The sequence below is a fragment of the Nicotiana attenuata genome, chromosome 5 (assembly GCF_001879085.1).
Source record: "Nicotiana attenuata strain UT chromosome 5, NIATTr2, whole genome shotgun sequence".
Taxonomy (NCBI): domain Eukaryota; kingdom Viridiplantae; phylum Streptophyta; class Magnoliopsida; order Solanales; family Solanaceae; genus Nicotiana; species Nicotiana attenuata.
The window spans coordinates 38,874,820-38,946,908 of record NC_031993.1 but is presented as its reverse complement, the minus strand read 5'-3'; the positions used below and the strand labels follow the sequence as shown (position 1 = coordinate 38,946,908).

Sequence of the window (72,089 nt, the reverse complement as noted above, 5' to 3'; positions counted from 1 at the left end):
TTGCACTTCAGATGCATTTAAGGCCAAATAGGTCTGAAGTGCAATCAACGTTTTCATGCACTTAAGGCCAAATAGGCCTGAAATGCAGATTGCCCAAAAATAGAAATTTGTTCTTCGGATTTTAACAATTCAATATACGATTTAACACTTAAATCTACTCCAAATGATCTTAAATTTGAAACATAACTTCCATATATCATCAAGAACAAACCCCAATCATCAATTCAACAATAAATCTAATGAACCCATTTTGCAATTAAGGAGAAAAAAACTAAGACAAAGTAAAAAATAAAGCGTCACAGCAGCTCACCATTGTAAAACATCCTAAACTACCTTAAAATATGTTCATAAACACCATATAAAATCACTGAAGAAGAAGGCCTGAAGTTGTTTAAACTTTGGGTACTAGTTAAAAAAAATTTAAAATAGTGATTACAGGTTAAATGAGGACGACCGAATAGCGCACCCCGTGCAATTTTTAAGAAACACCCGAATATGCAGAAATAGCGTGGGATAACTACTTTTTAAGGTGGTATTTAGTTTTTATCCAGTATTTTTAATGTTGAGCAAAAATAGCCACTACTCTATTAAAATTAATATGAAAAGATGTGTTTACCCTTTCTTCATGAGTATTGCGTAAATATTAAGGACATGGTGTCCTTAACATTAACACTGCACACGTGAAGTTAAGGACGTCATGTCCTTAACATTTACACTGCACATATGAAGTTAAGGACGTGACAGGACACTTTGTCCTTAATATTTACTAAACATTCATGAAGTTAAGGACACCATGTCCTTAATATTTACACAACAAACATAAAGTTAATGACACTATGTTCTTAACATTTACACTGCATATATGAAGTTAAGGACATGAGGTCCTAAAGTTTAACAATAAAAGGTGCAAATAAAAGTTAAGGACATTATGTCCTTAACATTTACACTGCACACAAGAAGTTAAGGACGCAATGTCCTTAACATGTACACTGCACATATGAAGTTAAGGACATGACACGACACTTTGTCCTTAATATTTGTACAACATTCATGAAGTTAGGGACACCATGTACTTAATATTTACACAACACCCATGTCTAGCATAGGGGTATTTTCGTCTCGGCATATAAAAATTTATTAAGAAGTGGCTAAAGAGTAAATATTGTCACACCTCCTTTTTTACACCCGAAGGTATATATAAGGGAGTTTTTCCAATTTAAGTGACATTATTCGAAATGGGATTATTTATTCATTTTTATTCAGAGTCGCCACTTGGGATAGTTTATTTTTGGTGTCCCAAGTCACCGGTTTATTTTAAATCCCAAATCGAGGAAAATTTCGACTTTCCTTTTGAAGTCTGCGAACCAGAAATTCTGAATAAGGAATTCTGTTAACCCGGGGGAAGGTGTTAGGCATCCCCGGATTCCGTGGTTCTAGCACGGTCGCTTAAACTATCATAATTGGCCTATTATCTGGTTTTAATACATGTTTTAGCCTATGGTGAATTTTTAACTTTTTAAGCTGCTTTTAATTATTATTTTTTAAGAAAGATTTTAACGTCATCTAAAACACGTCTTTGGACCACGCCACATGAAATGCACCCGCAGTCCGCGACACATTTTATTTAACGTTGTTGAGATTTGGATTTGGGTCACATGAAATGCACACTCGAGTTTAAGGAAGTTAATTTAAATTACGCGCCTAAAGCAACTACGCGCTTTCAGATTTGCGAGGGCCATGGAAAATTCAAATAAGTGGCACGCCTCGATTTCTAAGGATTAAAATTAATTAAGTGAGGGCCGTGTATTTTGAGGTTTTATTTGGCACGGCACACCTCAATTATTAAAGAAAACTTAATTATTTAAACATTAATGGGGTTGGGAGTCTACTACTATACAAACTATCTAAAAGAGGATTGTTTTTGTTTTAAAGAGGAAGGTGCTGATTATTTAAGGATAAGGTTTGGGCCAACAAATAGCGTCCAGATAGGAAACGAAGAAACGTGCCCTGACTTGATAAAGTTCTGCGGTTCCTTTTCAGAGGGCCTCATGGCCTGTGGCCCAACTACGACCCAAATCTTTTGAGAAAAAAAATCAAACTAAATAGGGCAGGACTCGAGGTCAAATCCCAAAGCACGTAAATAGCACAGAAAGTCAAGAATTATTAACACCAGCCTAGCAACACTAACAAACAATCATTTTGGCAATCACGCTTGCATCTGTCTTTAACTAATTTCAGAGGTCAATCATAAGGATTCAAGTTTGCTTTAAAACCTCTGTTCAGTGCATGTATTTGACAAGTAAAAGCTTTTGAGATTATCCAAATAGATAAATGTGAATCTAAAACTCAAGCTCAAACATGCTTGGAATCACACTATAAATAAATCGATGCATAACTTGACTCTTAAAGTAACCTAAACCATTTTCGTTCTCCATTAACATGACCTTACACTCATTATCACTTAAGAAAACAATCAGTTGCCTAATGCAAGGATACAGCACTATGTTACAATATTTAAGTGAGTTGCAAAGCAGTAAGAGATCTAATACAACATACTCTAGCTAACATGCTTAACACAGAATCTAGCTAATGATCCAATTAACAAATTTCCATCAAGTTTCCTTTCTTAACAGTTCAAAATTAGCTACAATAACAAGAACTCAACAAACCAACATCTAGCTATGAGTGCTTTGCTAGAAAATAACTTCATACTTGATACAATCTAACTACAGCTCTTATAAAGAACATACAGTGCATCAAATAAGTTCAAGACCATATAACTTATAAAGAATGAAGCTAAATTAATGAATCCGAGCATGTTGAGGCCATGTTTTAAACTCCAGATTTCATTTCACACTTCAAGTCAAACCTCATGTGAGGTGAATTCAAAAACATATACCTGGGAATAAGGGGAAACAAAAAGAAGTGAGGAACCAGTGACCAAGTAGCAGCAAAATCAGTTTCGATCCTCGGCAATGAAACAGTAACCCAGAAACCAAACAGCTTCAAACCAGATTTTCAAACCCCAAAAACTCAAGCCATTTCTTCCCAGATAAAGAATTTGGGGATTTAGGGTTCATGCCTTCGATTCAAGATTCGAGCAATTCTAGCAAGATTCGAGGGAAACGGAGCGAAGATTTAGAACGAGGGGATGAAGGGGAGTTTGGGGTGTTGATTGGGACCGGCGCCGCCACCGGAGATGGCAAGGTTTTGAGGGCGGCGCTCTAGGGTTCGGATAGGCGTCTCTGAGGATTGGGGAATAGGAGAGACGATTGTTGGGGGGGTAGAGGTTCAGACAGTTATATAATAGGGATACCCTTAGTTCCGGACTGTTTGATCAAAGGAGATCAACGGTCCAGATCAAAGGTTATCAAAACGGTGTCGTTTGGGTTGTGTGGGAAATTGGACCGGGTAGGGGCGGATCTGGGCTTGGTCAACCGGGTTTCAAAGAGGGAAATTGGTTTGGGTTGGGAAATTTTGAATTTTGGCCCAAAATTCTGATTTCTTCAATTCCTTTGTCCTTTTTCTTTTATTTCAAAACTCTTTTCTTTTTCTCAAAAAATAAAAAATAAAAAAAATAAAAATCTAAACCAATTCCTAAACCTAAGTAATAATTACCACAATTAATTAAAAACAAATTAAAAGAAAAACTACAAAATTTGAAACTCAAAATCAAAAATGCAAAAAAATGAGTTATTTTGTGATTTTTTCATTTTATAAAACAAACTATTACTAATTAATCTAAAATGTAAAGTTACATCCTAAGATGAAAATGCAACATATTTTGTATTTTTATGAATTAAATATAAAATTAACATGCACACAAAAATGCAACAATCAGGAAAATTCTACGATAATTCCTAAAAATAACAAATAATTAAAAGGAAAAATTTAATTTTTCGAATTCTGTAGGAGTACTTCATGTGAGGCAAAAATCACGTGCTCACAGTTGCCCCTCTATGCTCGGAGACACGAATAGTTTTTGGGCAAAGATAAAATGAGCAATTATAAGGGATTTTTGCCTGTTTGACACTCCATGAGAAGCATTTTTGAAAAGAATCTGACCGAACCTTGCTTCAAAGGTTGCGTACATATCCTTGGCTATAAAGGAATTAGGTCAGTGTAGTTTTGGAAGTTTTGATAGCTGGGACTACCGGGAAGCTGTGATTTCACTATTGCTGCTGCTACTACTGCTTGCTGAACTCCTTATTACACCAAAATAAAAAAATAAGAAGCTAATCTAGTTAAACCTATCAACTACGAGTTACAAGATTCCTATCTATAAATCTCTTGAAGCTTGATCTTGAGTCTTAGCTGGTTCTTGCTATAGACTCCGATCTGAATCTTGATGCTCGTTAGCTGCAGTCGCTGGTTCATTCTTCAGCTTTTGGATCAAGGCGGGACATGCGAAGCTTGTGACTTCTGTCAAATTTTGAGCAGCCCGCGTCCTTCTCCACTTCAGCACTTTGAGTTCATTTCTTTTGTTCCTTTCTTCTTTTCTTTATTTCGGATTGAGACTCATTCTTTTGGTCATCTCGCATCCTGTGCCTCGAGGTCAAACCTGCTCAGACACCAAAACGAACAAACGAACGAAAATTTTCTACCCCAGTTTTCACTAGAAAAATTTCGTAAGTTATTTGCAACACAAATCTAAACTATTTCTTTATTGAAAGCAATAAAAATCGGGATTCTGTATCCTTGGGAATAGGGAGTGAAGCCCTAAATTGGGAGGATTGTCAGGTTATGCTGGAAAGCTGACCGGGTTATGCCGAAAAAGAAAAAGAGTCCTCGGGTTATGCCGGAAGAAAAGAAAAAAGGTCCCTGGGTTATGCCAGGGAGGTCCACGGGTCATGCCGGGAGAAAAGATAAAAGGTCCTTGGGTTATGCCAGGGAGGTCCACGGGTTATGCCGGGAGAAAAGGAAAAAGGTCCTCGGGTTATGCCGGGGAGGTCCACGGGTTATGCCGGGAGAAAAGAACAAGGTCATTGGGTTATGCCAGGGAGGTCCCGGGCTATGCCGGGAGAAAAGGAAAAAGGTCCTCGGGTTATGCCGGGGAGGTCCACGGGTTATGCCGGGAGAAAAGAAAAAAGGTCCTTGGGTTATGCCAGGAAGATCCACGGGTTATGCCGGGAGAAAAGAAAAAAGGTCCTTGGGTTATGCCAGGGAGGTCCACGGGTTATGCCGGGAGAAAAGAAAAAAGGTCCTTGGGTTATGCCAGGGAGGTCCACGGGTTATGCCGGGAGAAAAGAAAAAAGGTCCTTCAGGGAGGTCCACGGGTTATGCCGGGAGAAAAGAAAAAAAAAGGTCCTTGGGTTATGCCAGGGAGGTCCACGGGTTATGCTGGGAGAAAAGAAAAAAGGTCCTTGGGTTATGCCAGGGAGGTCCACGGGTTATGCCGGGAGAAAAGAAAAAAGGTCCTTGGGTTATGCCAGGGATAACTAGGGAATGGGGCCCTATGTTGGAAAGGATGCAACTAGAGATCGGAGGCCCTATGCTACCACGACTTTGAATTCTTCTTCCTCTTTTTTTTCATCATTCTTCATTTTTTTTTACTTTAAGAACATGAGTAAAAATGCCGGAAAGAATTTGAAAGAGACTTCCCTTTTGGGATTGATTATCGCTGCAGAGCTGTTTCTAGCTCTTGCGCATTTTTCCTTTTTGGTTGCACCTGCTTCTTGCAGGGTTGCTTTGGATTACACCTGTCTCAAATTTTCAAACAAAGAACAATTGTTAGTTTGAAACGGTGGTTGGTTTTGTGGCCTTCATTGTTTTTGATCACTTGATCTTGGCCCAACTCTTTTGGTGAGAACCTCTACTGCTTGCTGGCTTTTTTGAAGATTGATCTCTCTCCTAAAACCGAGGAACTCAACTTTTCAAAATTTCTCATGACGGCTCAACCGTATGGGACTTTGGCCTTTTCAGTTTATTCTGCCTCTGGGGGCTTTTGACTTTGGATTTCCTTTCATTTTCAACAAATCTGATTTCAGAGCATCGGCTATCATGGCCAGTCAGGATCGACTTGATGCACCCGCTGAGGCTGGGTACTTTTCTTTGGACTTGGCTTTTATTAAGCAGAACCTTGTAAAACCAATCTTGCCACCTTTTCTTTGTATTAGTTTCGGAACGGAGTTAGACGGAAAGGGATTCAAGGAAAAGTAAACAAAGGACAAGAAAATGAATTTAATGAGAAGTGTCCCTTTCGGGGAGGAAGGACGGACTTATCTGGGGTGCATGCAGACTTCAATAGACATGACATGCTTCTTGGACTGGGTACCCGATCCGCACAAGCTATCCCAACTTCTCATAAATACATTGCGACCCGTGTTTCAAAATCGAGAAACCTTGCCAGGACTCTTTCAATACCAATGGTGGTGAGGGGTTTCTTCCTTTCGATCAACGGCGCCCTTTGCGGGTTTTCACCAATCGACCTCTCTCATTTCTCTTCTTACCATCGCCTTATAGTGCTCTTTTACGAGTTTTCACTAACAAGACTCTCTCATTTTCAATTTCTCTACTCACTGTCGACTTATGGTGCCTGTGGGTTTTCACAATTAAGACTCTCTCATTTTATTTCTCTCATCCTTGTTGCATGGGATCCAAACAACTGCGTTCTCTAATTTTGAAAACCTTTTGCCGATTGATCGGAAGAACTTGAACAAGGTTTGGGTAAAAAGAATTGGATCGAATTACAACTTTGGAATCGTTCAGGCGGGTTCATCGCCGACCATTATAACATTTGCCCCAGTTTCACTTTTTGAGGAAAACTGGATTTTTTTTTGTTGTGACTGAACCCCAGAGAAAGGCTGTCTACATATCTTTTCGGAATCAAGTCGAACGTAGTTCAGGGAAAACATTTTGTTTTTGTTTTTTGTTTTCTCTTTCTTTTTTTTCCTTTTTTTTATTTTTCATTTTTCATTTTTTCATATTTTTTTTATTACAAACATCTTCGAGTTCCAAAGAGGGTAATGAAAGAAAGGTAACCGGCTCGAAGGGTTAGCAAAGGATTGGAGTGTTTGGGGTAGCGAGAATGAAAGCCTTAGTCATCCCAATCGGATAATGCTATTACTGCAGAAGGATTAGACATTGAAGGGAATGCCCTTCAATGTCTCCCAGATATAATGCCCCTTTTGGCAACGATTTTCTGATAATGTATGGACCTTTCCAGTTAGGAGCAATTTTCCTTTTGCTTCCTGATGATGGGGAAGAATACGCCTTAAGACGAGTTGCCCCACTTCAAAGTTTCTAGGCCGCACTTTCTTGTTGTAGGCACGGGCCATTCTTTGTTGATACAACTGCCCGTGGCAGACTGCAGCCATTCGTTTTTCATCGATCAGGGTTAACTGTTCCAGACGGGTTTTGACCCACTCACTGTCTTCTATTTCAGCTTCAACAATAATCCGGAGAGAAGGGATTTCTACTTCCGCGGGTATTACGGCTTCAGTGCCATAAACCAATAGGTACGGGGTTGCTCCGACCGATGTGCGCACCGTAGTGCGATACCCCAACAATGCAAAAGGCAACTTTTCATGCCACTGTCTGGAACTTTGAATCATCTTTCTCAAAATCTTTTTGATGTTCTTATTTGCTGCTTCGACGGCACCATTGGCTTTAGGCCGATAAGGAGTAGAGTTCGGATGAGTTATTTTGCACTGTTCGCATATCTCCCCCATCAAATGACTATTCAAGTTTGCAGCATTATCTGTGATGATAGTTGCAGGGATACCGAAACGGCAGATAAGATTGGAGTGCACGAAATCTACCACAGCTTTCTTGGTAACAGATTTGAGCGTGATTGCTTCAACCCACTTCGTGAAATAGTCGATGGCGGCCAATATGAATCTGTGTCCATTTGAAGCTTTTGGCTAAATCGGCCCAGTGACATCCATGCCACAATCAATGAATGGCCAAGGTGCTGACATGGGATGCAGTTCTGTAGGCGGTGCATGAATCAATCACCGTGCACTTGGCATTGATGACATTTTCGGACGAAACTGAAGCAGTCTTTTTCCATAGTCATCCAATAATAACCCGCTCGGAGGATTTTCTTTGCTAAAACATACCCGTTCATGTGGGGTCCGCACACTCCAGCGTGCACTTCATACATGATTCTCCCGGCCTCTTCAGCGTCAACACACCTTAACAAGTTGAGATCAGGATTCCTTTTGTACAAGACATCACCGCTCAAGAAGAAACCACTTACGTGTCGTCTAATGGTCCTCTTTTGGTCTCCACTGGCTTGCTCGGGGTATTCCTTAGTTTTCAGAAATCTTTTGATGTCATGATACCATCGCTGAATATTTTGTTCCGCCTCAACCGTATTACAGTAACCGTGCCTTTCCCGGATTTGGATTTCCAAGGGATCAATGTGGGTATTGCCTGGGTATGGCAGCATCGAGGCTAAAGTAGCAAGTACATCAACTAGTTCATTGTGACAACGAGAGATGTACCTGAACTCTATTGACTTGAAACGTTTGCTGAGATCTTCCACATGTTGCCTGTAGGGAATAAGTTTGACATCCCGAGTCTCCCATTCTCCCTGAGCTTGTCGGATAATTAGATCCGAGTTTCCCATGATTAACAATTCTTCGACATCTTGGTCAATTGCCATGTTCATACCCATAATGCAACCTTTATACTCGGCATTGTTGTTTGTGCAGAAAAACCGGAGCCGGGTTGTGGCTGGATAATGCTGACCAGTGGGTGAGATCAAGATTTCCCCAATTCCAACACCTTTTGCGTTTACCGTCCCATCAAAGACCATTTTCCAAGCATTAGTATCTTCGGATATTGCCTCAACTGAATTTACCTCTTCATCCGGGAAATAGGTGCTCAAAGGTTGGTATTCATCGTCAACCGGTTTTCAGCCAAATGATCTGCTAAAGCCCGGGCTTTCATCGCCGTGCGGGTGACATAGACTATGTCAAATTCAGTGAGCAGGATCTGCCATTTTGCTAACCTTCCCGTGGGCATTGGTTTCTGGAATATGTACTTTAAAGGGTCCAACCTGGTGATGAGGTAAGTGGTGTAAGCCAACAAGTAATGCCTCAACTTTTGAGCTGCCCAGGTCAAAGCGCAACAAGTCCTTTCCAATAGAGTATATTTAGCCTCATATCTTGTGAACTTTTTACTCAAATAGTAGATCGCCTACTCTTTCCTCCCGGTCACATCATGTTGTCTAAGGACACAGCCAAAAGAATTCTCCAAGACTGTAAATACAAGAACAGAGGCGTTCCCGGTTCTGGTGGGACCAAGACTGGAGGGTTCGACAAGTATTCTTTAATTTTATCAAAAGCTTCTTGGCACTCGTCTGTCCATTTAATTGCTGCATCTTTCTTTAACAGTTTGAAGATGGGTTCACATGTAGTCGTCAACTGGGCAATAAGTCGGCTGATGTAGTTCAATCTTCCAAGCAAGCTCATAACATCTTTTTTAGTTTTTGGAGGAGGCAAATCTCGAATGGACTTTATCTTTGTTTGGTCTAGCTCGATGCCCCTCCGACTGACTATGAATCCCAAGAGTTTGCCTGACGGTACTCCAAACGCACATTTGGCTGGGTTTAGCTTCAGATCATATTTACGCAGCCGCTCAAAGAATTTTCTCAAGTCCCGAACATGGTCATCCTGGGTCTTGGACTTGATGATCACGTCGTCGACATACACCTCTATCTCTTGGTGCATCATATCGTGAAAAATAGCAATCATGGCCCTCATGTAGATTGCCCTGGCATTCTTCAGACCAAAAGGCATGACTCTGTAACAGTATGTGACCCAGGGTGTGGTAAAAGCTGTCTTTTCGGCATCCTCTTCATCCAACAACACCTAGTGATATCCTGCATAACAATCCACGATGGACTGTATCTCATGTTTGGCGCAGTTATCAACAAGGATTTGGATGTTCGGTAACGGGAAATTATCCTAAACTTGCTTTGTTCAGATCTCTGTAATCCACACACACTCGGGTTTTCCCGTCTTTCTTTGGCACTGGAACTACATTGGCTAACCATGTGGTGTATCGAACCACTCGGATCACCCCCGCTTTTAACTGTTTTGTGACCTCTTCTTTAATTTTGTCACTGATATCAGTTTTGAACTTTCTTTGCTTTTGCTGGACAGGGGGATAATCAGGGTATGTTGGCAACTTGTGAACCTACCAAACCGACACTTAGTCCTGGCATGTCATCATATGACCAAGAAAACACATCTTTAAACTCAAACAAGAGTTGGATCAATGCATCCCGAGTTTTTTCATCTGTGTGAATGCTTATCTTGGTTTCCCTGACTTCTTCAGAACTACCCAAATTAACCGGCTTAGTATCATTTAAGTTCGGCTTAGGTTTGTTCTCAAATTGTTCCGATTCTCGATTTATTTCCCTAAAAGCCTCTTCTTCATCATATTCCGGTTCTTGGTTCATTATTTCACAGTTAGACAGCGTGTTTGAATCTGGGCATGAAGTCCGCAAGCATGTCATGTTATTGAAATCTGCATTTAACAGAACTGAAAAGAGATTAAGAAAAATAACAAGATTAAGAAAAGAGACATTCCTGGACAATGAAATATTAATTTCATTTGATTTTTGATTTTTGATTTTTTTTTTGTTTTTTTTTTCAATTTTTGAAGAGAGAAAGGTTTAGATCAGAAAGTAAGACAATAGAGTAAAACATCCGGATCACACCCTGAGATAATCCTGCTGTAGAAAGGATGGCAAGACTGGCTATCGAGACTCCCGTCTGATAGGGAACTTTCACGCTTGGCAACTGTTTTGTGACTTTTCTTCTGTCTCGGCAATGGCTGCAATGGCCTTCAGTGCCGAATCAAATTTCTTATCTTCCCAAGTCATTCCGACTACTGGCCCATTGGTGTGAGTAGGCAGAGGATTGTTCATCATGTTAGGAGCCTCTTCGTCCCGAAAAATAATTCTTCCAGCTTCAATCAAATCTTCAACTACCCTTTTGAGGGTCCAACAGTCCTCTGTATTATGCCTCACCGCTCCAGAGTGGTATTCACATCTAAGCATCAGCTCGAGCGAGGGGGCTCGGGGTTTGGCCGGTTTGGGGCCACTGGCTGCAGGAAAACTCGCCTGACTAGCTTTTGGAACAAACCCGAGTATGATTCACCAATAGGGGTGAACTGATTCCTTTTGAAAGGCTCTCTTGGGCGAGGATTGTACTGGGGAACATTTGATTGGGGATTATATGGAGCTTGGTAAGGATGGACATTTCTGGGAGGTAGAGCTCGATTTTGTGTATAATGTTGTGGCCGCGTGCAAGGTTGTGCGTTCATCACCGCAGACCAACAAAACCAACCACCTGAACAGATTCTGGCTAATTTGCTCACACCAACAAACTTGTTAGTTTTGAGACATTTAACATATAGGAAATCGCATGTTGGGATGCAATGCACCTAACAGTTAAATGCTTCTACCGGGTGTTTGAACGGTTGCATGTTTCATCCCGGCCTTAACTAACTCTTTCAGTATGGGCATCTTTTCTTCATCTTTGTTTCTCTCTAATCACTCTTGATTTTTGTTTTTGCCACTCTTTTATTTTTTGGCACTCTCTTTTCTTTTTTTTTTCTTTTTTTGTTTTTGTAACTTTTTTCTTTCTTTCTCGCTCAATTTTTCTTTCTTTCTTTTTTTCCAGTTTATTTTTTCATTCAATTTATTTATGGCTATGATCGAATCCGATGGGGATTGCCTACGTATCATGACCCCGCATGAATCAGATCTTTGCGTAGTTCGGGAAGATTGAGAATTAATTAAACTAACTCTTTTTTATAAAACTCAGATCATGAAGCTTTAAGGCAAAAGAAAAATATTTTTGATTTTTTGGTTTTTTTGTTGGAATTTTCTAAAAAAAAATGCTTTAAAAGAAGAAAGGGAATTTTTTTTTTGAATTTTTGATTTTGATTTTGATTTTATTTTTGAAAGAAAGACTTCTAAAATTCCTTTTCTTTTGATTGGAACTTTAGGAATTTCAAAAGTAAAAAGAACATATATTTTGTTTGAATTTTCATTTGTTTTCTCTTTTTCTAAGGAAGAAAGAAAATATTTTTGGATTTTGGATGTAACCCCTTAATGTTCGAAAGAGGGACTTTTTAAGAAAAATATTTTGAATTTCTGAGCTATTACTTATTTAGAAAAGTACTTCTAAAGAAAAGCAAAAATATTTTTTGGACTTCAATTTTTCAATTATGAAAGAAAGACATCTAAGGAGTATTTTTCTTAGATTTTTGTTTCTGATTTTTTTTTGGATTTTTTTGGAAAAATACTTCAGAATGAAGGAAACCCGAATTTTGGATTTTGATTTTTATTGATTTTTCTTTTTTCGTATGAAAGACATTAGAAAGAAGGAAACTATTTTTGAGTTTTAAAAAAAAATTCTTTTTTTTTTGAATTTTCTAAGGAAAGATTTCTAAAGAAAGAACTGAAAGAAAATATTTTTTGGTTTTTTTGAAAACTGAGGTCGGAACCGATGAGGTTTGCCTACGTATCTCACATCCGGTGAGAATCAGACCCGCGTAGTTCGGTCAGTTTTGACAGATCGGGGAAACATGGCACTTGAAGATTTTGGGCTCACTTTGAAATGACCTTGTCTTTTTCTTTTTCCTTTTTTTTTTCAAAATTTTGGCATAGTTTCAGAATTTTTTAAATACCTACCTCTCACTTTTTTTTTCTTTTTTATTTATTCTAGAATCCGGTCAACATACAAGCTGAAGCAAACAAATGTGCAAGTAGCACGTAAGATGCATCAGGATGGTCTTTAATTTGGGACGCCTGTCCTAGACAGACCCAACCCCTGTGTTGAGTCTCCAAAGTCAAATGCACGTGATGCAAACAAACGTTCCTACTAGGGATCCGGCATGAGGTTTTGTTATACTAGGCTTAAAAACCTGGGTTTATTATTCTAGACCTGGATTACCCGAGCGGACAGCTCGAGCCGGGGGGAGGGCAGCGTACCGGGAATACAGAAGCTTCACCGGCTTTGCAACTTGTCCGAACCTCGTTCTAAAATTGGATAAGACTCTAGACAGAAGAGAAGTCACACGAAGTGCACACTCCCCAGATGATTTAGAAGACTCAGGGAGAAGAAGGGTTTCGTAGCAGTTTATATACAATTCACAAAATATCAAAGCGGTAAAAGCGGCATTTAGCATATTAGGCTCAAACATGTACAAAATCAGATAATAAATAAAGCCAACTACAACATCTATTCTAAGCTCGAATTCTTGAACCCTGAACCAGAAGTTCTGGGTTCTTGTCCCCAGCAGAGTCGCCAAAGCTGTCACACCTCCTTTTTTACACAGCCGAAGGTATATATAAGGGAGTTTTTCCAATTTAAGTGACATTATTCGAAATGTGATTATTTATTCATTTTTATTCAGAGTCGCCACTTGGGATAGTTTATTTTTGGTGTCCCAAGTCACCGGTTTATTTTAAATCCCAAATCGAGAAAAATTTCGACTTTCTTTTTGAAGTCTGCGAACCAAAAATTCTGAATAAGGAATTCTGTTAACCCGGGGGAAGGTGTTAGGCATCCCAGGATTCCGTGGTTCTAGCACGGTCGCTTAAACTATTATAATTGACCTATTATCTAATTTTAATACATGTTTTAGCCTATGGTGAATTTTTAACTTTTTAAGCCGCTTTTAATTATTATTTTTTAAGAAAGATTTCAACGTCATCTAAAACACGTCTTTGGACCACGCCACATGAAATGCACCTGCAGTCTGCGGCACATTTTATTTAATGTTGTTGAGATTTGGATTTGGGTCACATGAAATGCACACCCGAGTTTAAGGAAGTTAACTTAAATTACGCGCCTAAAGCAACTACGTGCTTTCAGATTTGCGAGGGCCATGGAAAATTCAACTAAATGGAACGCCTCGATTTCTAAGGATTAAAATTAATTAAGTGAGGGTCGTGTATTTTGAGGTTTTATTTGGCACGGCGCACCTTAATTATTAAAGAAAACTTAATTATTTAAACATTAATAGGGTTGGGATTCTACTACTGTACAAACTAACTAAAAGAGGATTGTTTTGGTTTTAAAGAGGAAGGTGCTGATTATTTAAGGATAAGGTTTGGGCCAACAAATAGCGTCCAGATAGGAAACGAAGAAACAGACCCTGACTTGATGAATTTCTGCGGCTCCTTTTTAGAGGGCCTCATGGCCTGTGGCCCAATACGGCCCAAATCTTTTGAGGAAAAAAACTCAAACTAAATAGGGCAGGACTCGAGGTTGAATCCCTAAGCACGTAAATAGCACAGAAAATCAAGAATTATTAACACCAACCCAGCAACACTAACAAACAATCATTTTGGCAATCACGCTTGCATCTGTCTTTAACTAATTTCTGAGGTCAATCATAAGGATTCAAGTTTGCTTTAAAACCTCTGTTCAGTGCATGTATTTGACAAGTAAATGCTTATGAGATTATCCAAATAGATAAATGTGAATCTAAAACTCAAACTCAAACATGCTTGGAATCACACTATAAATAAATCAATGCATAACTTGACTCTTAAAGTAACCTAAACCATTTCCCTTCTCCTTTAACAGGACCTTACACTCATTATCACTTAAGAAAACAATCAGTTGTCTAATGCATGGACATAGCACTATGTTACAACATTTAAGTGAGTTGCAAATTTAATGATCCAATTAACAAATTTCCATCAAGTTTCCTTTCTTAACAGTTCAAAATCGGCTACAATAACAAGAACTCAACAAACCAACATCTAGCTATGAGTGCTTTGCTAGAAAATAGCTTCATACTTGATACAATCTAACTACAGCTCTTTTAAAGAACATACAGTGCATCAAATAAGTTCAAGACCTAACTTATAAAGAATGAAGCTAAACTAATGAATCCGAGCATGTTGAGGCCATGTTTTAAACTCCAGATTTCATTTCACACTTCAAGTCAAACCTCATGTGAGGTGAATTCAGAAACATGTACTTGGGAATAAGGGGAAACATAAAGAAGTGGGGAAGCAGTGACCAAGCAGCAGCAAAATCAGTTTCGATCATCGGCAATGAAACATTAACCCAGAAACCAAACAGCTTCAAACCAGATTTTGAAACCCCAAAAACTCAAGCCATTTCATCCCAGATAAGAATTTGTGATTTTCAGAAGTTGTAGCTAAACAAGAAAACTAGGAAACCAGAATCGAAACTCAATTTTGGAGCAGTTTTCAACTAAGGAAAGCAAAGAATTCAGTGTTCTTCTTTGAGCTAGCCATTTTGTTTTTTGGATATTTTTTCTCTCTAAAATCTGACTTTAAGTCTCAAGTAATGATGCCTTTATAGGCAAGCTATTAGGGCAGCAATGCTGAAAATAATTTTTCATTTTACACCTTTTGGAATTTTGGTTTTAGCTTAGATACCCTTAGTTTAAAACTCAGAATTTCACATAAGTCCTAATGGCACCTTTCTAGAAGCTGCCTAAATCAGTTACTGAGAGATTCCCTACTTAAATTCCCCAATTTACCCCTTAAGCACTCTGTTTTTACCTCAGTGAACCCAAATGGGTATGGGTCAAATTGACCCAATGTTTCAAAACAACAAAGCCTGGGCTAATCCCTTCCTTTTGGACCCAAGTCCAATTCAGAAATTCAACAGAAGAATCTAAAAGGCAGAAAAATAAAAAGGGCAGTTCGGAATCAAATGGATTTCTGAACCAAATGTTCTCTACGGCCCAAAACTAAATGAAAATCAAACAAACTAAAATAACGAATCCAAACAAAATTAAAGAAGATACTAATTAACGATTAGCCTGGATTAAAGAGACACATGCAGAAGTGATCTTGAGAAAACAGAGGAAAAGAAGAAAAATAGATGAAGATAGGGAAGAGAAATGAAGAAAAGGGGATACTGAAAATACTTGTTTAAACCAGGTGAACAAAAATCATGAATAACCCTTTGAAGAATCCGATTTTGGACCGAAATAGACCTTAATCGTGCGTTCTGGACGAAAACACACGAATAAGGTCCAATTCGAACTCAAATCTTCATCCAACTGGCTGATTCGCGTTTTTGGGGATTTAGGGTTCATGCCTTCGATTCGAGATTCGAGAAATTCTGGCAAGATTCGAGGGAAACGGAGTGAAGATTTAGAACGAGGGGATGAAGGGGAGTTTGGGGTGTTGATTTGGTATTGATTGGGACCGGCGCCGCCACCGGAGATGGCAAGGTTTTAAGGGCGGCGCTCTAGGGTTCGGATAGGCATCTCTGAGGATTGGGGAATGGGAGAGACGATTGGAGGGAGGGGGGGGGTAGAGGTTCAAATAGTTATATAATAGGGATACCCTTAGTTCCGGACCGTTTGATCAAAGGAGATCAACGGTCCAGATCAAAGGTTATCAAAACGGTGTCGTTTGGGTTGTGTGGGAAATTGGACTGGGTAGGGGCGGATCTGGGCTTGGGTCAACCGGGTTTCAAAGAGGGAAATTGGTTTGGGCTGGAAAATTTTGAATTTTGGCCCAAAATTCTGATTTCTTCAATTCTTTTTCCTTTTTCTTTTATTTCAAAACTCTTTTCTTTTTCTCAAAAATAAAAATCTAAACCAATTCCTAAACCAAATTATACTACCAAATTAAGTTAACTAACCCTAAGTAATAATTACCACAATTAATTAAAAACCAAATTAAAAGCAAAACAACAAAATTTGAAACTCAAAATCAAAAATGCAAAAAAAAATGAGTTATTTTGTGATTTTTTCATTTTTATAAAACAAACTATTACTAATAAATCTAAAATGTAAAGTTAAATCCTAAGATGCAAATGCAACATATTTTGTATTTTTATGAATTAAATATAAAATTAACATGCACACAAAAATGCAACAATCAGGAAAATTCTACGATAATTCCTAAAAATAACAAATAATTAAAAGGAAAAATCTAATTTTTGAAATTCTGTAGGAGCACTTCATGTGAGACAAAAATCATGTGCTCACAAATATATTTTAAACAGTGGCTAAAGAGTGAAGACATCTTTAATTAGTGGCTAACTGTGACATCTTTAATTAAGAGTAAATAATTTACTAAGGGGCATTTGCATCTATATCCGCTTTTTGGGTCACGTTTTAACTTGTGCCCTCTTTGCAAAAAAAATTGAAAGCGTACCCACTTTTTTCGCGTAACTTCAGCATACGGGGTTGAAGTAGCAAAGGCAATCACGCAAAACTTTAGCATTCTAGTAGACGGGCCTGAAGTAGCAAGTGTGCTGAAGTTTTTGTTTGTAATTGTTGAACTTAAGCATAGTAGCTGAAGTTTTGTTTTCTATTTGCTGAAGTTTTTGTTTGTAATTGCTGAGCTCAGGCATAGTAGCTGAAGTTTTGTTCTCTATTTGCTGAAGTTTTTGTTTGTAATTGCACTAAATAAGTTGAAGTTTTTTTGTCCTGGATTCATTAGTTTTGTCATTAAGCTTTTTCAAAAACTTCAGCAGAAGATGCTGAAGTTATCTAGTTCATTTATAAAAACTACAACACTAAATAAGCTGAACTTTTTTTGTCCTGGATAAGCTTTTTCAGAAAATTCAGCAGAAGATGCTGAAGTTATTTAGTTCATTTGTAAAAACTTCAGCACTAAATAAGCTGAAGTTTTTTTTGTCCTGGATTCATTAGTTTTGGTAAAATTGCACGGGGCGCCCTATTTGGATTCATTTAACCTATACCCATTTTTTTTAAAAAGTTTTAACTTGTACCCACTTTTTAAACAACTTCAGGCCCCTTTCTCCTCCTCCTTCTCCTCCTTCGTTTTCTTCTTCTTCTTCTTCTTTCTTCTGCTGCTGTTGGTGCTGCTATGAAACATCGGTTCATGGGATGATTTCCTTAAGTATGTTTATCATATTATTTAAAAATAAATTATAAATAATTACGTAAGTTAGTAGACAATAATTTGTGAATATTTCCACGTACGGGAAATTTAAGGTCACACTTAATGATTTTTTTCATGATAATTCTGTTCTTTTCACGTTTATTTGTTTCCAAATATTTATGATTTAGATACTGTTGGCAATCTGATTATTTTATAGTAGTCTGATTATAACAAAACTAATGAATCCAAGACAAAAAAAACTTCAGCTTATTTAGTGCTGAATTTTTTACAAATGAACTAAATAACTTCAGCATCTTCTGCTGAAGTTTTTGAAAAAGCTTATCCAGGACAAAAAAACTTCTGCTTATTTAATGCTGTAGTTTTTATAAATGAACTAGATAACTTCAGCATCTTCTGCTGAAATTTTTGAAAAAGCTTAATGACAAAACTAATGAATCCAGGACAAAAAAACTTCAGCTTATTTAGTGCAATTACAAACAAAAACTTCAGCAAATAGAGAACAAAACTTCAGCTAGTATGCTTAAGTTCAGCAATTACAAACAAAAATTTCAGCAAATAGAGAACAAAACTTCAGCTACTATGCTTAAGTCCAGCAATTACAAACAAAAACTTCAGCAAATAGAGAACAAAACATCAGCTATTATGCTTAAGTTCAGCAATTACAAACAAATACTTCAGCACACTTGCTACTTCAGGCCCGTCTACTAGAATGCTGAAGTTTTGCGTGATTGTCTTTGCTACTTCAGCCCCGTATGCTAAAGTTACGCGAAAAAGTGGGTACGCTTGCAATTTTTTTTTGCAAAGCCAGCACAAGTTAAAACGTGACCCAAAAAGCGGGTATAGATGCAAATCTGCCAGGGTAAAAGGCCAGCCACTGATAGTGCCATGTAAGGTGTATTGTGGGTCGGGCCCAGCCCGGGACCGCGGGCCAAACGGGCCGGTCTCTAGCGTTCTAAAAGCCCACAGTGGGCCGGTCCTTACCAAAAAGCCCGCGAGCCCGAGACCGTTTAGCCCGAGACCGGCAGACGGGCCTGGGCCGGTTCAACCGGGCCAAACGGGCCCAACGGCTATCCTTTAAAAAAAAATTTTAAATTTTTTTTTTAAAAAAGGGCCAACGGTCAGAAATTTAAAGTGTAGCCGTTGGCCTGCAATTTTAGCCGTTGGCAATTTCAAAAATAGCCATTTGGCCCCCAAACTTTGTTTTAACCCCAAATTTTGTATAATTACACTTTTTCCCTATTCTCAACTATAAATACCCCCTCATTCTTTCATTTTTACTCACAAATTCATCAATCTCTCTCTAATTTTCTTCTATAATTGCTTACTTTATTACTGCAATTTCGTGAAAAATTGTGAAGTTGGTGAATTGAAGTATTCAAGTCTTCAACGATATTCAATTTTCAAGAAGTTGTTCGTTAATTCGGTAAACTCGTTCCAACTCTTAAGTTTTAATATTATAATTTCGTTTGTTTTAGTTTGTATAATTATAATTAATATGGCATTTTCTTTGAAAAAAATGTTTGGTGGTAAGGGAAAATCTAAAATTGGTGAATCTAGTCGCCAAGATACTACTCTTCCCCCGGTTCCCCGACCCAGACCTGTTACCTGTCCCTCTCCACCTGTTATTCTTGATAGTGATAACACTTGTTTTTAATTTTCCGATAGTCAATTTTGCCATGATGTTGCACCAGGTCAACAATTAAACGAAGAAGTTATGAATGCTCTTTATTCTAATCAAACTATCTTTGAAAATGATGAGGAAAATGATGATTTAGATGAAACGTAACCGGATTTAGATGATACACCTACTAGTCCTGTTAATAACCCAACTGATGCCCCGCCTGACCCTCCTGTAGTAACTCCTACTTTTAATAGACAACGTTCTAAACGCCCCGAAACACCACTTATTTGGAACTTTTTTACTCAACTAAGAGAACAAAATAAGGCTAAGTGTAAAACTTGTGGGTCTTTGATGACTCATAAATATACTGGAGACCGTAGCAGTACGGGTACTTTGACTAGACACATATTGGAACACCCTAGAGATAAAGCTAGATATTTACAAACGAAAGCTGCGCAAGAGGGGACAAGTGTAGATACTACGGTTAACCCTAGTACAGGGTCAAATCTAGTTCAACTGGGAATTAACACTGTTACTGGTGGCATTTTATATTACGATCCAAATAAAGATCGTGAAGAATTGGCAAAAATGGTTACTGTTATGTGCTTACCCTATAGTTTTCCTTCTAACCCTCATTTTGTGCATTATATTAGATGAGTTTTTAATCCTACTTATAAAGGATGGCCTCGCGCAACCGTAAAGAGCGATATTTATAAATATAAACATGAATATGAATAATATTTGCGGCATTTATTTACTCATATAGATTGTCGCATTGCTATTACCACTGATATTGGTAGAAGCGGTAATGACTGTTATTATCTAACTGTTATCACTCATTGGATTGATGAAGAATGGAAAATGCAAAAACGTATTATTGCATATAGAATAATTAATTCACGTCACACAGGTAACTTTATTGCTAACACAGTTGCAGATATTTGTAGACATTTTTGCATTAGAGGTAAAATAATGTCAATTTCTATGGATAATGCTTCTAGTAACACTAATGCTATAGGCTTACTTACAACTACACTAAATTCTGCATTTAGTAATTGTTTCTATGTTAGATGTATTTGTCATATTTACCATTTAATCGTCGGTGATGATATGAAAATTTTAAATTTGGAAATTGAAAAGGTTAAAATGGCTCTTAATTGGCTTTTTTATTCAAACCGTAGAAGTAGACTTAGAGAATATTTTAAAAAATGTGATGAATTTGGCTTTAGAGAAAGAAAGGTTCCTAAAGCTTGTCCGACTAGATGGAATTGTATGTACGAAAGTTTAGTTGTTGCATATGAATATAGAAACCCAATAAATGTTACGTTTAATGCTCGTGTTGGTGGTGAGGATGATGATGAAATCCTTACAAATCAAGATTGGACGAATGTTAAAATTCTTATAGATTTTTTAGAACAATTTCATATTGCTACAAATGAATTATCTGGGCAATATTATCCTACTATTTCAAACTGTTTAGTTTATATTGCAGCACTATGTGATTTATTTGTTCAATTTTCAAAGGGTGGGGTAATTTATCAACTTGCTATAAATGCAATGAAAGAAAAGTTTAAAAAATATTTTTTCCCTATCCCCCCTATTTATGGTGTTGCTGCCATGTTAAATCCTACCAGAAAATTAGGAGATCCTCACTTTTGGTATTCAAATATTTATAGGGCTTTAGATCTTTCAGATGAGGAATTAGTTACACTTGCAGATGCAAAAGCCTTAATTAAAATAAATGCTCAAACAATTTATAATGCTTATCAACAAGCCTTAGATCATGCTAGACCACATGTTCCAACTCCTACTTCGTCTAGTTCGCAATCATCTAAAAGAAATGCGGGCCTAAAAGTACTTAGTTCTTGGACGGAGTTCAAGGGTTCTCAAGGTGATAATATTGATGATACTTCACATCTAAATGAGCTTCAAGTTTATTTGTCGCAGGGCCTTGAAAAGGAGAATCCAGACGACACCTTTGATCTTTTGGAATGGTGGAAGGCCAAAGAAAAACACTATCCAGTTCTTTCAAGGATGGCTCGAGATATTATATGTGTTCAAGCTTCAACAGTGGCATCAGAGAGCGCTTTCAGTCAAGCGAGACTTCAAATAGGTGATCATAGAGCGTCTATGAGGGAGAGCTTGGAAAAATCAGTACTCTTCAGAGATTGGATCCGTTCGGAAAGAAGAAATTTTGGACTTGCTGAATCACAACCGGAGATAGACGAAGCTTATAAAGAAATGATAGCGGAACTTGCGGAGGATGCTGCTTCGCCCAGAAGCGGTGATGAACAAGCTTCTTTTCCGCCACCACCAATGAAAATTCCTCCAAACTTTGAAGGATTTATGAAATTTGTTAGAGATACTATGTAGACTAATATGTAACTTGTATTTTGACACATCTTCATTAGTTTTTTTCCTTTTAATGGTGGTATTAGCACCTTGTTGTGATCATTCCATTGGGGGGAGGAAGACTAAAAATGATATTGCCATTTTTGTTAATGTCGTAATAATAAAAATTATAAGGCATTCCCTTCAATCTCTTTTTGCAATTTTTTTTTTGTGTTAAAATTTGACTCTTTAGAAGATTTAACTTACAATTCTATAATATATTTACAAGAAATTATATAAGGCACTATATATACATAACATACTATATATACTACATAATATATATAAGCTATATATATATATATATATATATATATATATATATATATATATAATTTACAAAAAAATGTCTTAGATAAAAAAATTTCAAAAAAAATAGCCCGGACCACTTAGGCCCGTGGGCCCGCCCCATTTAGCCCGGGACCATGTGGCTTAGGCCCACAAAGGGCCGGTTCCATCATTTGGGACCGTTTGGCCCGGGACCGCCAGAGCCCGATCCGCCAAAGCCCAGGCCCATTTAGGCCCGGGCCCGGACCAGAGAATACAGCCTTAGTGCCATGCCAATGCTATTGGGCTCCCACTTTGAGCCCAGTAGGGGTGGCGATCCAATCTTGATTGTTCACGGTAAAAATAGCACGGGCTAGCCAGTTTTCGGACTGGTCATTCAAAAATAGCTAGCGTTTGCAAAGTCATTGAAAAATAGCCACTATTTTGCTGCAACACGGAAAGTTCCAGCATAATATGCTGGAGATCGGTGCACCTATGTATGAACTTCCAGCATATTATGTTGGAACTCCAACACGCGAAAAGTTCCAACATAATATACTGGAGATTGGAGCACCTGTTTATGAACTTCCAGCATATTATGCTGGACCGGTATATTATACTGGAATTCCAGTATATTATGCTAGAGTATTTTTCGAATTTTGAATAGTGTTTTCGTTTAGATTTATCTTTACATGAAAAGTGACAAAATTCGATTACTTTTGAAACTGTGGCTATTTTTGAATGACCACTTGTAAATCCAGCTATTTTTGAATTTCTCCCTTGTTCACGAGCTCGTTACTTCACAACAATTAGGGTCTATTGAATCATTTACTCACAACTCAGTTACTTGGGTTGTTTGGATCAAAATAACAATAAGGAATAATTGTTAATATATTTCTAGGATCAATTCGAGTGGGTTTAATCAACTCACTCTTTCAAGTGATTCGCTACTAATTTGGAGTTAGGAACAGAGGAGGAACTTCACTACTGGATTTTGCTAAGGCATTTGATTTGGTAATTGTTAACTCAAGTTTCCCGAAGGAGTAGCACTTGGTTACTTTTCAGAGTTTGCCAGCCAGGACTCGGATTGATTATCTACTACTCAGAAAGTCGGATAGAGGTCTGTGCGTGGATTGCAAGGTCATCCCGAGTAAGAACTTCACGACCCAGCATAGGCTCCTGGTCATGGATTTGGAGATTAGGAGGAAGCGAAGAAAGAGGGTTGTGCATGGTCTTCCTACGATCAAGTGGAAAGTTTTGACTAAGGTTAGTGCCTAGGAGTTGAGGGATAAGCTACAAGCTATGGGGCCATGGAGGAGCAGTGGGGGCATGGAAGAGCAGTGGGGACGCGAGTGGTATATGGACCACGACTGCGAATTGCGTTAGGGAGGGCTGCTAGGGAAATATTGGGGGTCTCGAAGGGCTCTTCTGGTGGCCGCAAGGGGGACTAGTGGTGGAGCACTGAGGTCTAAGGTAAAGTGGAAGCCAAGAAAGTGGCTTATTTGAAGCTTGTGAAAAACAGGGATGAGAAGGAAAAGAGGACGAACAGGGAGCGGTATAAGATGGCTAAGAATGAAGCAAAAGTTAGCGGTTAGTGCAGCCAAGACTACCGCATTTGAGCGCTTGTATGAAGAACTTTGAGGCAAGGGAGGGGACAAGAAGCTGCGCAGGTTAGCCAAGGTGCGAGAGAGAAATGCCTATGACCTGGACCATGTCAAGCGCATCAAGGATGAGGAAGGTAGGGTGTTGTTGGACGAGGCTCTAATTCGACAGAGATGAAAGACTTACTTCCATAAACTCCTGAATGATGAAGGGGATAGGAACATTGTGCTGGGGGACTTAGAAAACTCTAAGAGTTGTCGGGACTTTGGGTATTGCAGGTGTATTAAAGTTGCAGAGGTAGAAGGGGCTATGCGTAAGATGAGCAGGGGGAGAGCGACCGGGTCTGACGAAATCCCGGTAGAATTCTGGAAGAGCGTGGGTAGGACAGGCTTGGAATGGCTAACTGTCTATTCAATGTCATTTTTAGGACGAAGAAGATGCTCGAGGTATGGAGATGGAGTACAATGATACCATTGTATAAGAACGAGGGGGATATCCAAAATTGCAACAACTATCGGTGTATCGAGCTACTGAGCCATACTATGAAAGCATGGGAAAGGATGGTAGAGATGAGGGTGAGGAGGATCGTGTCTATCTCAGAAAACCAATTTGGATTTATGATGGGGCGTTTGACTACAGAAGCTATTCACCTTATTAGGAGGTTAATGGAGCAGTATAGGGAGAGGAAGAGAGATTTACATATGGTGTTCATCAACTTAGAGAAGGCTTTACGATAAAGTACCAAGTGAGGTGCTGTGGAAATGTTTGGAGGCTAGAGGCGTTCCTGTTACATACATTAGGGCTATTCAGGACATGTGCGAGGGTGCTAAGACTCGAGTGAGGATAGTGGGAGGGGACTCAGAACACTTCCCGGTTGTGATGGGGCTACACCAGGGGTTAGCCCTCAGTCCATTTCTATTTGCCTTGGCTCGATGCGTTGACGCGTCACATTCAAGGGGAGGTGCCTTGGTGTATGTTGTTTGCAGATGACATTGTACTGATTGATGAAACGCGTTGTGGTGTTAACAAGAGGTTAGAGGTTTGGAGACAAACTTTGGAGTCTAAAGGTTTCAAGTTGAGTATCACCAGAGTACTTGGAGTGCAAGTTCAGTGGCGTGACTCAGGAAGAGGACGGAGACGTGAGGTTTGAGTCACAAGTCATCTCTAAGAGAGAAAGTTTCAGGTACCTTGGGTCTATTATACAAGGGAATGGGGAGATTGACGAGGATTTCACACACCGTATTGGGGCGGGATGGATGAAATGGAGGCTCGCTTCCGATGTTCTGTGTGATAAGAATGTGCCACCAAAAGTAGGTAAGATCTATAGAGTGGTGATCAGACTGACTATGTTGTATGGGGCGGAGTATTGACCGGCCAAGACATCCCATGTCCAGAAAATGAAGGTGGCGCAGATGAGGATGTTGAGGTGGATGCGCGGGCATACTAGGTCAGATAAAATGAGAAATGATGTTATTCAGGACAAGGTAGGTGTTGCCCTGTGGAGGACAAGATGCGGGAGGCGAGACTTAGATGGTTCGGACATGTGAAAAGGAGAGGCACTGATGCTCCGGTTAGGAGGTGTGAGAGTCTAGCATGGGAGGGCCAACGAAGAGGTAGAGGCATGCTGAAGAAGTATTGGGGGGAGGTGATTAGGCAAGATATGGCGTTGCTCCAGCTCACTAAGGACATGACCATGGATAAGAAGGTGGAGGTTGAGAATAAAAGTAAAGGGTTAGGTAGTTGAGTGTTGTCCTTGTTTGTAGCAGTAGCTTTGACACACCACTTGGTGCCTTCCGTAGCTGTTTTTTTTTTCTTTTTCTGTTACTACTTGTTGTTGTCTTGTGTTTCGATTTTCTGAATGCATTACCTTTTGCTAGTTTTGTATTTTGCTTTGGTTGTCAGATCTGTTTGCTTGTTATTACCCCTCCCCTCCCCCCTTCCTGAGCTGAGGGTCTTCCGGAAACAGTCTTTTTACCTATTTAAAGGCAGGAGTAAGATCTGCGTACATTCTACCATCCCCAAATCCCACTTGTGGGACTACTTGGTATGTTGTTGTTGAATATCGTCAACTTATTAGTTTGCAAAAATTATATGAGTATAGGTGACTTGAAAATAATTTCGAATAATACACTTCTTTCAAAAAATAATTTCATAAATTCCTAGCCTCACAATAGGAAAATACTAGCTATGTCCATTTATAAGTAGCTTATTACAAAAATTGGCCAATTCATAAAATGTTACTAATATTAGCCAAATAGCTATTCGTAGCCAAAAAAGGTTGAGTGGGTGTTATTAGAATAGATTGGGTACATCTTAAGGAGCTTGAATCTCAGCTTTGGTATGATTTGGTGGAGTTTTGGGGTGGTTTGAATTGAAAATTCAAAGTAGAAGATGAACATGAAAAAAATTATAGGTATACAACACTGTATATCACTTGTGTATCACATATGTATCAAATATGCATCATATTTGTATCAAATATGTATCTGCGTGTGAGATACATTCGTGATACATGTGTCACAGAAAAAAAAATTGAACTCGATTTTAACTACGAATTTTGATATCAAATCAATCCAAATCACCTCTGATCTTCCTCAAATTTTGTATATTGACTCATCTATATGTTTTTAATGAATCTCAACCATACCCATTGAAAAAAGTCCTTTTTTGCTTAAATGTTTGGAATCTTGTATGTATACTTTTTCGTATTTCATCACCTTATTTTACCTCATCCATGAAATTTTCTTTCCGTCTTGCATCTAATGTTGCTAATCACGCTTAAAAATATGAAAGAATATCTTTGTATGTGATTCTTGGAGAGAAAGAACCTTATTTCTTTGGGTTTTCAATTTTTATATGTGTTTGGTTAGTTTTGGTAAGTCTATGATTAATGTCTAGAGGTTGGTAAGTTAGAACTTTTTTGGGACATTTCTGTAAGATTCCCCTCACAATAACCTCAAATTTAGGAAAACAAATCAAATCGCTAGTGCATTTTTAGGCGCATTTCAAACGAATTAATTTTCATGGCTATGTACACGTTCACATAACATAATTATGATCCATAAATTAAAGGGCAAAGTATCCGTTCACGCGACTTGACAAATCAATTTTTGAAATAATAGTAAAAGTGTCACTAATTGTGAACATGTGCGCGTGACATGGCTTTTGACACGCAAATAAAACGAGTACGTGCACGCGTGACTTGACCAAGATAATTTCATAATTACGATGATCAAGCAACTAAAAGCAGATAAAACGCAAATAAACACAAAATATCCGAAATTAGTTTAAGCCAAGTTTAAGTTAATAAAGCGACCATGCTAGAACCATGAAATTTGAGGAGTGCCTTATACCTTATCTCCGGTCAACAAAATTTCTTAATTGGTCTTCTGTGTTTGCGGACTATATTTGAAGTCAAAACTTCCTTCATTAGAGATTTAATAATTGGTGACTTGGAACACCGAAACTACTCAAATCCAAGTGGCGATTCCTAAAAATAATAAAATTAATCATTTTTCAAATAATGTCACCTTAATTGAAAAAACTCCTTTTCACCCGAAAAAGGAGATGTGACAACTATAACTACATGTACATGTAGCAGGCTGTTTGCAAACAATAGAGGAAGATAAGGATGCACAATAGTTCATAACTACATGTACATCATGTAACAGGCTGCTACTTATATAACAGAAGTTAGCTCAGCTAAACGAGATGCCCATTAATCAATTTGTAGTTGGTCCTCGTATCTACCATAAATGCTAAGAACTCTCAATAAATTAAGGTGAAATTGTCAATTGCCCATATCATGTTTTTGGTGGCGTAAGACAGTGAAATCTGCAATACTAAACAAGGCAGAGGGGAGGAAAACCTCAAATAACTAGAATAGGTTTGAAACAAGGCATTATAGCTCCAAATTTGGAGAATTCTTTACAGAATAAAAAGCTCTTCATTCTATCCAAATGTAAAAACTAAAATCTGATAAGGTGGTGCAACAATGCTAAAAAATGGCTTCTCTCAGCCACTGGCTTTTAAGAGATACCTCCATTTCTTTTCTTTTATTCTCTTTTTTTGGTTTAGGGGGCGGGGAAGGGAGAGATGGGAAGATTAGGGTCCGATAAAAAGAAAAGGGCTCTGTTTGATTTACATATAACATATTTACAGAAACATCGTAAACTTTATAAAAGAACAGAAATAAAATAAAAACCTTATAATACCTGTAGCATAAGCTTATGATTGTCCAAGAAAAGCAGAAAGACATTTCTCCCTAGGGCGCCACATGGTTGATCAACAGGAGAACATGATTTAGAAGCGGCACCTTACTCAGTTCATTTGATTGATTCTCCAACAGGACAGTTCTGAAACAATAAGCTGGTCAATTTTGCCGCTAGCAGCATCCTTGAATGTGATGGGCAAAACTTTATTCAAAACGTGCTACCAGTCTTCAAGCCACTCTGGAGTGTTAAGCTCCTCCAAGTCCCGAATAGGGGAATGTAGGGAAGCTATGTTGTCATCACCATGGTTTTCCAAGCATTGACTTATACGAGATAGAATCTCTGCAGGAACAGGACTTCGATGATCTGCTACTTCTTTCCAATCAACACCAGAAAACCATGGATGATTTTTCAGAGAGTGAACACCTTGGCTTCCGAGTCTCAGCTTTTCATCAACTTGAAGTAACTGGCACGAAATTTACATCACGATACAAGGAAAAATAACAAGAAATTGGAGAATTTGTATAACAAAAAGATAAAGAACTTATACTTCTCATCTTCTATTTTTTGTAACTTTCATTACTTCTCATTTTTCTATTTTTTATTTTGTATAATGTTGGCCTAGTTGAATTAAATGGGGAACATGGTCAATGAGGATTTATATAGCCAACCCCAACTTGTTTGGGACTGAGACGCAGTATTGTTGTATATAACGAATACTTCTTGCTGTTGATTTTAAGGAAACAAAAAGAAGGGATAAGAAAGTAATATATACTATCAGTCATTTTTCTAATTCCAGTCATCAATCAACTCCTTAGACTTGGAGATACCTTGGTAATGAGATCAACAGCTTCTTGGCTGAATGTATGTGGAAGTGTAAACTGTCCTTTAGCAATCCTTGCAAATGTAAGCTCACTCTCTCTCCATGATCCAAATGGCATTTCACCATGTAGCATGAAGTAGATCAATGTTCCCAATGCCCACCTGCCAATTTCAACCAGCAAATATTGGTCAACACCACAAATTGGAGAAATAGCTTATGCCATAAAAGCACTCAAGACATCTTGAGAAAAATGTACGTAGCTGAAGACTCGAAGAATCACGATGTCTCAACAAAGGGTGCTCGCTAATCAAAGAAGTGTGATAAGCCACGTACTTTCATACAAGGAGGAAGAAGTAAAGAAATATAGGAGAAGATAATGATCTGCCTCTTCTCAAATTCCTGGAGCTTTCAGTTGTGGAGGATTGAGCAGTTTCTATACAGTTATTAGAAGTTATTTGTTTGTGGTTATTAGAAGTTATCTGTCTTTATCCTAATTGGTTATGCAGTAGTTAAGGTCAGCCTATTATTTATTATTTATATAAATAACAGATGTAGTAATATGTAGGTACTTTTTCAGAATTAAAACTACTTTATTCTGGAACCTTGTCCTCTCCGTATGGACAACTTTATTGGTGTAATTGTGTTTAAGATTCGTGAACAAACTATTGCCAATAATATTAACTTTTTTTGTTCTATTTCTTCTATTATCTACTAAGATCTGCCATGGTGAAAATACGGACCAACGCTTCCCGCAGCGAACCCATCATTCCGACTCTTTATTCAATTGCCCAACAATTGACAATTATAGCAGCAAAAATGGAGGCCATAGATGCTTTAGCCGCTATGTGGTTGATTAAAGGCATAGAACAGTGGCGATTACAGGAATAAAGGGAAAGCTAAAGTCATACCAGAAGAGGGTGAGGTTAACATCAGTTGGCATCGAGAAACTTCCCGGTGTTCGCAGACAAAGATGGAATTTCCAAAGTATGAGGGAGGAGATCCTAGAGGCTGGATTCTGAAAGTAGAGAAGTATCTCCAGTACTATCAAACGCTTGGGGATTGCAAGGTTGATGTGGCTTCGATGTACTTAGGAGGAGATGCATTGGATCTTTTCGTTTGGATCAACAGCGAGCGAACCATTTACTATTGGGAGGAATTGGTGAAAGTTATGCAAGAAAATTACGAACCTACTGAGTTTCAAAACCCCGACGAACATCTCTGTGATATCCAACAAACCGGAATAGTGCTTGAGTATAGGCAAGAATTTGGAAATGAGCGCGCACGTGTGCAAAATTGGCCAGAACACTATTTGCTCGGAGTTTTCCTTAGTGGGCTCGAAGAAGACTTTCGAATGGACATTAGGATTCACAAACATTTGTGTACAAGGCAATGAGCCTGGCTTTAGAATATGAAGGAAGACAGTGACCAAATCGGTCCAGTAAGGCACCCACTCGCCCTTCTGTATCACGACCTTCTTCAGTTGGGACATCACCTTTAACGGCTCGAGAATCCTTCAATTTTCTGTCAGCCTGCCAACCAATTACACGTTCTTTTCAACCACCATCACTTCCAAACACTCGCTCATTGACTCCTAAACAACAAATTTGGCGAGACAAAGGCCTCTGCTATCGTGTTGGAGAAAAGTTTAGCCCTGGTCATCGCTGCAAATCTGGGACTTTTGCTCAACTGGAGTTGATGCAAGAAGAGAACGATGCAGAGTGTAGAAGATAATAACTGTGTAGGCACAATCTTCCGAATTTTGCCTTGAGGACAATTCGTCTTTCTAGCAGGGGTGTACTGACAAGCCACATATCTTCCATACTTATTGAAGGAGGAAGAAGCAAAGAAATATAGGAGAAGATAATGATCTACCTCTTCTCAAATTCCTCGAGCTTTAAGTTAGGGAGGATTGAGCAGTTTTTATACAGTTATTAGAAGTTATCTAGTTATCTGTTTATGGTTATTAAAAGTTATTTGTCTTTTTCCTAATTGGTTATGCAGTAGTTATGGTCAGCCTATTATATAAATAATACATCCAGTAATGTGTAAATATCTTTTCAGAATTAAAATTACTTTATTCTGGAGCTTTTTCCTCTCCATACAGACAACTTTATTGGTGTATTTGTTTTTCAGATTCTTGCACAAACTTTGCCAGTATATAAACTTCTTTGTTCTATTTCTTTTATTATCTACTTCTGGTTACTATCAAGTGTGTCCAGTGAAATTCAAAGACGCTTCCAAACACATGATAGTCAATGCAAGCGTTATAAGATTATTCTATTTCTCTTTTCCTTAGAGGGGAGAGAAACCATTAGAATTTTGATTTCACTCTTTGAGAAGAATGACACAGAGGGGGAGTAGGAGATGCTCAAGTAGGCCTCACAAGTCACTTATTATTGTCTTCCAGTTTACTCAAGTTGCAGAGGCTTCTCCATTAACCAACCTCAGACATTTGTTCATTCAAAGGTTTAAAGAATTACGTTACATTACTTCTATGTGCCTCCACTATACACCTTCATCATTTTGAAGCTATTGGATTTGTTTCCAGAAATTTTCAATATGAAAGAGCAATCTACCTAACTTCATCATCTCATCATTTCCCAAACCTCAAAAATGAAACAAGAGAAGCATTTCATTGACCAGACAAGGCTGGCTGCAAGTTAGCCTCTACTAGCAATAGCGATCCCATTGAACATGCCTTAAAGGGTACGGCTTGGTGACTCTAAAGCTAAACTCATACCTCATAACCATGAGATCATGGGTGAATTATCCTTTGCCCATTTGATGTATCACACAAAATATATACACATGCATACACAACCACTTGTTATAGGAGTTAAAACAAAATGATAAATTCGCATTTGTAATCTTATAGTCAGAAGGGACGGGACACTTATTCATTTCTAGATACACAACTCCCAGATGATCACCATCCTCTTAAACTAATTGCCAAAGCATGATAATCCATACACCTCTTTTAATGTTAAGCAATCAGACTAAGTATCTCATGTTATCTCATTTCGTAGTAATTTATGCATCATTAACCTATAGGAATTATTTCAAAACTTCAAGATACTCCATGGTTAACAGGGCTAATATGGCTGCTGAAGCTCATTAATTATGCTTGCATCACTTTATGATAGTAATTGAATCATTGGATAACCAAATATGTTTTAGACGTCGTGATAGATAGAATATCCCATGCGCCTTTGTATACGTTCTCTTAAGCATTTGCATAATATTAAGGCAATCCAAACTCTGCACTATTTGCTCTCAATTGTACTTCTCCGCTGTCAAATTAGGTTTCCTTAGAACAAACCCAAGATAACCAGTTCTCCATCTCCATAATTCATAATGCTTTATTTACCAAATTAACTTTTCAAGAGTCATATGTAGTACTTCCAACAAATTTTGACTGGTGTGGGAGTAGCATTTTACCAGTCAGCAGCAAAGCCATGGCCTTTCCCTTGGACTATTTCTGGAGCGAGAGAATCAGCCATCCCGCATATGGTAAATGTCCTCTCATCCGACTCAGAAGAAATCTTCTTAGCAAATCTGAACTCCACTAGCTACAGAAAATCAATAGAGGAATATCATTATTGGAAAAAGTAATTACCAGCGACAGACTAGTTGTTTGTTTCACGAACTAGCTATAATATAGGGAACATTATGCGATTAAGCAGTGAATAATAAAACATGGATTGTTAAGCGCTGAACAATAAAATACAATGAATATTATGGAATGAAAAAATAAGAGGTATTATCACTTTTAGCCCGCGCTAGAAACTATTCACATGTGGTAGCCGAAAAAGTGTATAAATTTTGTATATATTATATAACAAAAATCTATATATTATTACAAGGAGAGGATAAAGCCCTCTCCTTAAGCCAAGTGGCAGCATAAAAAAAAGCCACATGGCATAATTAGTTACTAATTAGTTTTTTAGTTAATAATTAGTTATTAGTTATTATATTTGAATTTAAATATCTATAAAAACGAAAATAATAAAAAATAAAAAAACATATATATATATATATATATATATATATATATTCTTTATTTTAATTAATAAATATAGATATCTCATAATTAGTTATGATAAAAAAAATCGAAAATATAAATATATAAAAGATAACTACACGTTCAAATTGGGTGGGAGTAGTTTCAAGTTGGAGTGTTAAAATTATTTTAAAATAAAAAAAACAAAAAAAAAAAGAAAAATAAAATTAACTATAATAAAAAACGAAAAAAGAAGAAGAAAAACTACCCATTCGAATCGGTGAGTAGTTTCAAGTTGGAGTTTTAAAATAAAAATTACCGTTTCAAATTGGGAAGTAGTTTCAAGTTGGAGTTTATAATTGTTTTAGTTTTTTAGTTAATAATTAGTTATTAGTTATTATNGTATGGGTCCAAATTTGGACGACCACGACCACGACCATTGACGAACACGACCAACAGTGAGATCCTCGCAGCTCAACATGGGTTTGATAAGAGGCATTAGGAATATTCCTTCGAATATTCCCCGTAATATACTTTTTAGGATCTAGAAGGGGTCTGTCCCTTATATATAGGGGGATAACAACTTTGTAAGGGGCTCTCTTCTTTTCTCGACTTTTCTCTAAGACAGAACATCAGTTTGTAATATTCTTCTGCAATCAACTCTTAATATATCTAATGCTCCATTACTGATCCTCAAGAGATCAGGAAAGAATATTCATTGCATTCATCTTAAATTCTTTTTGTTCAAGAGATTATTATGTTTTTCTAAGATTTACCCTATTATTTTGTTTGATTGATTTGCTCAAAAAGGTTGCAATATCTTTTGAGTCAAACATGTAGTAGTAATACTTATTAATGAAAAAAAATTAGCTAGCATAGATTTTTGTGGCGTTTAAAACTAGACTTTGTTTAATTTTTGAAAAACAATATTAGAGGACGCTTGTACGTATATACGGGTCAGGCTGACACTGTATAGCCGCTATCAAAATAATAGTTGAAATATATATATATATATATATATATATATATATATATACAAAAAATACATTTTTTCGGCTATAATTTTGAGAGTGGCTATACAATATCATTTTCCCAAAAAAAAAAAAAGATGAATTCTTATGGGGGCATCCTTTTGCTGTTTTGGCTTCCGTAAATAGTATACAGCTGCTACAGCACATCCTTTGTGCTCGACTATCGACAGATTACCTTGCCTTTTAAAAAAATACATGGATTCTTATGCAAAGATTGCAATACCAAAGTCAAAATTTAGCTTCATCTTTTTTTTTTTTTTTTTGATAAACTAACATTTTATTTCATCAAAAAAATTGTCATTACATATCCAGATTAATGTTGACCGTTAATCTCCTATTCACTATTTACAAGCATAACACTGTGACTACTCTACTTCAAAACTATAACTATACTAAGGAACATTGATTAAACTCTCCAATTTTTTTTGCCATTTGGTCTTTTTCCTCCCTTGTAGTTGTACGTGTATATGTATAGCAATTTCCTTGCATAGATCATCCATGTTATATCTACCTTTGTTGAATCTAATCGAGTTCCTTTCGCGCCAAATGCAGTAGACAACCATCGCAAAAATTGTTGTAGTCATTTCTGCTTTACAATTTTCCTACTTGCCAAGCTGCTCATCCGCTTCAGCTCATTCTGCCAGCTTCCTATCTGCCTTGCAATGCCAAGTCATTTCAATACTATGTCCCATAGCTTGTTAGTTTTTGGACAACCAAAGTATAAATGCTCAAAAGTTTCCATGTTATTTGCACAGAACACACATTCTAATGGAATTTGAATTCCAAATTTCATGAGTCTATCCACAGTTGCTATCCTCTGATGAATAGCCAGCCATAGATGAAATTTGAATCTAGGATGAATATGTGTATGAAGATGAAGGCTTTTCCAAGTAACTTTTGGAAATTGTGGCTGCATCTGAACATAAGCATTATGTATTTGGAACTTGCCTTGCTTCACTAAGCTCTCAGTGTAGATAGAAGGCTGTTCTGGCCCGGCCTCATCTGCTTCACATCTTCTCTTGCCTCAATGATCTTCCTGACCACCCATGTTGCCGCTTTGGGTGTGTTCATTTCTGCAGTATCTCTGTTCTTTATATAATAATTGTGTGCCCATTTGATCCACAATGCATCTTTCTTCATTGCCAATGCCCAGAGATGTTTCAGCAGTGCTGCTTTATTCCATATCTTCATGTTTATAACATTCAAACCTCCAGTAGCTCTAGGCTGACAGATCTTGCCCCATGCAATCAAAGCTTTCCTTGAGCAGTTAGTTGAACCAGTCTACAGAAAGGTTCTACATATGGTTTCTATCATCTTCATGATTTTCTTTGGCAATAAAAAAATTTGAGCCCAGTATGTTTGTATTCCAAACAGTAAAGATTTGATGAGCCGAATTCTTCCGGAATATGAGAGCATCCTAGCTGACTAGCATCTTACTCTTTCAGTAATCTTTTCCACCAGAGGTAGACATTGGTGGATGTTCAGCTTTCTTGCAGACAATTGGAACCCCAGATACTTAAAGGGTAAAGAACCCTCTGTATATCCAGTAAGCTCCATCAATTGCTCCTTTATATGTTCTGCTACACCAGTAAAATAGATGGAACTCTTTTCTGCACTTGCTTGCAGCCCAGATGCAGCTGAGAATCTATTAAAAGCTTCCTGTAATTTAGTAACTGAATTTATGTCTCCCCTGCAAAACATTAACAAATCGACAGCAAAACATATATGTGTCACTCCCAGCTTCTTGCATTTTGGATGAAATTTGAACTCCTTTTGAAAGGCCAGTTGGTTCATCTCCCTTTGTAAGTATTCCATAGCAATCACAAAGAGATAAGGAGACATTGGATCGCCTTGTCTTATTCCTCTCTTAGCTGGAAAAGGTTTGGTCAGTCCACCATTTAGAACCAAGGAATAGGATACTGTTGTCACACATTCCATTATCCATAGAATGAATTTCTGAGGGAAGCCAAGATCAGTAAGCATGTATCTAACAAACTGCCAATCCAATGAATCATAAGCTTTCCTTAAGTCCACCTTGAGAACACATCTTGGAGGCAAGCCTCTCCTATTATAGCCATTGAATAATTCATGACTGAATAGGATATTATCAACAATATTCCTCCCTTCTATAAAAGCAGAATGTGCTTTCCCAATTATAAGCTCAATTACCCTTTTGATTCTTTTAGTCAAGATCTTAGCAATGATTTTGTACACAGTAGTGCAACAAGCAATAGGCCTATAATCTTTCACTGTTTTAGGGGCTGGAACTTTAGGGATCAAAGTTATGGTTGTACAGTTCCATGCTTGCTTCATCTTGCCTGTTTGGAAAAAGAATAACACAGCATCATATATATCTTGTCTCACTTCCTTTCAGTGCTTTGTAAAGAATTCTATTGGAAATCCATCAACTCCTGGGGCTTTATCATTTGGCATGTCTTTCACTGCTTCATCTATTTCTGCATATGTTATGTCCTGTATTAGGTCCTGTTGTTGTTGTATTGAGAGGCACTCTCCTTCTTTGATGAATTTGGTATTAGGACATGGCTTTATTCCAGTAGCTTTTCCCATAAGTTGTTTGAAAAAGCATGTGAATTCTTTTTCTACAGCTTTAGGGTCATTGATCTTAACTCTCAAATCATTATACACAGTAGTAATTGGGTTCTTGCTTGCTCTAATCTTCAGCTGGGCATAGAAATATTTAGAGTTTGAATCCCCATAATCAATCCAGTTCACTCTAGCCTTCTGCCTTACTATTCTCTCCTCTATGATGCTCTATTTCTCTAGATCCTGCAGAGTTTATTTTTCCTGTTCTATCCACCCTTGATTGAAAGGATCAAGTATCAAATTTTTCTGTGTACACTCCAGTTTCTGTCTTATTTGAGTCAATCTCTGTTCATATCTAGCCATCTTCTTGTTTAAGCCTCTAGTCTCATCTTTTAGCTTTTGTAACTTCTGCCAGATACCAGTCATAGGGTCATCTCCCAGCTTCTGCCTCCAAATTCTATCAACTATAGGCTTAAACTCCTTGTGCTCCATTGTTACCATGTACAGTTTGAATGGCTTGGGATATATAGTATTCCTTTTCCATATTTGGACCAAGATAGGTGAGTGATCTGACACTCGAGGTTCTAAGAAATCAGCTTCCACATACCCATAGTCTTTAGTCCATTCAAAATTGCCAAAAGCCCAATCAATCTTACTGTAAACTCTATAATTTGCACTTTGCTTATTACACCAAGTAAAGAAACATCCCTTTGTCCTTAATGGGGTCAGTTGCATGTTATCACTACAATCCTTGAACTCCTGAACCTCATTCATAGTAACTGGTTGTCCTAATCTATCATCTGTGGTTAGGACATTGTTGAAATCACCACTTATGAGCCAGGGAATTTGAACCTGCCCCCCTAGCTGTTGCAGACCATATCATAGACTTGCCCTTTCCTGCAGCTTGTTCCTAGCATACACTACAGTCAACATAATCTGGTACCCAGTCACTAGATCAATCACTAGACAATGAATGAACTGCTCATGGACTTGAATTATGTTAACTGTTAAATTGGTCTTCCATAACACCCATATTCTCCTATTTTCAGCCTTAGCATAGTTACAGCAATAGCCCCAATCCTTAGCTACCTTATACAGAATATTTTTTGCCTTCTTTTATTTTACTCTAGTCTCTAGACATCCTAAGATATCTATTTTATTCTTCTTTTTTTTTTTTTTTGATGAAGTAAGATGTTATATTAACAAAAGCATCAAGAAGATGCATAGTTACAAAAGTTGAGGTGCAAAAATGAAAGAAAAACTAGTCCCTTTACAGTATGTCAATCTAAGACAAGGGAGCTAACAAAGTCCAACAGATGAGCAGAACTAGTTACAGTAGCTAACTTAATCCAACAAAAAAGATTGAGTAGGCATCTAGCTTTGAGAAAGTGATTTGGAGTTGAGATCCCATCAAAGCATCTACTATTCCTCTCATTCCACAAACACCAAAAATAACTGCAGGGATCATCAACCAGATCTTCTTGATGGTCTTATCAACTCTCCATCGACTCCAGCTCAGGTGTGCCTATTTTATGTTTTGTGGCATAACCCATTTGAGGCCAAATATACAAAAAAACATGTTCCAAAGGTCAGTGGCTACTGGGCAATGCAAAAACAGATGGCTGACTGTTTCCACATTCTCCCTGCACATATAACATCTATTGACCAACTGAAGGCCTCTCCTGTTGAGATTGTCTTGTGTCAAGCAAGCTTCATGGAGAACAATCCAGTCAAAGCAAATTACTTTAATAGGCAGCTTAGTTTTCCATATTAATTTCCATGGCCATGCATCGATAACTTGGTTTTGAGAACATAGCTGCCTGTAACATTCTTTCACTGAGAAAGTGCCCTTACTCCCCCAACAAATGGTGTCTGGTGTACTTGCATTCATGTTGAACCTTTCCACTCTGGCAAGTAATTCTATCAAGTTGTCCACTTCCCAATCTTGCACTGCTCTTCTGAGATGAATATCCCAATTATTACCACTTCTGTTCTGAGCTATGGAGGAGTCTATGTCCAATGCAATCTGGAACAGGCTAGGGTATTCATCCATGAGTGTAATGTTGTTGAGCCATTTGTCTTTCCAGAATCTGATATGTGCTCCATTGCCTGCTTTGAAGTAGGATTCCTGGAAAAATTCATTCCCAAGTTTCCTGATGTACTTCCAAGGGCCCACTCCATAAGGTGCATTAGAGATTTTGGTGCTCTATTCTTTTGCAGAAAGATTCTCAGTTCCTTCTGCTTATGGGCCTTATTCAGCCCTTTTATGTTCCAAGTACTTATAACCATGGTGGTTTTTGTATAGGATCAGAGTTATTCACCCCTCCCTCTACACCACTCTTCCAATATTGCAAATCTATTGGATGTGCTAGCCTCACCATTTATAACCTGCTGAACAACTGGAATATTCTGTCTTTCACTACTTTCCTTTCTTTGTATCATCATACTCCTTTGGTCTGGTTTATCTGCTAAGTTCTGCTTTCCTTTGTTAATTGGAGGTTGGACTTCAATCACCTCTTCAATCCCCTCTGCTTGTTCCTGCTGATCTTTTGGCTTCCATTCCTGAATAACTTTCCTCCTTCTGCCTCTATTTCTTCTTTTTGGGGCCTTGAATTCAGTATCTTCATGCTGTTTGATTAACTTCCAGCACTCAAAGCTATCATGACCAAAATGTAAGCATTCACTATAGAATTTTGGCCTCCATTCATACAATATTTCCTGTTGTCGAGTACAAGCGGGAGTTGCAATCTCAACATTATCCACTAATGGCTTTGTAATGTCAACTTTCACAAGTACTCTGGCATAGGAGATTTTGTTCAATTCTGCTGTAAATTTATCGGTGTACATTGGTAAACCTACAGCACTAGCCACCTTACTTAATGCATCAGCAGTCCAATACCATGCTGATAGACTAGGTAAGTGAATCCACAAGGGAATAGTAGTGATACATTTAGGATCAAAGTGGAAATCTCTTTCCCAGTTCTGTAGAATAAATGGCTTGTTATGATATGAGTATGGCCCTACTTGCACGACTGCATCTCTTTCCTCCACTGTTGTGAATCGAAACACATAATATCCTTCTTGGTGATACAGAATCTGGGGTTTAGTGACAAAATCCCACACTGATTCTACATAATTCTCCATAGATTTCTCATACGGAGTATCCCCAAGTACATACCCAATTAGAGCAGTCGCCCAGTATTCATTTAGCTCACTTACATCTTCTTCCTCTATTTGAATGACAATCTTACCATCTCGATGACTTGGTGGAACATACTCCAACCTCATCCCCATCCGTGAGTTACGATTCTGTTGTCTAAGCTCCTTTGTATGCATGACCTTCTCCTTCCCTACCTCTGCTGTAGCTGTGAGATTTGGATCTGGAGATGGCTTTGAAGATCCAGCTTCAGAAAATTGCAGTCGTTTTGGACTGGTTGGCAAGTGATCTTTGCATTTCTGAGCTTCCTTCTCAATAACAGCATTTGTACTGTTCCATTGATTATTGTTCCGTTCTTTGTCCTCACTCAGCTCCTTTTCCTCTTGAATTGGTTGGAATCTAGTTGGTAAAAAACTTCCAAAAGTTAACGGAGTGAGATTCTGCATCGCTGAGGTCGCCGGAGTTATAGCAGCAGTCACCGGCGTTGCTTGTTTGCGTCTCCTTGCCATCGACGGTGCATGTTAGCCTTCCTTGGCTTATCGTACGCCGAGAGCATTTAGGAGCACGTTTACCCTTAGGCTCTTTTCAATTTAGCTTCATCTTGGTATTGATAATTCAATATTTCTTATTAAATACTTATTTCGAATAGAATAATATATAGATCTCCGTATAAGTTATGCAACTATTAGTTATACATAATTTATACCGGAAAGTAAACACTTTATTATGCCAAATTTTATACCGGAAACCAAACACCGTATTGATAATACAGATATTTATACTGGTACTAATTTTTCTTATACAAAAAACCATACACGCCCTTATTGCAATAGAATCATTGTCATTTATGGAGGTCCATATAAAAAGAACTCTGAAAGCAATTAGCTACATGAGCAACAGAAATATTTACCTGTATATGGCCGGTTTGGTCTAACATTAGCACATCAGGAGACACACCTCTATAGAGAATACCATTCTAGAAACAGAAGGCAAAAGGAATAGAGTTAAATCTTGAAATTACCATGTGCTTATAATAACTAAGACCTCGAGACAACTTACATTGTGCAAGTCTTCCAGGGCAATGACAACGGATGCAGCACAGAAACGTGCTGACTCCTCATCAAGGGGTTTGTGAAGTATTGCTACCACAGAGCAAGCCAGGCATGAGTCCAGAATTATGCCAGCATAAGTTTCATCAGCACAGGTGCATAAAACTTTAGGTACCGAAGCTACTCTGTTCATTTGCTTCAATAGATTCTTCTCTTTTAGTACTTGTGCTTCTTTGCCAAGCATTTTAATTTTCTGCTTTGAAAATCTCTTCAAGCTAAGCAGTTTATCTGCAGAAAGACGAGACAATTTTTAATTCCTTGTACTGAATACAATCATCAAGAATCCTGTACGTCCACTTACTGCTTCTAATAGGTATTACTGGTCAGTCACAAAGTAAACCAAGAGAGAAAAGGCCCCCCAAAGGAATGGCCACTGGAATTTTCAGCATTTAAAAGAAGCACTACGGAGGACATAAGAAAAACCAACCTGAGTCTTTCAGACGCACTAGGCCAATCTCACTGCAGTCCGTTGAATACAAACAAGTCTGCCACTCCTAGACAAAATAGCTAATATATTCATACATCTTCCTCATAAAAATTCTTCAGAAATACATTAGGAAGAAGTACAAGAATCCCTCACCAAATTGGCAAGCTGCAAATCTGCAAGCATAGAAGTGTCAACGCTCTGGATAGATTCTGAAGAGAGAATTATTTGATGGCCCTTTGCCCTATATAATTATGTTAGTGGAAAAACTTTTAGTCGTAGATACAAAGAAAAAGTAAAGACTGCAATCCCTTTACATCATACATCTATCAGACCCCAAATGTAAAACAAAGAATATATACGTCTTTTTTCTTTTGCTTCAGTAACTTCAATCTCGCTAGATTTTAGACATACTTGAGATCATCCTGTGAGAGCTTTGCCAAAGAACCCACAACTGAATCAAACTTCTCCTTAGTTAAGATAGCGCATACCACATCACCCACAGCAATGACACTCAAGGAGGCTATTTGTTCCCCAAGAAGTGTCCATTCCCCAAAATAGCTCCCTTCACTCTTTTCAACCGTTATGCCTTTTTTGTTCTGTGTATCATCCTGATTTTGGTTTTCACACATGAGACTTGATGCATTTTCACATTTTACTAAATCCATGTCAAATGTAATTTTTACAACCCCTTTCTGGATAATGTATAGGCCCATAGGTTCCTGATTCTGCAAAAAAAATCCAAAGCATGTGTAAGAGAATGTAGCTAGCACAAGCAGTTGTCATAAAAATAGTTATCGTTTTGAATGGAGCAAAGTGTAAGCAAGGAAGGAAAGAAATTTGAAATAGCTACCTCATTTACTATTGTCTGTCCATCAGAAAAGGGCACTTCTGAAACCAACTCTGCAATATGACTTAGCTGTAAAATTGTCAATCTTGAGAGAAGATCTACAGATCGCAGCAGCTTCAACGAAGACAAATTAGTAAACTCGGACATAAGAATATTTCTAAAATCTTCTCTTTTTAGTTCCCACAAAATTCCATTGGTGACAGCACGAACAGAAGCTTGGAGTGGTTTATTGTACCTATGGTGCAATTGAATTCAACGAAAAACAGAGATAGTCAGAATAATTCTACAGATGATCCAAAGAGTAGTTGAGATTAATCAACTGTAACTAATAAACTAGTACTACAGTGTTGCAACTTGCAATATTACGATCCACACAAAAAGATATAACTACCAAATAGGTAACTCAGGTTGATAGGACCCAGCATTTCATTTAAAGAAGAGAACGGACATATTGCATTGCTGCTTCAGATTGTGAGAGAGGATATGGGAAGAACGAACTAGACTAGCATATCGGTGTAAAGCTTCACGATAGTATAACTTTCAAGGTACCACATATTCTTCAAGTACCATACGGCTTGTCTTGGAGTAAAAATAGAAGGGGAAAGATAACAGCTCTGCGATTAGAAGCATTAGAACGTATTTCACTTTCCCCTCAAATAACGATTTCGAATTTGATTGTGACGAATTACAACGGAAAGAAACAGATATCTTACATCAGAGCCAGCTCTCCAAAGGATGACAGCTTATCAGCCGTGTAGTGCTGAAGAACCCTTGGAACTTCTCCATTATTCTCATCCTGGCATTTTTAATTCAAAGTTGAAGACTTCAAACTAGATCCAATGAGAATTAATTGGGACAAGCTTCTTTTTATGATAATGATGAATCTTATAATTTCCAGAGACTAAGTGAACCGCACACAGTTAGTTTGATGACATTGAAACAGAACCAAGTGAAAAAGCGACTCCCACCTGTGTCGCTAAGACCTCAAACTCCCCACTCCCAACGACATAGAAAGAGTCACATTCTCCACCCTGCAAAACATTGACCATTTGGTATTACAGAAGGAATTTTGTTAATGTCAGAATTTAGTGCTCAAGAAATAGTTGTGTCATATGGCTGGAAAGTTTGAAGGGAATCCATCAAAACCTCCCTAAGTCCTAAAATATACATACACGCAGATAGGAAAAACAAATCATCACATGTGGCCAGGAAAGAGACCATCATAAGTTGTCTCACTAGCCAGGACATGTTGAAGATAAAGTTCCAATAATCATGGGCCTATCTTTACGTGTAAGAGCCCGTTTGGATGGGCTTATTTTAAGTAGCTTTTAAGTCAAAATAGCTTTTAAGCCATAAGTTAGGATTTCTAGCTTTTGGCTTTTGGCTTGTTTTTGTTATTTTAGCTTAAAAACAAGTGCTTAAAAGCACTTTTTTTACTTTATCCAAACACTACAAAATGACTTAAAAGCTATTTTGGCTTAAAAGCACTTAAAATAAGCCAATCCAAACAGGCTCTATGCATCATCACTGGCATTCTTGTTTTGATATAGGACTCCAGAAACCAAGGACATTATCAACTCAAATACCAAGAGAATCTACTTTTAATAAATATCTCACTCAATCATGTTAATGAAGAGTTTTTACTCAAATGATCACTCCAACAATAACTACACCTCAATCTCAAACAAGTTGGGGTCGGATTGGGACCAATTAGTGTTTCCTAAAACTAGGAATTCCATAAACCTCAAGTTATCTCCACAAGGATATGCAATCTCTAACCAAAATGAAAGGACTCTTCTCTAACACTGGACTTAGTGCAAGTGTAAACCTTCATAAGTTTTAAAAGTTAATTACGACTAACCACGATCTAACAGATTAATTAATGTGTCCCCGGGGTGTAAACAAAACCATATGAAGGTGGTGAAATGTTTAGGACATGATAATATATGAAAGGTATGGTTTGGGAGTGTTTAGGTTTATAATGGCCAGCGTTACCAAAAGTGAAAAGCGCAAAAAAGCTCTAAGGTCTTATGGGACTTTAAGCGCAAAGTGCAAATTAAGCGCGGTTTAATAAAGAAAGGCGCAAATGAAGAAAAACTACAAATATGTATGTGTAGTCCAAGAATTAATCTATAAGCATGATTAGCAAATATATGGACACAAAAATTGAAGAAAATTTACGATAAAGTGAAATATCAATTGTTTAGTGAAGCCTCTCCAGAATGACGCTCATTGGCAAGGAAAAGTGTGCCTTAGAGCCTTGATGACAACACTGAAGCGCCCGCTAAGCGAGGCGAAGCGCTCAACATGTTGTGAGCCTCGCTTTAGGGCTTAAGCGCACTTTAAGCGCGTCTTTGATAACACTCATAATGGCGCAAGGAAAGATCAAAATTGATGTTAAAAAAATAGGCTACAGGCCCCTCTTGTGATCCCCTTGCATCATGAGAGAAAATATCCCAGCCAAAGGCATAAGACAAAGATAGTCCAGGCCATCGCAAGACCATTACGAGAATTGGACCGAGGCAGGACATATTTCAAAGAAGTGTTTCTAGAGGCAATTATGAACCAATATTCTGTTTATGATATAAATGTTATAATAGGCCACGAGTGCCAATATATGGAAAACTCTATCCTAAGGCCATAAGTCCATGATAAAATTTTAATAGTTATGAATAGGCTAAAAGTGCCAAATGATATTCTGTAATATTTTGAGAGTAACCTTAGATAACTGAGAGGGTATTTGGCTCAATACCTAGAAACTATATGTGTTACAGTGTTAGTGTAGGATTACAGTTTGTAACATTTTCGAATGGCAACTCTATTGTACCACAAGGAATAGGATATATTTATAGCTTTTTCACGTCGAAAACATATGGCATTATGGTAACGGTTCACTCAATGAAAGGTTTGTGGCATAGCGCGCCAGGTCACGTGCGCATCTAGACTTGGGGCGTGATAACAATTGTATCAACAATGACTAAGCCTTAAACCAAATTAGTTGCTCTTTCTGATATGAATACTTCGCTTTCATTCTGTTTTATAATTTCCTTCATGTGATTTTAGGTCTATCTCATCCTTGTTGAGTCCCATATCGGTGGGATGTGGATTTCCTGGGTTCCTTATATGGTCTTGGGCAATCCTCACCTCATGAGTTACTTTTTGGGATTGAGATAGTATTAGAGTCAAGGCCCATCCCAATCCATTTATCATAGTATTAGAGTCAAGGCCCATCCCAATCTATTATTACCGATGTTGGGCCCTCATTTGTTGTCCACGCTCCAGTTTGCAGGCCTGGGCGTGATGGGAGGTGTTGAGTCCCACATCGGCGGGATGTGGATTCCTAGGTTCCTTATACCTTATATGGTCTTGGGCAATCCTCACCTCATGAGCTAGCTTTTGGGGTTGAGTTAGAAAGGCCCATTTATCAATCCTCTTTTAACACCTCCAGCAATCATGTGTCACACCTACAAACCAGTACATTTGGACATGATCAAACTATCTCAGGCAACTTTCTCTTATTTGTTTTCTTATATATGTGTTACTTGCACCTTCTATTGAATATGATCATTTCTAATATAAACTAAGCTTGTATGACCTCACATACATTCGAGCATTTTCCTTTCCAGAACAATCATCTTGTGAAATTTGCTCAGTACAATTTACTCAAGAGTTAATTAATAATTTGAATGAATTTCATCTCATTCATGAATCATGCAAAACTACAAGAGGCGAAATTGACAGCATATAAAGATCATATGTTTTTACCTCAAATGTTAAGTACAAACAATTGTGGTCCTCTAAAACCAATAATACAGGACAACGTACAAAAAAATTGTACTTCATCTTGGGGTTTCCTTATCCATATTACATTGCTGGATCAAAGCTCTGGTACAAAGATATACCTGTTTGACTACAACATCTCCAGCTTGTACCTCAACTTTTTGCATACAATCCAATAAAACTTGACACTGAGAATCTGTAAGCTTTCTAAAAAGAAAGTGGTCATGCAAAACCCGTTCAATCTGTGCCTGTCATGCAGAGATGATGAAATTACTTTTTATCCATGAGATTAATAAAACTGATAACAATTGAGGAAGTAGGTTATTAGCTTCTTTGGTTAGAACAGAATATTAAAAGGCAACCGATGAAGAAAGAAGGGTTACTTCTTCTTCCCATGTCTTCCTATGGGCTGGAGAAGGGGGGGCCCACATCTGCCCATTCTCTAAGGAATTCTCAATAGCACGCAATCGTGCCCGTGATATATCTTGCCTGGCACGTTGATTCCTGGAATTCCAGTTCATAACTGATGGAGATTCTGATCCTGATAATTCAACAACCTGAGGCAATGGTGGTCGTAAAACTACATCAGAACTTGTTGATTGACCAACCGCAACCTGACAACAAAATAGATGTAATAAGTGAATATTTGAATTAAAGAAAGTATAAATATTTTAGAAACAGAGAACGTCAGAGCAAAGAAAACATATTACATCAGTCAATCCGTTGACTTGTACAACTATCACGGTAATATCATCTGTGCGAGTTTCATACTGTAGCCAAAGACGGTATGATTCAGCAACAATTGCAGCACAAGCATCACGAGGATCCTTATACTTTGCAACCTACAAGGTCATTCAGTGAATTAGGAATACTAACAGGTAAAAGAAGAAAACAGAGTAGACACCATGATTGTAGCATGTTGTCATTCCCAACTGATCTTAGGAGACCTGTTGAGGTGGAACACGCACAACAATTACAACAGAGAAACATACATGAGCGCAAACTGGTGTTATACTCCCATGAAAGTTCACTGTAGAGTTTAAATTTTCTTTAAGACCAAACAACAGCAAGAACACTACTCTGTCCAGAAACTTCAATGCAACACAGTATTCGAACAATGATGATTAATATGTGTGTAAGTGCTTGCTAATATTGTCATTTGAGGAGAAAAGGTTATAAAAACTGCATCATATTGCAGGTAGTATGATATTAAAAATTTAAAAGCCCAAAAACTTTGATCAATAGAACAAGTTGATGGGAGAACAGTCCCTACACATGCTTAGTTTCTCTCAGGAAGAAACTCCTGTCTTCTCATGAATTCTCATCTTCAAGGTTCAGATGAGCTCAGCCAGAACACTTGCAAGTTGATGCAAAAATTGATCCTATAATGGATGACTACAAAGGCCCACACAGCCTCTAATAACAAAGTTAATCAAGATAGGACCTTTAGATTGGTGGACCACGAATTGGTTTGGTATTAGGAAGTATAGAGACAAGATGCCTCAAACTCAAAGGCTAAATAAAGCCTGTCGGATCTGGAAGATCTTTTCTCTTAAGAAAAAATTACTTTAGCATTTTTTTGGTTTTAAAATTCTCTTAAGGGGATGTTTTCATGCTAGGAGACACAGTGAATGGTAGGGGCAGAGCGCACAACAAATTTTTCATCTAGCTTATGGGTTTAAGCGTGCCTGGAGCAAACCTCGACAACCATGTTAAGTAAGCTTTAAAATGAGCCTTAAATAACACTAATTACATCAAGTATAACTATTTCTCCAAGTCCACATTCTCAATACTAGGAGCCCGTTTGGACATAAGCATTTTTTCACTTATTTTCGAAATCAGTGTTTGGCCATGAAATTTTCAATTTTCACTTGAAGATGAATTTTGGAAGTTTTCGAAAATTTGAAAACCTCAAAAAAGTTGTTTTTCAAAATTCACTCAGATCACTCACAAAACTTCAAAAACAACCCAAAATTATATTCATGTCCAAACACAACTCTAATTTTCAAATACCATTTTCACTTTAAAAAAATTGCACCTTTTTTTATATTTTACAATGTTTAGGTCCAAACGCCCACTAGGACTTCTTCTGGTGACTGGTCATTGCCATTGCTCTGGTCATTGCCATTGCTGATGAATATTGACCCATGCAAAAAACAACTATTTTGAAACCCAATGAGATAGAATAGAGCTGATTGGAAATCTTTTTTCTTTAGTTGATAAAATAGCGTAATTTTATTAACGCAAGTACCAAGAAGGTATTGCCAAAATACAGCAACAAAATACAAATGCTCTTAACTCAGCATTCACCTCATGGAGTCTATGAACTCAACAAGGTGATTCATATCTTCTATCCTGGTTTCCTTACTCCATAAGTATAAATTTTGTATATAACTACTGCTAACAAAAGATACTGTTGTTTTTCTCCTTCGAAGCATCTTCTATTTCTTTTTAGCCACATAGTCCACATGACACAAAAAGGAACTCTCCTCCGGATTTCATGATTGTAAATCTTTTACACTTGAATGAGAACTAAGACATGAATTCTATTACTAACAATTGCTTTACACAGCCCAAAAAGGGATGGCCTGGCCGAAGAGTTGGAATAACAACCTTGAAAAGAGGTTCGACTCCTAGTAAAGGCAATATAATGTGAATAATTCTCATCTATCTAAACTTTGATGGGCAAAGTTACCCAATACCTGTGGTGGTGGGAGATAGGAAGAGGTATGTGTAAATTGGCTCTGGCACCACCGTTTTTTATATATGAACACACAGACACACACATTAGATGTAATATGTATGTATGTATGTATATATGAGTGTATATATTTATGCTTGGTACCAAGGTAAACCTTATGGAAAACTGTGCAAGTCTAATTATTATTTTGCAATAGGAAAACTATTACAAATTTACAACTAGCTAATTTTTGTCTCGTTATATGTTTAAGGCAATCGTCACCACATGAGTTGGCTTTTGGGGTTGAGTTAGATCTAAAGTCTATTTTCTTTAGAATTTGAAAGAAAACGGTACTACCTTAAGTCCCAAGTCATAAAGGAATCATTTCATGTTAATTGGTCAAAGTCCCCTATCAATTCTGGATCTAGTAGCTAGTGAATAGAAATCATCTCACAAAGCAACAGTTTTGAGCTTTTTGGATATCTTGGGCGGGTTATGAATATTCGTCAGAGAAATGAAACTCATCTGCGTCCTGCACACCCAATGTCTCACCAATTGTATCTTCCAAAGAATAAGACGGTCAGATAATTGAGTTGCTGAAATTTGAGAGAAGACTCTGGAGTTTATTTCTCGAAAGTCATTTCTTTATCTTTAAGCCATAACTTCAAGTGGTGGAATTTTGCAAATCTTTATCACCTTGGTTGGTGCTTTGGCCTTTAGGCCAAGTTATGGTAGTTGCTGGTTTCTTATCCATTTTTTACCTTTCGTAAAAATGTCCATTTCTAATATGATTTAATCCATCTTTATATTCAACATCCAGAACTTGTTTCCACTTGTTTTGGAGTCATTCTTTGCTTGTTTTGAACAGAACTGAGTAAGTAGTTACTCGATAGATCAGAGTCTCATCTTTCACCTCGTTTCGGAATCACTTCATTTTGTGTTCTACAGCCTAACATACATCTGTTCTTGAAATCTAACCAACATCCATTATTTCAACTTAAAGAACTTAATTGTATCATGTATCATTTATTTGCACCAACAAGAAATTACTATATCAACCAGTCAATCAACTACGTCTACATTATCTTTTCTCCATCCTGGGGAAAGCAGTTCAAGAAGATGTTAACCATAAGTGAAAATCAGTCACGCTGCTTTTATTCTTCTGGACTGCAAAGAAAATGCACATAGCATAGTCTCGAAAACGCTCTATGCTTTTGTTCTCCACTAGCACCCTAAACTAATCACCAGGACCTGATTGGTTAGTCAAAACACTGATCTTATGTAAAGAACGCGCACACATGTAAGAGATTCGTTTAACTTTAACATGATATTAGTGGATGTAAAAGACATCAATTTCAGGTGCATGAATAGTGTTTGTGGATGATGTAAAAATTTTAGATGCCCCAAAAAGGAAAGATGTCCCATTATAAGGGAAACATAAGAGTACTTTATGGTAAGATATTTGTTTGCGTCAGAAAATAGTTGTCTCCTGTATTATTCCAATTTGGAAATTGATGTTGTACTAAAGGTTTAAATGAGCTAGCCTTTTGTGGTTAATTGGTAAAAGATAGTTTTGCAAAGCAAAAACTAGAGCTATTTCTTTCATTATTATGGGTGCTAAAACTGATCAACGACCTTATTGCAGCCTCTCATTAATTTCCAACAGTCTGCACATTTCCTAAATACTAATTAAGATATGACTACACATGTCAAGCAAAAAGACAAAGTCCTCAAAAGTCCAAAGAACTTTATTTATTACTAGACAACAGAATAATTTTTAGTCCAATGTTGAATAAAGAGACGCTAAAATATATAGGAAGTAGAAAGAGAAAGAAGAATTTATTACCATATCCACAACGGTTTGGCTGGAAAGAAACTCAAATACCCCATCACTGGCAATCACAAAGAAAGGATGATTTGAGGTGAGCTCCAAAACAACAATTTCAGGATTTGGAACAACACCAATTGTCTCAGCCACAGAATCACCTATACTTCTTGTAAAAGCCGTACCAGGATACATCCCATTTGGCACCCACAACCTTGGAGGATCACCATCATCACCTTCTTCAGTGTCCCAACATTGCACATCAGGATTCTTCAATCCTTCAATCTGATCCAGTGTAAGAACTCTTGCTCCACAGAGCTTAACCCGCTCAGACTCATCAGGCCTAAATGGTGTTTGGTCGATTGATAAGTCAACAGCCACAATTTCGTTACCCTGTCTCTCAGCTATAACAGCTCTTGAATCACCCGAATTAGCAATGTAAAGTGTCCTACCTCGTACAAGTATAGTTATTGCAGTTGTTCCGCTCATGCTATCATCTATAGCATCAGCGTGCAACTGCGTATTGGTCATCAAGAATGCCGCATGACATGCCTCAACAGCATCTGAATGAAATTTACTGTTTCTAAGCAAATTCTCACAAAGTTTCTTTTTCACAAACTGCGAGCATTGAGCTCCAAACTCTCCATGGCCATCAAAAACACCAAAGAAATGATCATTTGGGCTTGTTCCAAACGGAGTGTAAATGCAAAAACTGTCTTGATTAGCTTTATCAAGGGCATCGGGATAGTACCCTCTTTGAGATAAAAATGAACATCGTAGTTCATAATTCCCTGACGGAACTTTTACAACCCGGGAACCATCGGGTGGTAAAAATTGTGCAGAGACTCTTGACAGTCTAGTGATGCCAATTTCATTGTCCCTAGATAGACTTAATTGATTTAGTTGATCTCTAATTTCTCCCTCTTCCCCATCTGATGAAGAAGCAGGTGAAAACACAGCAATTTCAGCAGCTGCTTTCAAATTTTCAGGTTCTTTAACTTCCACATTCCTTGGTGCACAAATCTCCCCAATGCAAGAAGCTCTTGAATAAACACAACCCATAATTACAAATACCAAACTGAGTCAACCCCACACCTCAAAACTATCAAATGATTCATCACCAGCTCAGGGGCGATTGCACTGTAGAAGCTAAGGTTTCGGCTGAACTCAGTTGCTTTGGCTCAGACCCTGTATACGTTTTTAAGAACTACTAAATATTAAATTTCGAACCAGTAACTCAAATGGTCCGTGGGTTCAGCGACATCCCGGATCCACCTCTGCAGCAACTTTTAAAGTTTAACCAAACAAAATTTTCTAAAACTCCTTAACCTGAATTCCGCGAAAAATGGCACCACCTTGTCAAAGCGTAGCTGACAGCCCCTTGAGATTAAAAAATTGCAGGAGCAGTAAAGTTAAATCTGCAAAATAGAGAAAAACACTCTAATAAATATACCAAAATTCAACCTATCCAAAAAGATTATGAAAGAATTGAAAAGAAAAACAAAATTGGAATTGATAAAACTAGAAAATTCAGTAAAATCCAAGGAGAAAATGAGACCTTTGGTATAAAGTTATCGATCGAGATTACAGAGAAGCATATTGAGGGGGTAGGGGGGAAGGGTAAACAAACTTTTTTAGAACCAGAGTGATTTGAGTACTTTAATTTGATAGATTAAAATGTAAATACTCCGAAACAACTTGAAAATAATGAATAGCAATTCTCATACTCAAATGTCAAGTAATATGGAAAAAAACATCAAATATATTGAGAGAGACAACAGTAATTGAAAGAAGTAGAATGAAGATGAAAAGAACGTACTTCAGCAAAAATTGAGATTTTATTATAAATTCAATACTCTAACAAAACTGGGTTTCTTCGTTCTGAGTAGATTGACAGTGTGAAGTGGCATAAACTTGGTACCCAATCATATAGTAGTAGTAGTAATATTTAGCTCAGAAAGAGAGAGAGAATGTGTGTTTGTGTGAGAGAGAAAGAGAGAATGTGTGTTGTGTGTGTGTGTAGAGAAACGTAAGCAATGCATGTGTGGAAGGGAAGGCCTGTAACTCTTTTTCTCTCACAAGCCACGCGCTTTCTTTAACACGCGCCTCCCTGTGCAGTTGTTTCCGTTCCCTGGGAATAAATCGCGGGCCCAAACAGCTATGCACTGGCAATGTGAATAGAATAGATCACAATGCATCGACGAGTAAAAATTTAAAGATATATGCTATCAAATTACTTAAAAACAATACAGATTATATTCTGCATAAACATTAGCTGATAATCTTGTGTATATGTATACAAAACATTACGTGGTAAGCGGTACTATTAAGAAAATGGAAAGCAATTTTTTTTAATAGGTGAAAATACAGTAATAGTATAAAAAAATTATTTATATTAACAGTTTCTATAACTTAAACTCGACCCCGAAGCAAGATATGGTGGGTGCCAACGACTTTCACCAGTAAAGAGTAGAAGCTGAAAAGAGCTCTTTGTATAGGTTGGATTTTCTGGAAAAATCCTCTTTGGAATGGCCAAATATCTTTGGAATTCATTTATTTCTCTTAGGGGTGGCTTGGTTTGGTTTTGGTGCATTTCATATAGCTGGCATGGTCCCGGAATATGGGTGTCCGACCCTTATCGACTAACGGGAAAAGTACAACTTGTAAATCCACTGCTCAACCTCGAAAGCTAATTCGTGTGTAGGCAGCACTGTCTGTCGTACCGTTGACTCTAGCTATTCATTGAATTTTCTTTATTTCATTTTCTATTTTATAAAGCTCGCTCCCGCTTTTTCCAAGTCTACCGAAGAAGATTAAGAGCTGAAAGCGAATTCCCAATTATCTCACACTGGATCAGTAGAAAAATCTTTGTCATAATAATAGATAGTATTAGATACAAGGCGAAACCCCTCTCTGTCGTTACAGAGTTCTTCTGTTCTAATCTCTGAAATTGAAGGTCAAATAACTGAGGAGTTATTATTGATTCATGCAAAGATGCTCCTTTGAAGGTGGAGTAAGGTTCGTTGTAAGATTACTGAAGGAAAAGTTGGTCATAAATTTGGAGAGTTTACTTCTACACGAAAATGAAGACCTTCAAGAACAAATATTGGCCCGGGAAAAAAAGGGAAAAAAGTAAAGATTTGTTATAAATAGGGTTTTATATAAGGTGAATGTCTATGTTTTAGAGAGATTTTAGGGATTTTACTTGGTGGCTAAGTCACTCTTTCTCTATAAATAGCGAGGTCATATTCTATTGTAATTCATCCCAAAATGAATAAGAATTCTCTCTCTATTTTTCTCTGTAATACTCTTCTTCTTCTATTATTTTATAACACGTTATCAGCACGAGACTCCAACCAATTGAGTGGAGGCACTGGGTTACATGCATGGTGCTCAACTTATACATAACATTGAGCATAATGATTGTCAATTGTTCCACGAACTTCCTTCACCAATAAATAATAGATTTAAGGTAAGTATTTTACCTTATTTTTCTCTTTTAAATACTTGAAACTCTATAAATTTTATTTTAAATACAAGCAAAGACAATAAATTTTGATTATAACTCTAATAGAGTTTGTAAGAAATTATAACCACGTGAAGTGATAAAATATCTCTATCTCGCCATGATTAAATTCATGTATGATTGTGGGCACAAGAAGTAGAAACTCGTCCCTTTGAATTTGCTTCATTATCATTCCCTTAAGAGAATATGATAACAGTATGTGATAAGTTTGAAAGAAGACAAAATTATTACCGTGAAGGTATCAATGGATGTGGACGTGGCAATAGACGAAATTATAATCGTCATAATTGTGGTAATGAGAATAATAAGGATTCTCAAAATAATTCTTCACGATGTGAAAGTAATGTTTGTCGTCGATTTGAGATGAGATTTTGTAAAGCACATATAGATGACTATGCTCCATTCATGATGTGAATGTGATAACATATGATTTATGAATACATATTCATTCTTGAAAGAATATGAACATGCTAGTGGTAGTGAATATACCACACTAACCTCTACAAAGAGGTTTGAGATGAACTAAGAAAATAATTTCATTATTATGGCGTGAATGGTCATTGATCATGTACCTATTGTGATTATGCCAAAATATTATGGTAGTGTGATTATTACAGGGCAAAAGTAATGGAAGCAACATATCTTACCTATAATAATTTTGGCGATGACCATATTGGTTGTAACGACCCAAACCGATGGGCAGCAACGGGCACCCGGTACCTTACTCAACCAAGTACCTACGTAACGTATCTTTCGTATCATACTATCATAGGTAAGTGAGCCAGAGAGGCTATCGTGAGATAAGTACAATAAAACATGGGGAAATACTCGACATTGGACGACCCAACATGTAATCCGAACTTATATATATGACGTACGGGCCTATAAGGCCAAAATAATCACTCATACACTGAACATAGGTCGACAAGGCCATACAATCTTTCATATACATGACATATGTCTACAAGCCTCTAAGAGTAGATAAATACCATAAAGGTCGGGACAGAGTCCCGTCATACTAAACAATACATGTCCAAATCATACTGACCAAATAAGCAACTCCGGAGCAAATGGAGTGCACCAACATCTTCTGCTAAGCTGATAGCCTGCTTGGAGGACTCTCGACCTGTCTATGAGGACATGCGGGCACGAAACGCAGCGTCCCCAGGCAAAAGGGACGTCAGTAAAATAATGTACCGAGTATGTAAGGAATGAAAATCAGTAAACAATATACATGAGAGAAACATGGAGTAAAAGACTCGACATGTAAGTCTGGATAACTCTACAAATCATGAAATACTTATAGTGTCATGCATATGCGTATGAATGTCATGTCGTGCATAGGTACATGTGCTCATAATATCATCAAGCCTTTGAGGGCATCCCAACATATCATCTCAGCCACTGTGGGCAAAATGATCAACGTATACCAACTGATCAAGTGGTGGTGCGTATATAACGCCGTAACCTTTTCCCACATCCCATATACATACATACATACATATATACATACATATATATATATATATATAGCGCTATCTGGTATATGTAACGCTATCTGGTCATGAGTCAATGTAAATGAATGCAATGCATGAGAAGTACGTCAATAAAATCTTTCGGACTATCATAAGACCATCATGCCTTTGAATAATATCATGAAGTAAATTTTTTCAACTTACGTATTTTCTGAGACCCATGAACAAATGATAGAATAATATGACACATGGGGAATCGAGAACATAAGCATCTTTAGTATTCTTATGAATAGAGTCATTTATGGAAATTGTGCATTTGTTCATTTCGTTCGTGTCGTATAGATCATGCCAAAAGAAAGAAGGGATAGCCTTAACATACCTGAGCCGATTCTGTTGACAATCCCTCTAATATACGTCAATTGCAACAAATCACATAACGGCGAGATCGGAGTAGAAAAAAATCCATATGATATTCTTGCGAAAGATTGCACCGTACTCCTTTAGAATCGCAAAATTCCGTTGCTATAATATTACGTAGTCTCATATGAATTTTGTGGTTTTCATCCGATAGCTTAGAAAACATAAGCACCTTACTTTCTTAGTGACATGGGAACATTCGTATGTTGGCTCATAAGAGCATCATACTTCATAAGAGCTTTTTGTAACCCATTGCATTTTAACATATCATTTCACTTAATGACTTGGTGTCTTTATCAAATAGAGTGGGGCGCACTTTAAGATGACTAATTCTTAGCCATAAGGCCCCTACATGCCACCTATTTTAATGATTAAGAGTAGTCTTGGGCTTCCACGTTTTGGCTTATTAACCTTATTCAAGATCTTGATTTATTTAATCATTAATTCCTTAATTAATTGTTAATCTCCCACTAAAATTAATAATTACCCGATTATCCACATAATGAAGAATTATCTCAAATTACTTAAAATACTACTCATTTTTAACACACCTTATACACCTTACTATCATGGCATGTGGTACCTTGGGTACTAGTCCATAAATACCGGGTATTTTAGCTCGCGCTGTATTTTATCCCAAAATTCCAAACTTCGACGAAACTCATTTTTTTCGATTTGCTTGCTCTCTCACCTTCACGAATTTACTTATCCCTTGTTTGAAATAGCATAATACTTATAACCCCAAAATAATCTTATTCCCGATCTTACGTCGATTAACTTACGACGAAACTTTAATGTACGACAATGCGGAATGTAACACCTTATTTCCGAGCTTTCATCAATTTATTTATGGCGCACTTTCACGTATGAAAATATGGGGTGTGACATCATTCCTCTCTTTGGAACATTCGTCCTCAAATGTTGACTGATGCACTTGTCATTTTCATAACTTATACCTCTTGTGAATACCTTAATACTCCCCTTGCCCTTTAGGCAATTGTTTTGTGAATAAATCCAAAGGCTAGGGCATTCCCCCCTTTAGGCCTCTTTCTCATGCCACGACTTGTGGTCGGAATCCTTCCAATCTTGTAACTATTGCTACATTCTTTCATGCATCCTGTACGATTCTGACCTTGTAAGTGCGCTTATGCGACTCTTCTCTCTTTTTTCCTCCAGTTTTTAGCCAATCTCTAGGCGTTACTTTGTGAACATATACATAGCTTGACAAGATGTCCCTCTGGGCATCTATAGGTATACTGAAGTCCTTCGCTCGGTACTTTGTTAAACTTACGAATATTGTTATACCTTATTTCATAGATCCGTTTATCCACCCATATGACTTTACTGCATCAAGATAGATCATACTATATCGTAACTCTTACTTCGATTTTTCGTTGCTGAGTCTGCTACTAAATTCCAGCTTACTCTCATTACTTATCCTATATGCATAAGTCTAAGTCCTTTAATGCTTCCTCATTACTGTTCACCTTAAGAATGACGGCCTAACCTCATTTCATACTTTGTAACTTTTATCCATCCATTGCTGATTCACCTCAATATCGATCTACAATCTACCACTGATAATTAAAACTTCTTACGTAATACCTTGCCACTAGGGCTTACGTCTCATTGGGGAACATGTGAAGTGATTAGACCCTATTTCATAGTATCCAAATGTGGTTTACCTTATGTGGGCTTTTTAATCATGTACATTTCATGAAATCCCTTCAAATAATCACTCAATCGAAGGCCCAAATGTCATTCTTTATCTATCACAATTACATCCTCATTCTACTACCATGGCAGCATTCTTTCTCTTCTAAATGCTATTAGTTTTAGATTCCTTCAGGTTCATTCAGGCTATAGTGAGCTTTGTATAACTTAGAGAAACCATCTGCTCTTCTTGTTTTCATGTGTTCAATCATGAGGACTTATCCATTTTTGTTACCTTCTTACTCGCCCTTTCTTATCCTTACTCCTGTCTTCCAGAACCTTGTCGCTACACCATACAATAGCTTGCGACCTACACATATCTATTTATATTACTCGCAACTTTTCAACTTGCTTGCATCATATATTTTCTTATGTCATTTTGGAACATCAAGCGAGACATCACATCGTCTCTAACTCTTCTTTACTCTCATAATCACGCTTCTCGATACCTAGACCATAGGCTGGAAGATATGCTACTGACGATGCCGCTATTATTCCTGGATACTGAATCCCCACGCTTCTAGCCTTTTATCCGAAGTATGGGTTATTCACAACCTTCTACATTTGAGTATTTAGCTCGTTGTTCACCTTTACCTTACCACCTTAAAATCTTGCATCGTTTCTTCTATTTCTTTCATAACATCCCTTCTACATAGGTATAATTCACGTCCATAACTTAAAGCTCTATTATAATACTTGCACCTCTGGTGCATACACAATCCGGTGGGAGCTTCGTACTGACGTTTTATGAGGCTAGTACTTTCTAACTAACTTTATCGTAGAGCCATGATAGAATATGGCTACTGTACTATCTCTCTTGTACCCCTGATATCTGAGAGTAATCCTAAAATGTTCTCAATCACGAGGTCTATAATTTTCTGGGTCCAATAATCCGTTTCCCGATTTACTTCGTTGATGTAACTCTTTAGTTTTCTCCTCCTTCTGATCAGTCTTTATGTAGGCTTAAGCTATCTTCCGATCCACGGCTCATGGTATTTGTTATTACTTTAGCCCTTCATGGATGCTATGGAATATCCATGATACAATCTTCTAACAATACAATCCTTTGTCCATGACCTGGGCTCAATTCTTTCTTTTAACATATACTCGAATCTTCTATAGCTGTATGATTGTCAACATATATGCTGCATGGATAATACTCTGAACTCTTAGGTGCGTTCATAACATAACTAACTCTAGATCGTTGATTGAATAATTCCTTTCGTTCCTTCTCATTTTTCTTTAATCGTAAGCTATTACTTTTCCTGGTCTTTCTGCCCCCTTGTTGCGTGCATACTTAGCTTATTTTAGTTTCCACGGATACCGGAGTTTTTTTGTGCGACTCATATGATCTCGAATATTACCTTTGATTTTACTTCCCATTCATTAGCCACGGTAGGTGCCAGTTTCTTTAGGAGTGCTTACAATGTTGTAGTGAGACTGTTTTTACATGACCATTTCCTCTTTAGGTCACTGAGCTTAGGTTGAAGCCTTCTTCCTTATTTTCTCAACTAGTTTTTTTTGTTGTAGTACTTAGGGAGGACCCTTCGACTCTTGTAAAGTTGCAAGCTTATTACATCGTATACTCGACGGACCTTTTGACGTCCTTCCTTGCCTATAATTATCTGTAGTTACTTACCTCCATGCCCTTATGCTTGTAGGGCTTCTTCTGAACTGATATTTTGATTGTCTTCCAGTGACACTCTCTTTTATTCCCGTAACATTCACACGATACCTTTAACTACTCCAACTCCTATCTAAATATTTTTCAAAAATTACAATGACATTACTGCGAGACTAAATTCACTATATTGGGTTTTACTATGTTTATCCTGCACGATCTGCTGACTCGTCTTTAACCTTCTGTTTAGCCATAACTAGGCTCTTTTTGAATCAATTACTATCTACTCGTTGGCCCATTCTCATATCAATGTTTCTTGTAATCTTTCTTGGGTTATTTCCTTTGTCTTAACTTACATCTCGCACTGGCTCCTTATCTATCAATAACATCTCGGGCAGGGACCCTTACTTCCTTTCCTTGACGTTGTGTTTGCACAATGTTCTGGAATTGTAGCATATCTGTAGGCTTTGAATAAGTGCAATCTCATTTTTATCGCATTCTTCCTTTACCATTCTATAATTACTAGAATCACTTAATTCTGACTTAACGCCACATCACACCATATTCCCCCCCTTTAGGGGAGTACTGAGAGTTGGAGCTACAACGACCTACATATAGATATTTTACCTCTTCATCTTCGGCGTCCTTTCATACCATCAATGACCCTTACTCGCCTTGCGGTAATCCTTCTATACCAAGGATAACAATATTCCTTACTTGCGATGCTGACACTTAGTGTAACTGGAACATACATTCCCTTGAGCGTAACTTTTCTCACATTGCTTGCTTTAGGTAAGCGTCTTCCTGAATGACCATTCTCTGAATTTCTCATGAATCTTCTTCTGTTGTCCATTCTATTATCGACGGAACGCAATCTTATATTCTCATGATGATGACTATTATCAAATCACTCAGTCCTTAATTCATGTTTAGTTTGTCTTGTTCACCAGCCCATACTGATTTCTATTACTCTGGGGTTTAACTCTCCCTTCTGGTAGTCACGTTGGAGTTACGAGCTTATTTTTGAAATGAGGATATGACTTTATGGCTTATATTCTTTTGTTGCTTCAAGGCCGGTCACTCCTCGTCTTTCCCCCTTTTTCTTAACTATTTGTAAGGCCCCGGAAAATTTTACTAAGTAATTTAGGATTTCGTGACGCCAGGTAGGCTAATTATAATATTTTATGTGCTATTAACATGATGGACATCAATTGAATTTGGTAAATAAGTGTATAAGTCATATAATAAGTAATTTGTGCTCCAAGGAAAGGCCTAAGTCTAAGTCAAATTGGAAAATTTCATAATAGGCTAAAATTCTAAATGAGTTCGCACAAGTCTACACTTTGGACGAGCATATCTAAATATATATACGGTTAAATGTGATGAAAAACATATCAAATGAAACGTCTTCGAGTCTAGTTTCTAACACTTCAAACCGTTCATCATTTGGAAATTACTACATAAAGTTATGATCAAATTACCAAAGGCTGGCAAAATGCGATCTTGTGGTAGATTCTGCGATCGCAAAATCATTGAATGGTCCGCATAATTGATCTGCAACCGCAAAAATGGTCGCAAGATGGACCAGTGTAGCCCAGTTCTGGGCACCAGTTTTGCGGTGCATTATGCGACCCGAATAACAATTGTGCGGTCCATTATGCGACTGCAGACCCGAGTTCAGAGGGTTAATTTTCCTATTTTCATAACCCAACCCCATTTTGATATATAGGCTTTGGGGCTTCATTTGGGGCGATATTCTAATGATTTTAGAGAGAGGTAGGGGGGATTCTAACATTCTAACCATTCAATCTTTCATCAATCTTCAAGAATCAAGGAAACCAATCACAAGACCTTCATCTAAGAGGTAAGGTTCTATACACTAGACATTAATTTTGAGTTTGGGGTATAAGATGGGTTATTGAGGTGTGATTCTTGGGTGTAATAGTATTATGTATACATGCATGTACAAATAAGGTTTGTGGGAAGATTGTTGAACACAAACAAGTAAATATTGGGTTGGGTAATGAAGGAAATCTTGTAAAAGAGCTTCGAAATCAAGATGCACAACTAGTGTTAGATAAAATGCTCAAATGAGCCGAAACCGTGAATATCTTCCTAATTTGTGTTCAATTTTGTTGTGTCTCAAAGTAGATTGGGATTGCTAGAATTTTCGGAGCGTTGTAGTAACTTAACGAAAGCTTAAACAAGGTACGTTGGCTAAACTTTCTCTCTTAGAATCGAATTCCATACGTGTTTTCATAAGTTCGAGTATGGTTGGCTCAAAGTTCATAAATCTTATATTCCGGGTAATTACCCATAAACTTGACTATTCCGAAATGAGCCTTATGAATAAAGATGTATATATTCTAAGTATGAGTTGCGTATTAAAATGTTACGACTTTGAGTCATGTTTCAAATAAAGGCTAGTATGCCAAATTGTGTGAGAAAACTCGATATGGTTGATACTCCTAATTGCTCTTATGTGTACCAAATGTATTTGATTGATTGTGTCTAGTTGTTGGTAATCTATAAAGATGTTTGGAATGAATTAACTGAATTTGCGTTGCAAGAATATATGTGCAAGATGTGTCTCAATGCTTTCAATATGCTATTTTGTCAAATGAGAATGTGTGAAGAATGTGAAACATGTGCTAAAATGCCTAGACTTCAAGTCGAGTTTGCTTTGAGATGGTTATGCCGAAATGTGTGAAATCCTCTTTATGCTTACGACCTATAATTGCTCTCGTATGTGCCTATTATCTTGAATTGAAAGGTTTAATGCTGAAAGTGAAAATGATGTAAGTTGTGGGGGAAAAGAGCTTGAGTTATGAAATGTGGCCTAGTGCCAAGTATGATGTGATAATTGTAGCCCCAAGTGCCGATGAACTGATATATGTGAAATAAATTTGAAATGAGATGATTGATGAAATATGAAAATGTCTTGGTGAGACGGCCTAGCCGATCGGGCCGTGATCGGATGCCATGCCGCACACATGGTGGTACTGTGCTGATATTGAAACAGGAAAGTGAGAATGAAATTGTGATTGAGATACATGTCTCAAATGAGGCAACATAGCCGAACGGGTCGTGATCGGACTCCGCGCAAGAAAGCGGTGGTATTGTGGATGATGATGTAACAATATTAAATGTTTCCAAGGGAGATGACCTAGCCAGTCGAGTCGTGATCGGACTCCGTGCTAAGATTCACTGTGGAATATGTATATGTATATATTGGCACATAAATTATGATTGAAATTGGGAGTTGGTTGTGATGTGCATATTGTGAACAGTGGTATTGTGAATTGTGGTGAATCGGTATTAAATATCTTCTATCCAATAATAGTATTTTCTACATATCCCGAGTTTTATTTTCACCATATGAACTTTCGTATATTGAAAAATTAACTTGGCCTTTGGATATCATTGATTGTTACTTGTTTACATGGTTGTCTTTTCTTATATGGCATAATATTTTGAAAGAGGACTTTTAGCTATTCATACTAGTACTATTCGACAGTACTAACGTCCCTTTTACCGGGGGCGCTACATCTTTAAATGGATGTAGGTGGTTCCGTAGCAGACAGCGTTGGTCGCAGCTAGTGGCGCATCCTCTTTTCAGCCGACTTGGTAAGCACTACTTTATTTCGGGGTCCTGTATCATTTGTTCATCATGTACTTGTATTTTGAGGTATGGCCGGAGCCTTGTTGCCGGCATTTCCATACTACTCTTCAGTTGTATTTAGATGCTCCATAGACAGGTTGTGGGTGGTGTTCGATAATGGGGAATTGAATTAGAAATATTGATATTTAGCAAAGATGTATTAAACTTGTAATATTTTGAAAATTATGAACGAAGTTGCTAATGGAAATGAAATGGAAGTCTTTAATAATATATTTATAGAATTTGATTAATGGTGTACATTTCCTCTTTATTCAAAGGCGAATTTGGGTAGTATGAAACCTAACAGGCTTGCTCAGTCGGGTTTACTCGGTTGAGCGCCGGTCGCGCTCCTCGGTTTTTGAGGCGTGACAAACGTGGTATCAGAGCCTAAGGTTTTAAAGTGTCCTAGGATGTCTCGGAGCCGTGTCTAGTAGAGTCCTTCTTATCGGTTTGTTGTCGACCACATCTATAAGTTGGAGGCTATTCAGACATTTAGGAATTTTACCCTTCTTTGATACTCTAGATCGTGCGGTAGAACCCAAGATAGGGAGCTAATTTCCTCGCTATGTCTTATTCCCAAGATGAGTAATATTGATACCATAATCCACGAGCTTGAAGCAGTAAGGAGGGAATGACCCCACCATTGAGTCTGAGGGGGAGTGCCCAAGGGTTTGTTAGGAGTATGTATCGAGCCATGGAGGGATTGGTAGGACTTGTTGCTGAGGGGAGTACCCGTGTTCTTATTAATGTCATTACACCACCAGATAATGTAGTATATTAGTATGTTACCAACGTGCATTAGGGATGTGGAGTCGAGGGGCATCGATACAGCTATTGTCCTATCAACCTAAAGTCACCAGGTAAGTCACTCCTTAGTACATCAATATGAACAACACATAATTTCTACTTGTTGTATATGTACATCCATATTGAAGAGTTCTCATCAACATGGTCTTAACAAGATGTTGAATCACAAAACATTGTATGCACCTACTCTTTGAACGAGACACTTATTCGCGAATCCACTCTATTACAAATTCTCCTATTTACATCCTCTTGTGAAATTAAGTTCTATAGTTATGTCCTTTAATTGAGTTATAACTCTAGGATTAATACTTCCCACATGCTTTCCTAAATTCTCAACAAGGGACTATACCGGATGATTTTCTTACAGAATCTTTTTATTTAAATGGACAACATCTACTCGTTTGTGCCTATACATGCACCGTCGTAAAGTTTACCTATATGGTGTCATGTTCCATGTAAAGCATCCCAGTGTTGCGATCCTTCTCGAGTCACTATTTTACTCACTAGTGTATATGGATACTATGGTCTGAACATTCACTCTACTCTCTTGCGAGTATCATCATGAAATCTTCTCACTGTGTAGTAACCTAAGAGCATAGATCAAAACCTACCATATGAGTGCATGTCAATCGAAATGGTCACCGTGTGCATAAAGTCTCTCTAAAAATTGAAATCCTCACATCTCCGTCATAGGAAGATTTTGTGTCGCCATCTTAGTATAACTTTCGTGTCCACCTGGGACATCCCGCAGTAAGTAGCTCACTTTGTTCCTAGTATTGTGGTTGCCTGTGACGTGGTCTTGTATTGCAGTTTGGAGTTAATATAGCAAAAGCATGTCCAGCTCATAACAAATGTTTATCTTTTCTTTACACCTCCACAACATGTGTTAATTGTGTTCCTTAGTTAGTGAATTAATTGGGCTAGTTTCCCAACACTTGTTCAATAACCATAAGAGAACGTGTCCTTCTATGTGTCATTATAACAGTTCCTTTCTCATAATTACCCTTAATAGGCTCTCCGTCAAGACCAAGCGCACCTCTGGAGGTTATCATAGCACCACGCCTGTTTCTCATGTTTTTCTATCTTTCATTAGCATCTGGGTATTTCTTAAGTCAAAATCCACGGAGAACTAATTATGAACATCTGCAAACCTTCCATGGTTATTTTATACTATCTCATTGGGTTCTGTTGTCTTTACACACTCGACTTCTAGAATCGTTAACTATGTCATTATCATGTGCAGGGAGTTTTGCTATCCTTGGCATTCCACCTCCCTGGGTGGATAGGAGTTTTAGTTGTCTTTCCTTGGAGCATCATGTTAACCATTAGAACCCCTCTAACCAATACATGATCTCATCCCAATACTAAGATATCCTAGATATGTGGTTTCACTCGTGAAAGGTTGAGATTAGATGCTTTCAGATTTTTGCACATATCATGAGCATATCGATTAGGAAGACAAGTTGCCGTATTTTTAGTTATCTCATATAGGGTCAATTATCGGGAAGGGTTAAGCTGTTTGAATTATGATAATTGTTGCTCCCAAACGCACACGCAAGTATACGTGGTCGACAAGTAATATAATGATAAGTTGAGTGTCGAACCCACAGAGACTTGTGTAAACTACTCACTAAATCGCTAAAATTGTTATTCAGTCCAGCTAAAATCAAAGTCCGATAATATGATTATATGATACTACGATTCTAAATAATAACTAAATTATCAAGTAACGAGTTGATTGTTGTGTATTCAGTAGAGACAAGTATTCCAGGGTTGTGATCGATTCACCAATCATATTGTGTTCTAATTAACTCTCCCCTTCATATAATTCACTTATGGTTTCTAATTAATCGATAAATGCTCTCATAGCCTTCTCCCGAAGTACTACTCACCTATTCTCAATAGATTAACGCCTATATTCCTATGAAATCAATCTATTAAGAATGCATTAAGATCACGATATTTAATTAAGCACGGTGACTAGGTATATTCCTATCCTAACCACTAATCCGCTCCCCCTAAGGGTTAAGATCGTGCTCTCTTCAATTCTTCTCTAATCTAAACACGGCTTTCCCAAGCATAGCATAGATAGTAAATAGAACCTAATTGCTGGCCAGACAATTAAGCAATTAAACACATAATTGAAGAAACAACCATATATTGGTGAATTATAATCAAGGTCAAGTTAATATCAAACAATAATATTCATGGCTAAATCGTAACCCCAGAACAATGGGGGTTTAGCCACTCATGAAGTAATCAAACAATTGCATAAGTGTTGAATCAATTGAAAATACTAGAAAAGATGAAGAAAACCGAGAATTCTCCGCTTCCTCACGATCCCGTGTGTATCTTTACTCCAAAGTGGTGTCTCTCCTCAAAGTGGTGTTTTTAGGATGTATTTATATGACCTAGGGTTGATGAGGAGCGGAATTCTTCAATCCAACTTCGGATGGGAGAGCTGGAATCCATGTCTGCCTTCGTGTCTAGACGCGGACTTTGACGCGGATCCGCATTTGCTTTTGCGTCTAGACGCGGACTTTGATGCGGATCCAGCTTTTGAGATTCTTCCATTTCGCGAAGCGCTCCATGCCTTTGCTTCGCTTCGCTGTTTTGTGCCTTAAATTTTCTCCTTTTTCGCGTCCGACTTCGTGCCACACACGAGAATAGACGAGCTCCCACTCCTTTAATTTCTTCTTTTTGTGTCGAATTGTCATCTTTTGATCATTTATCATCCAAAATCGTTCCTACACATAAGAAACACATAATGAGTATATTTCACTTCGAAAATCATGTAATCTCCCGCGACACACACAAGAATTTATATACAAATATACTTTAAAATATGCACTTTTCATCATTTATCAACACCCAACACTTAGACTCTTGCTCGTCCTCGAGCAATTGGACAATCTAATGAACCCCCAACTACGTACAAAGTTCAATCATAGAGAAACACCCTAATTTTTAACCTCACACTATACCCTTGACTACAATCAATATTGGCACACAAGCATGAACATGCAAAATTTCACATTCTTCCCGTTTAAGCATACCCAAGTAGAATATTTCAATTCAATAAATTCCAACAACCTATTCGTCACCGCCCAACCTGAACAATCGACTTGCAACCACTAAGCACTCTCAACTCATGCACTTACCCAACAAGAATGTTTACAACATTACCAATCATTCATGAGATCATGTGCCCTCACCAACAAACGAAAGAATGAGTATAAATTGGTCCACAAATTCAAATATACTTTTGAATATAATTTAAGGACATCACACAATTGAACAAAATTCACTCACTCTCACAAAGAATTCATATGCATCCCGTGGTCGTACCATAAGGTTGCCCGTAGTGTATATCTCCACTAATTTAAGCTAGCCAAATCTAGGATCAATTAGGACTTTTAGGTTGTAGTGTAGGCTAAGGGACGGGTAGGATAAAATTAGGAATAGTGGCTAACCCTCCTAAGCACTTTAATACACTACATTTACAATTCAAGCTCATATTCTTCTCAACCAACCCACTTGCCACATACAACATAGCCCTCTTTTCAATTAAGCACTTCTCTTTTTTTCACTAGCACAAATCAATAAGAATTGGAGGTGTTTATTTTTCTACATAACTTCACTATTTATTTTTTTCTTTCTTAAATTTTTCTTTTTCTTTCTCTTTTCTTCACACACTCCATACAATAAAGTTCATTGGCTAGTGTCTTTTGATTTCAACTTTAGTGCACCAACTGGCTTCCATGGTTCCACTCAAAAGCTACTCCCAATCTCTAACCTTACTTCTTTTAGCGACTAAGTGTCTTAGAAGGTACAGGTTCAATCAATATCAAATTAAGAACAAAATGGGGGTATGACTTGTAATGTGGGTGCCAAAAGAAAGGTCTATAGGCTCAAAGGGGCTATCAACGGAAAATTTTATTTTTTATGTGACAAGCACATCCATGATCAAGAAACAAAATGCCTACGTCATCTCCTAGATTAGCACAACTTACAATTTCGCTTCAATTAACACACGGGACAAGTTCTAGACTACACAGGATAGCACAAAAAATCACAAAATCCTCACACACACGTTGCACATGACTCAATCAAGACGGTTCTGTTCAACTCTCAAGTCAAGCAAGCACAATTAAATGAGAAAATTAAGCAACATTGCACCATGCAGCCTACAAGTCAAAAAGCTGAGAAAAGGCGTCACAAAATAGGCTATTTACTTTACTTAGGCTTCACAATTCAAACCAAGTACATGGGAAAACAGAATGTATGTCATAGCCTAATGTGCCATCATCAATCATGTCAATGAGTATCTCAGAACGACTCAGTTTCTTCCTAAACTACTCTTAAAAAGAAATTAAAATGCCCGGTTCGAGCTACATCCTTGGAAAAGAACCGGTGCCTAAAGAAAAACCAAGGAATACTACCTATCTATTCTAAAAAAAATAGAAACTAAAAAAATATAAAAGAAAACAAAAATCTTTTTGGTGTTTTTAAATCGGACTTTTATCCCTCAAGAAAATTGTCCAAAAGCTCCATCGTCGGGAAAAGTCTGAACTTTTTCTAATTTTTTTTAAACCTAGACTATGTCTACTACGAGTTCTAAAAGAAAAACTAAATTTAAAAAATTAGTTTTATACAATTACACTTCAGAAAGTAGTTTCCCCACCCCACACTTATATTATGCATAGTCCTCGATGCATGATCACAGAGAAAGATATTAAAATAAGGGTGAGAAATACTCCCTGAGACCCTCTCGAGCCTAGCTCGGTCATGATCCTCAATATTAAGGGTCGGGACGACCCCACACTTAAGCTCAAACATGCTCCTCAGCTTCATCCTTGGGTACTCAGACTTCCCCTACTCTGCAAAATAAAAACAACACAAAACTTGACACTAAAAAAAATAATTAATAACTAAAAGATATACATGTTGGGTTGCCTCCTAACAAGCGCCTTATTTATAGTCGTGGCATGACTCTGCTACTCTGCTCAGGCTAGGCGCTTTCTCTTCTTCTTTCTCCCATAAAGTCTAGCCTTTTTGCACACTCTCGGAAGGTCTCCTCTTTCATCTCTGGCTCTTTTCGCAATCCTCTTTACACACTCAGCTTGCAACACTACCTCCTCTAACTCAATTGTCCCATCTGGATCACTCCAATTCACATAAGGACTCTGCTCTATCCCCTTCGATTCTACCACAGTATTCATGCACAAGTCCTCATAATGCTTAGGGAGCTTAAGTGCCTTGTACACATTAAAAGTGACCTCCTCATCGTCAACTCTCATTTTTAACTTCCCTGCCCTCACATCAATAATTGCTCCACCAGTAGCCAAGAATGGTCGCCGCAAAATAATGGGCACTTCCTCATCTGCCTCGTAATCAAGAACAATAAAATTACCAGGAAGAATAAACTTTCCCACTCGAACTAACACATCCTCAATAATTCCTTCTGGCATGACTAGTGACCTATCTGCTAACTGTAAAGTGATTGTAGTAGGTCTGAGCGCCCCCAATCCAAGTTGCTTGAACAAAGAGTATGGCATCAAATTTATACTAGCCCCTAAATCACATAGGGCTCTACCAACTTCTTTTTTTCCAAGAGACAAAGGAATTGTGAAACTCCCAGGATCCTTCAACTTAGGAGGAAGTTTACTCTGAACTCTGGCACTGCACTCTTCAGTAAGTGCAACTGTTTCGAACTCGCATGTCTTCGTTTGTTTGCCACAATATCTCTAAGATACCTTGCATACTTAGGCACTTCCTACAAAATTTCCACCAAAGGCAAATTCACACTCACTTAGCTCAAAATATCTAAGAATTTCTTGTACTTAGCATCATCTTTTTGATTCTGTAGTCTTTGTGGAAACGGAGGTGGTGGTCTAGTCTCAATTACTGGCTCAGGTCCTTTATCATCTTTCTCATTCCCCTCAACTGGCTTGGGAATTAATTCTCCTTCAGGATGAGCTATATTCTTCTTTTTCTTTGGGACTTCTTCTAATGCTCTTCCATTTCTCAAGGTAACCGCATTGACTTGAGCTTTAGGATTGGGCTCAGTATCACTAGGAAGAGCCCCTGCTGGTCTGATATTTTGGGCTCTGGCAAGTTGGCCCACGTGGTGCTCCAAATTTCTCAGTGCTGTGGCTTGAGCTTGCTGATCAACCATTATTTTCTGATTGAATGTTTGTTGATCTGCTATTAATTTCTGATTGAAGGCTTGCTGATCTGCTATTAATTTCTGATTGAGGGCTTGCTGGTCAGCCATCAATTTCTTCATCATCTCCTCAAGGCTATCTTGTTGTTCATCCTGAGGTGGTCTGGATTGTTGTTGAGGTGCTTGAGGCCGGTATTGATTCTGATTGCCTTGATTTCCACCCCAGGAGAAGTTTGGGTAATTCCTCCAGTTGGAGTTATATGTGTCCCCATACTGATTTGTTTGGCCTCGATTTGCATTACCCACAAAATATACAGACACTGGATTTGCTGGGCATATATTCCTCATGTGACCTTCTCCACATACTTCACAAAATATTTGAACTTGTTGCACTGGCTGGGCTTGTTGCTTGTTAATGATCATAGTCATCTGATTGACTTGGTTGGTCAGCGTAGAGACCTGTGCTGACAATGCAGAGACAACATCTAATTTGAGAACCCCTGGTGATTTTTGTACCATGTTCCTACCTATCTCTCCTTGCCAATCCGGATTGCTTTTAGAGAATTTGTTCAATAATGCATAAATTTTATCAAAGCTTTTCTCCAATACTTGACCTCCAGCTGCATCATCTACTACAATTTTTGTTTGGGGATGGAGCGCTTCTATGAAAGTGTGAACTAACACTTCATTCGTCTGATTGTGATGACGACAGTCTCTGAGTAGCCCCTTGAACCTTTCCCAAGCTGAGTATAAAGATTCTCCTGCTTTCTGTTTGAAGGCAACTATCTCACTTCTGATCTTTGCAGTTTTGCCTGATGGAAAGAACCTTGCCAAAAATTTTCTTGCCAAATCATTACATGATGTAATGGAATTAGCTGGTTCTGCCTTTAGCCATCGCTTAGCTTCGCCCAACAGAGAGAATGGAAAAAGTGTGAGCCTCACATAATCTGTAGTGACCCCGTTAGTGATATGAGTGTCACTAATCTCCAAGAAGTTCAAAATATGCTGTTATGGATCCTCGTGCGGAAGACCCATAAACTGCCCGTTTACATGAACTAGCTGGATCATGCTCTGTTTCAGCTCAAAGTGCCCAGTGATTCTGGGCTTCACGATACTGGAGGTGACATTAGCAATGCTGGGCATCGCCACCTCCGGAACAGCCATGTGTTGCTTCTCTGCCATGTTCACAGGAAATTGAATGAGTGCTTGAATATTGTTTGTATCCCTTGCTTCCCTCAACCTCCTGTGAAATGTTTTCTCAGGTTCGGGGTCAAAGCCTTGAAGTCGGTCCTGGCTTCTGACCCTACGCATTCAATCAAAGTTCCTGAGATCCGAGCAACAATCAAGTAACTTTAGACTAGACGAAATAAACAATTAAAGCAAAAACTAGCAAGTAGCTAATATTCAAGTCCCCGGCAACGGCGCCAAAAACTTGTTGCTCCCAAACGCACACGCAAGTATACGTGGTCGACAAGCAATATAATGATAAGTTGAGTGTTGAACCCACAGAGACTTGTGTAAACTACTCACTAAATCGCTAAAATTGTTATTCAGTCCAGCTAAAATCAAAGTCCGATAATATGATTATATGATACTACGATTCTAAATAATAACTAAATTATCAAGTAACGAGTTGATTGTTGTGTATTCAGTAGAGACAAGTATTCCAGGGTTGTGATCGATTCACCAATCATATTGTGTTCTAATTAACTCTCCCCTTCATATAATTCACTCATGGTTGCTAATTAATCGATAAATGCTCTCATAGCCTTCTCCCGAAGTACTACTCACCTATTCTCAATAGATTAACGCCTATATTCCTATGAAATCAATCTATTAAGAACGCATTAAGATCACGATATTTAATTAAGCACGGTGACTAGGTATATTCCTATCCTAACCACAAATCCGCTCCCCCTAAGGGTTAAGATCGTGCTCTCTTTAATTCTTCTCCAATCTAAACACGGCTTTCCCAAGCATAGCATAGATAGTAAATAGAACCTAACTACTAACCAGACAATTAAGCAATTAAACACAGAATTGAAGAAACAACCATATATTGGTGAATTATAATCAAGGTCAAGTTAATATCAAACAACAATATTCATGGCTAAATCGCAACCCCAGAACAATGGGTGTGTAGCTACTCATGAAGTAATCAAACAATTGCATAAGTGTTGAATCAATTGAAAATACTAGAAAAGATGAAGAAAACTAAGAATTCTCCGCTTCCTCACGATCCCGTGTGTATCTTTACTCCAATGTGGCGTCTCTCCTCAAAGTGGTATTTTTAGGATGTATTTATATGACCTGGGGTTGGTGAGGGGTGGAATTCTTCAATCCAACTTCGGATGGGAAGCTGGAATCCGCGTCTGCCTTCGTGTATAGACGCGGACTTTGACGCGGATCCGCGTTTGCTTTCGCGTCTAGACGCGGACTTTGACGCGGATCCAGCTTTTTAGATTCTTCCTTTTCGCGAAGCGCTCCGTTGCTTTGCTTCGCTTTGCTGTTTTGTGCCTTAAATTTTCTCCTTTTTCGCGTCCGACTTC

The 72,089-nt window shown here is 37.8% G+C and overlaps 1 protein-coding gene across 2 annotated transcripts; it reads right to left on the bottom strand.

Annotated features, from left to right (window-relative positions):
* On the bottom strand, positions 27,595 to 52,184 carry LOC109225676 (protein phosphatase 2C and cyclic nucleotide-binding/kinase domain-containing protein). Of its 2 annotated transcripts, XM_019390424.1 has the most exons (17): positions 51,974 to 52,184; positions 51,484 to 51,572; positions 50,176 to 51,342; positions 46,360 to 46,491; positions 46,033 to 46,263; positions 45,772 to 45,897; positions 42,838 to 42,900; positions 42,583 to 42,665; positions 41,873 to 42,104; positions 41,434 to 41,747; positions 41,176 to 41,263; positions 41,023 to 41,089; positions 40,546 to 40,823; positions 40,397 to 40,462; positions 32,193 to 32,323; positions 28,762 to 28,915; positions 28,031 to 28,397 (listed from the first exon to the last, which is right to left on the bottom strand). In XM_019390424.1, exons 3-17 carry the CDS (start codon positions 51,214 to 51,216, stop codon positions 28,152 to 28,154), a joined length of 3,252 nt encoding a protein of 1,083 aa, XP_019245969.1. In that variant the 5' UTR covers positions 51,217 to 51,342; positions 51,484 to 51,572; positions 51,974 to 52,184; the 3' UTR covers positions 28,031 to 28,151. The 2 variants fall into 2 exon arrangements, with proteins under 2 accessions (XP_019245968.1, XP_019245969.1); XM_019390423.1 differs by having other exon boundaries at positions 27,595 to 28,397; positions 50,176 to 51,572.

What these genes read in the sequence shown, in the direction of transcription:
- LOC109225676 (XM_019390423.1), bottom strand. Translation starts at nt 51,216, where the DNA reads ATGGGTTGTGTTTATTCAAGAGCTTCTTGCATTGGGGAGATTTGTGCA. An exon ending in TTGAGGTCTTAGCGACACAG is followed by an intron (nt 42,666 to 42,837) that starts GTGGGAGTCGCT and finishes TAAAAATGCCAG; the next exon opens with GATGAGAATAATGGAGAAGT. An exon ending in GACAGACAATAGTAAATGAG is followed by an intron (nt 41,748 to 41,872) that starts GTAGCTATTTCA and finishes TTTTTTTTGCAG; the next exon opens with AATCAGGAACCTATGGGCCT.